Source organism: Acipenser ruthenus, chromosome 53 (genome assembly GCF_902713425.1).
Source record: "Acipenser ruthenus chromosome 53, fAciRut3.2 maternal haplotype, whole genome shotgun sequence".
Taxonomy (NCBI): domain Eukaryota; kingdom Metazoa; phylum Chordata; class Actinopteri; order Acipenseriformes; family Acipenseridae; genus Acipenser; species Acipenser ruthenus.
Genome location: NC_081241.1, coordinates 1017161 through 1082500, shown reverse-complemented (window position 1 = coordinate 1082500; position 65340 = coordinate 1017161). Strand labels below are relative to the sequence as shown.

At 42.0% G+C, this 65340-nt stretch overlaps 4 protein-coding genes across 4 annotated transcripts in view; 2 read left to right on the top strand and 2 right to left on the bottom strand.

The window, feature by feature from the left end:
• Positions 1-4813: 4813 nt before the first annotated feature.
• Positions 4814-12531, bottom strand: LOC117433066 (tripartite motif-containing protein 16-like protein). The gene is made up of 5 exons (XM_059016594.1): positions 10315-12531; positions 7507-7989; positions 7193-7352; positions 6840-6905; positions 4814-5736 (listed from the first exon to the last, which is right to left on the bottom strand). Exons 1-5 carry the CDS (start codon positions 10900-10902, stop codon positions 5201-5203), a joined length of 1833 nt encoding a protein of 610 aa, XP_058872577.1. The 5' UTR covers positions 10903-12531; the 3' UTR covers positions 4814-5200.
• Positions 12532-23108: 10577 nt separating this feature from the next.
• Positions 23109-28895, bottom strand: LOC131723105 (tripartite motif-containing protein 16-like). Its single transcript, XM_059016516.1, has 6 exons — positions 28257-28895; positions 26202-26297; positions 25808-26041; positions 25495-25654; positions 25143-25208; positions 23109-24042 (listed from the first exon to the last, which is right to left on the bottom strand). The coding sequence occupies exons 1-6, from the start codon at positions 28836-28838 to the stop codon at positions 23498-23500; spliced, it is 1683 nt and encodes a 560-aa protein (XP_058872499.1). The 5' UTR covers positions 28839-28895; the 3' UTR covers positions 23109-23497.
• Positions 28896-31409: 2514 nt separating this feature from the next.
• LOC117432851 (tripartite motif-containing protein 16-like) lies at positions 31410-44095 on the top strand. The gene is made up of 6 exons (XM_059016605.1): positions 31410-32071; positions 34540-34635; positions 34816-35049; positions 35204-35363; positions 42005-42070; positions 43174-44095. The coding sequence occupies exons 1-6, from the start codon at positions 31490-31492 to the stop codon at positions 43704-43706; spliced, it is 1671 nt and encodes a 556-aa protein (XP_058872588.1). The 5' UTR covers positions 31410-31489; the 3' UTR covers positions 43707-44095.
• Positions 44096-57273: 13178 nt separating this feature from the next.
• The window catches only part of LOC131696697 (tripartite motif-containing protein 16-like), an 8636-nt gene continuing 569 nt past the window's right edge, over positions 57274-65340 (top strand). The window contains exons 1-6 of the mRNA XM_059016585.1: positions 57274-57907; positions 60026-60121; positions 60317-60550; positions 60705-60864; positions 61149-61214; positions 64990-65340. The exon at positions 64990-65340 is cut by the window's right edge and continues 569 nt beyond it. Coding sequence (XP_058872568.1) covers positions 57326-57907; positions 60026-60121; positions 60317-60550; positions 60705-60864; positions 61149-61214; positions 64990-65340 — 1489 coding nt within the window. The 5' untranslated portion in view covers positions 57274-57325. The remainder of the gene's footprint in view (positions 57908-60025; positions 60122-60316; positions 60551-60704; positions 60865-61148; positions 61215-64989) is intronic.

The window sequence follows — 65340 nt, the reverse complement described above, 5'->3', positions numbered from 1 at the left end:
TTGAGTAACTGTGATAACAAGAAGCGGTCGGGATGATTTCAAACAGCATGAAAAGATAAGGGGCCGGTCTAAAGAAAGAGAAAGAAAAATGACATTTGAAGCGCTGTACTCTTTAACAACGGACTTGTTTCAATTGTGTTGCAGAGGAGAAACCCAGCTAACTGAGGAACGAGTGATTCAGTAGAGAGAGGCATGGACCCGACTCCAAGGAGAAGAAGAAGGAGTAAAGAGAATGACCCTCCTGATATGTCACAAGAGCCTGCCAGGTACTGAAAGTCTTTTCTTATTAGTTCACGGTGTGGCGGCATGCTGAATAATACCTTTACTAAGAAGCTGTTCAGGAATCCAAATCACTGAGCTGAGTCTCAAGCCCAGGGTTAGAGTCCAGACCTCTCTGTGCTTTACAATGCTTCCCTGTACTTTACCAGACCTCTCTGTGCTTTACAATGCTTCCCTATGCTTTACCAGACCTCTCTGTGCTTTACAATGCTTCCCTGTGCTTTACCAGACCTCCCTGTGCTTTACAATGCTTCCCTATGCTTTACCACACCTCCCTGTGCCTTACAATGCTTCCCTATGCTTTACCACACCTCTCTGTGCTTTACAATGCTTCCCTATGCTTTACCACACCTCTCTGTGCTTTACAATGCTTCCCTATGCTTTACCAGACCTCTCTGTGCTTTACAATGCTTCCCTATGCTTTACAAGACCTCCCTGTGCTTTACAATGCTTCCCTATGCTTTACCAGACCTCTCTGTGCTTTACAATGCTTCCTTATTCTTTACCAGACCTCTCTGTGGTTTACAATGCTTCCCTATGCTTTACCAGAACTCTGTGCTTTACAATGCTTCCCTATGCTTTACCAGACCCCTCTGTGTTTTACAATGCTTCCCTATGCTTTACCACACCTCTCTGTGGTTTACAATGCTTCCCTATTCTTTACCAGACCTCTCTGTGCTTTACAATGCTTCCCTATGCTTTACCACACCTCTCTGAGCTTTACAATGCTTCCCTATGCTTTACCAGACCTCTCTGTGCTTTACAATGCTTCCCTATGCTTTAACAGACCCCTCTGTGTTTTACAATGCTTCCCTATGCTTTACCACACCTCTCTGTGGTTTACAATGCTTCCCTATTCTTTACCAGACCTCTCTGTGCTTTACAATGCTTCCCAATGCTTTACCAGACCTCTCTGTGCTTTACAATGCTTCCCTATGCTTTACCAGACCTCTCTGTGCTTTACAATGCTTCCCTATGCTTTCCCAGACCTCTCTGTGCTTTACAATGCTTCCCTATGCTTTACCAGACCTCTCTGTGCTTTACAATGCTTCCCTATGCTTTAACAGACCTCCCTGTGCTTTACAATGACTCCCTATGCTTTACCAGACCTCTCTGTGCTTTACAATGCTTCCCTATGCTTTCCCAGACCTCTCTGTGCTTTACAATGCTTCCCTATGCTTTACCAGACGTCTCTGTGATTTACAATGCTTCCCTATGCTTTAACAGACCTCCCTGTGCTTTACAATGACTCCCTATGCTTTACCAGACCTCTCTGTGGTTTACAATGCTTCCCTATGCTTTACCAGACCTCTCTGTGCTTTACAATGCTTCCCTATGCTTTACCATACCTCTCTCTGCTTTACAATGCTTCCCTATGCTTTACCAGACCTCTCTGTGCTTTACAATGCTTCCCTATGCTTTACCAGACCTCTCTGTGCTTTACAATGCTTCCCTATGCTTTACCAGACCTCTCTGTGCTTTACAATGCTTCCCTATGCTTTACCAGACCTCTCTGTGGTTTACAATGCTTCCCAATGCTTTACCAGACCTCTCTGTGCTTTACAATGCTTCCCTATGCTTTACCAGACGTCTCTGTGGTTTACAATGCTTCCCTATGCTTTACCAGACCTCTCTGTGCTTTACCAGACCTCTCTGTGCTTTACAATGCTTCCCTATGCTTTACCAGACCTCCCTGTGCTTTACAATGCTTCCCTATGCTTTACCACACCTCCCTGTGCTTTACAATGCTTCCCTATGCTTTACCACACCTCTCTGTGCTTTACAATGCTTCCCTATGCTTTACCACACCTCTCTGTGCTTTACAATGCTTCCCTATGCTTTACCAGACCTCTCTGTGCTTTACAATGCTTCCCTATGCTTTGCAAGACCTCCCTGTGCTTTACAATGCTTCCCTATGCTTTACCAGACCTCTCTGTGCTTTACAATGCTTCCCTATTCTTTACCAGACCTCTCTGTGGTTTACAATGCTTCCCTATGCTTTACCAGAACTCTGTGCTTTACAATGCTTCCCTATGCTTTACCAGACCCCTCTGTGTTTTACAATGCTTCCCTATGCTTTACCACACCTCTCTGAGCTTTACAATGCTTCCCTAAGCTTTACCAGACCTCTCTGTGCTTTACAATGCTTCCCTATGCTTTAACAGACCCCTCAGTGTTTTACAATGCTTCCCTATGCTTTACCACACCTCTCTGTGGTTTACAATGCTTCCCTATTCTTTACCAGACCTCTCTGTGCTTTACAATGCTTCCCAATGCTTTACCAGACCTCTCTGTGCTTTACAATGCTTCCCTATGCTTTACCAGACCTCTCTGTGCTTTACAATGCTTCCCTAAGCTTTCCCAGACCTCTCTGTGCTTTACAATGCTTCCCTATGCTTTACCAGACCTCTCTGTGCTTTACAATGCTTCCCTATGCTTTAACAGACCTCCCTGTGCTTTACAATGACTCCCTATGCTTTACCAGACCTCTCTGTGCTTTACAATGCTTCCCTATGCTTTCCCAGACCTCTCTGTGCTTTACAATGCTTCCCTATGCTTTACCAGACGTCTCTGTGATTTACAATGCTTCCCTATGCTTTAACAGACCTCCCTGTGCTTTACAATGACTCCCTATGCTTTACCAGACCTCTCTGTGGTTTACAATGCTTCCCTATGCTTTACCAGACCTCTCTGTGCTTTACAATGCTTCCCTATGCTTTACCATACCTCTCTGTGCTTTACAATGCTTCCCTATGCTTTACCAGACCTCTCTGTGCTTTACAATGCTTCCCTATGCTTTACCAGACCTCTCTGTGCTTTACAATGCTTCCCTATGCTTTACCAGACCTCTCTGTGCTTTACAATGCTTCCCTATTCTTTACCAGACCTCTCTGTGGTTTACAATGCTTCCCAATGCTTTACCAGACCTCTCTGTGCTTTACAATGCTTCCCTATGCTTTACCAGACGTCTCTGTGGTTTACAATGCTTCCCTATGCTTTACCAGACCTCTCTGTGCTTTACAATGCTTCCCTATGCTTTCCCAGACCTCTCTGTGCTTTACAATGCTTCCCTATGCTTTACCATACCTCTCTGTGCTTTACAATGCTTCCCTATGCTTTACCAGACATCTCTGTGCTTTACAATGGTTCCATATGCTTTACCAGACCTCTGTGCTTTACAATGCTTCCCTCTGCTTTACCAGACCTCTCTGTGCTTTTCAATGCTCCCCTATGCTTTACCAGACCTCTCTGTGCTTTACAATGCTTCCCTATGCTTTACCAGACCTCTCTGTGCTTTACAATGCTTCCCTATGCTTTACCAGACCTCTCTGTGCTTTACAATGCTTCCCTATGCTTTACCATACCTCTCTGTGCTTTACAATGCTTCCCTATGCTTTACCAGACCTCCCTGTGCTTTACAATGCTTCCCTATGCTTTACCAGACCTCCCTGTGCTTTACAATGCTTCCCTATGCTTTACCAGACCTCTCTGTGGTTTACAATGCTTCCCAATGCTTTACCAGACCTCTCTGTGCTTTACAATGCTTCCCTATGCTTTACCAGACGTCTCTGTGGTTTACAATGCTTCCCTATGCTTTACCAGACATCTCTGTGCTTTACAATGGTTCCATATGCTTTACCAGACCTCTCTGTGCTTTACAATGCTTCCCTCTGCTTTACCAGACCTCTCTGTGCTTTTCAATGCTCCCCTATGCTTTACCAGACCTCTCTGTGGTTTACAATGCTTCCCAATGCTTTACCAGACCTCTCTGTGCTTTACAATGCTTCCCTATGCTTTACCAGACGTCTCTGTGGTTTACAATGCTTCCCTATGCTTTAACAGACCTCTCTGTGCTTTACAATGCTTCCCTATGCTTTCCCATACCTCTCTGTGCTTTACAATGCTTCCCTATGCTTTACCATACCTCTCTGTGCTTTACAATGCTTCCCTATGCTTTACCAGACATGTCTGTGCTTTACAATGGTTCCATATGCTTTACCAGACCTCTCTGTGCTTTACAATGCTTCCCTCTGCTTTACCAGACCTCTCTGTGCTTTTCAATGCTCCCCTATGCTTTACCAGACCTCTCTGTGCTTTACAATGCTTCCCTATGCTTTACCAGACCTCTCTGTGCTTTACAATGCTTCCCTATGCTTTACCAGACCTCTCTGTGCTTTACAATGCTTCCCTATGCTTTACCATACCTCTCTGTGCTTTACAATGCTTCCCTATGCTTTACCAGACCTCCCTGTGCTTTACAATGCTTCCCTATGCTTTACCAGACCTCCCTGTGCTTTACAATGCTTCCCTATGCTTTACCAGACCTCCCTGTGCTTTACAATGCTTCCCTATGCTTTACCAGACCTCTCAGTGCTTTACAATGCTTCCCTATGCTTTACCAGACCTCTCTGTGCTTTACAATGCTTCCCTATGCTTTACCAGACCTCTTTCTCTCTCATTCACCTCTTTCTTTCTCATTCTCATTTGAAAAACCATGTTAATGAGTATTAAGAAATAAGAAAAAGTCAGTCTATCACGTTAATTTTTTTTATTAAATCACATTACTAAAATCTGAAATATTAAACATTTTATGTAAATCAAAAAACAAAAACACACACACAATAAAGCAAACTTAAGTTAACTTTTTTTAAAACTGTTTCAGCACTGACTATTGGATGCCATTTTCTAAAATATATATAAAACATAATTCTTAAAAAAATTAATTAAATACAGTTATTTCGTATGAAATCCTTTTGTTGCTAAAAACAAATAATTCACCTCATTTCGCTCTGCAGGTGGCGCCGTTTTACCCCCTAACTTTCATCCAAAGTTGTGTCAGATTGAACATTCCCTTCACCCGAGGAGTGGAGAGGACAGACAGGGAGTTCAATACAAAGGGTTTCTTACAACACAAAACAGTCTAGTTCAGCTGGCAGATTGTTACAGGGGAATCATAACCCCAAAGCCAAAACCCAGGATAGAGCGGCTCAGTGAATGTGGTTTGGAATCTGTGCAGGAGGGTCATTGTGTCAGAGACGCCATAAAAGGACAGCGTGCCGGCATTAAAGTCCAGATACACTCCTATTCTGGGGGAGCGGGGGGCAGTTATTGCAGTTTGATTGTTATTGTGCCGGGCAGTGTAACTGGAATCAGAGCAGGACACACTCCAGGACTTGTCATTGCATCCAAGGAGACATGAAAGATCCTCTCCTTTCCTGCTGATTCCTTTATATGTGACTCCTATAGAAGCCCCTCCCCCACTCCACTCAATCTCCCAGTAACAGCGAGTCCCAGACAAACCCTCTCTGCAAAGCACTTGGGCCTTGCTATCAAATCTCTCTGAGTGATCATCAGGATATCTCTGGGTCTCTCTCCTCCATGTCACCTTTCTGTTCTCTTCAGACAGACAGAGGTTTCTATTCGCTGTGTTGGGGTCCAGTGTGAGCTGACAGGAATCTGATTGAAGAGAAGAGGACGGGTAGAGGAGAGACGGTTAGAAAAGTCAAATCACTGAGAAAATCAACAGTCATTGTCTGCTGCATCCTCACATCCTGTTTATGGAAGGTGTGTGTGTTGTTTTAATTATTTTTTTAAATACATTTTGACCACTTTTTTAAACTTTTAAATTGCATTCCCTGCCTCAAGATGGCTTCCCGCGGACCGACATGGACCTCTCAGAACTACATTTCCCATCATCGTCCTGCTCACTAGTAATTCCATCTAAATTACATATGTGAGCAGGAGGATGATGGGAAATGTAGTTCTGAGAGGTCCATGCGGGTACATGTGAAGCCATCTATAAGTATAAAAAAGTGGTCAAAATGTAAAAAAAAATAAAAATAATTAAAACAATACACACACCTCACGTAAACAGTTGTAGCAACACATGGGAACATGCAACACAATAAAATATAAAGGACCTTATGAACCCTTTAAACCCTCTTGCTGTTTGATTGTTTTGTTCATTATAATTCCTCAATCTTATCAAACTTCTTCAATTGGAACCAATCAAATGCAGCTCTGCATACAATTACAGGTCACTTAATGTTCCTACAGGGTATGTGTTGCCATTTTCCCCACTCAGACCCCTTGCTTACTAAATATCTTCAATAGAATATCATCCACTCTTCAAATATCTGTCTAATATTTTAATGAGCAATCCATCCCACAAGTGCAGTGATACTGCAATATACATTTACTACCAGCACAGGATGACTGGGAGGAATAGCTGTTCATTTTACCCCACAACTGGTTTCACATGCATTGTACATGTATTAAAAGATGGGATGATTATCTATTCAGGGACACCAAGATATTTAGGGAGAGAAAGGTCAGAGTGGAAAAACAGGCAACAAATGCCCCTCCCCCAATCATTATGCATGTATTCATCTGAACCAATACTTGTTGGAGAGGAGTGTAGATTAATGGCTTCACAATTACTAATAAATAATAATAATTGCTGCCCTCAAGCTCCACCCCTCCCTTTTCTATAGCGTTAGCTCTTCTCACAATGGAGTGACACATCTTTCAATCAAATGTTTCAGTGAAAACAGACTTACATTTTAAAAACTCAGCTCTGTTCCTTGGCTCTGGAGCCTGCAGACTGTAAACTGCAACTTCATTCACTGGGCAGAAAAAAAAGAGAGAGAAATAGAATTGAAACATGTGGATTAATACACAACACACACAAGACTCCAAACAGCAATCTGAAAAGAAACAAGGCTTATTCACAGCATTTCAGGGTGTAAAAATCTCTCCTCCCTGCTCATTCTTCCTTGCTGTCTCCCTCCTGCAATATTCATATAGCCAACAATCTGCAAGAGGTCTTTATTAATGTCTTGCAAGTCCTGTCCCTCCTCAAGCCATGGTCTATTTGAGAATTCTCTACCAAAGGAATCTATTTCAAACCAACCTGTTGTGGTTATTTTGACTAATTCCCCCTTGCAGAAGTCCTCAATATGGTCTTTAAGTTCAGATACAGCTTTCCTCACAGCCCCAAAAGAGATGTCTGTATTGACAGTAACGCTGGGTAAGTCTCCAGCTTCAGGAGGGGCACAGAGAGACTGGAAATTCTACAACAGGAAAGTGGAGAAAAGGAGTTTTCAGTGAAACAGAATGGGGTCCAAAACATTCCTGGGGAAAAGCAAGGATTCATTCAATTGGAGAGGTCTGTCTGAAACCGTCCGAGTTATGGACTTGAGATTTTCTAACAAGCAGTGATGTTACCTGTAGAAAATGGATGTGATCCTCTGTCTCTGAAAGCTGTTTCAGCTCAGCGTTTCTCCTCCTTAGCTCAGCAATCTCCTGCTCCAGTTTCTTCATGCGTCCTTCAGCCTGATTCACTGCAGCCTTCTCGTTAGCTCCAATCAGCTCAATAACCTCAGTGTGGATCTTCTCAATGGATCGGATCAGCTCAGTAAAGATCTTCTCACTTTCCTTTATTTCTATGCATGCAGATCTCTGAGTGAAAGAACACAGTAGAGGAGACATGGTTAGAATTGATATCAACAACACATCAGGCATAGACAGTAAACTTCTGTAGATGTGTTCCAGTCCATCTGTTAATAATAATAATAATAATAATAATAATACCCCCCTCTTGTCAATACCCACTTTCAGTGTCTCCACAGCCTGTTTCAGCTCATCAGTTTCTTTCAGTCTCTCCTGGATTCTCTGTTGTATTTCTGTCTGTGTCTCTCCCAGCTGCTTCTGTGTAGAAACACAGTGACACAGTGACATTTCTGATGGGGCATTGAGTGATATCCTGTCACACCCAACACAGGATATTTAAGAGCAGGCTGTGTTTTCACACCTCTCCCCCCTTTATATGAAGTTAGATTAACATAAGAACATAAGAACATAAGAAAGTTTACAAACGAGAGGACGCCATTCGGCCCATCTTGCTCGTTTGGTTGTTAGTAGATTCCAGGGTGTCAGCTTCAACAACATTACTGGGGAGTTGGTTCCAGACCCTCACAATTCTCTGTGTAACGATACACACATTATGCACACAGATACCCTAAGGGTCGAATGCACCAGCGTGGATTAACCACTAACCCAGATTAAATCAAGGATTATATTTGAATCATGTTGCAGAAAACCTTAAACCAGGATTTATATGTAATCCTTGTTTAAAATTAATCCAATGTTAAACATTAAAAAGATTAAAATATAATGACATTGCACCACTCATTTTAATCCATGTTTACATGTGATAGCTGAATTAAATTGAAAACTTCCTTGGAGGTGGTTTAAACTTGGACAAAGGCAGCAGTTTCAGACAACATGTGTGTATAGTAGTAAGATACAGCACCATCTAGTGCACAGCTGCCAGCAATACAAAAGGACACTTGATCCACAGTAGCTGTCCACTAGATGGTACTGTTTCATACTAGTAACAGTGAATGATGGCTGATCTAGCATGTGTTACATGTTTGTTTTGTGAAGCACCTAGGAAACTGAAGCAGCTTTCTCTTTAATGGATATTTAGGGCTTCTGATTTCCGTTTTTAATCGATAAACACAGATAAAACAGCACTGAAACAAAACAATGAAATCAGTGTAAAAAATGCCTAAATACACAAAATCCCCAGAAGAATGAGCCCGTGAGCAGAAGGACTTCACTGTGGAAGAGAGCAAAGGAAAGAGGGGACTAGTAGGGTGAGCGAAAGAAATTGTAGATTTTAACAAACAAAATCCCAAATAGGTTATTACATTTAGTTTTAAACTAATTTAAACATATCTGTTTTAATCATGTAAAAATGTGTTTTAACGCACCAAATTAAGCTATTTTTTCTGCCTGATTTATATTGAATATCATATTAATCTTGTATATTGAATATCATATTAATCTTGTATATTGTATATCATCTTAATCTTGTATATTGTATATCATATTAATCTTGTATATTATTAATATTATTAATTTATATCATAGGAGATGCCCTTATTCAGGGTGAATTACAATTGTTACAAGATATCACTATTTTTTACATACAATTCCCCATTTATACAGTTGGGTTTTTACTGGAGCAATCTAAGTAAAGTACCTTGCTCAAGGGTACAGCAGCAGTGTCCCCCACCTGGGACTGAACCCACGACCCTCCAGTCAAGAGTCCAGAGCCCTAACCACTAATCCATATCATATTAATCTTGTATATTGAATATCATATTAATCTTGTATATTGTATATCATATTAATCTTGTATATTTTATATCATATTAATCTTGTATATTGAATATCATATTAATCTTGTATATTGTATATCATATTAATCTTGTATATTGAATATCATATTAATCTTGGTCTTTTCTGCTTTTTTTAAATTAGGTGATTGACTTTCCTGGGAATGTCATTTTTAAAAAGTTTAACTAATTAAAGTATAATATCTTAAACAATGAAACTGATCTATGATTTTATTAAGTTGCAAGATACATATAAAAAAACACTAGGAATATAAATCATGCTAATTTTACACTACAAATTCCAATGCACCACAAAACAGCTGAACAAATCCTTCTTACCCTGTGAGGCAGGGCTGAGGTCCTGCACGTGTAAACAGTGTGTTTTTGTTTGATTGTAAATCATGTTTTTGATAATCAAGTGTGTGCTAGATATGGCTTTTCATATTCAAATCCAGGACGTTAATCCCACCCAAGTCTAGAGAGCAGGTGTCAGGGAGACTGTTCCTGGAGCGGGACCTCCTTTCTTGTTTGGTCAGCTTTTATTTTCTAGTTGTTTTCGAGCAGTGTTTTGTTTTGTGTTTTTTGTATCAAAGAAAACCTCCTGTGTCTCTCCTGTCAATCAGCGATAGCCACACCCATAACAACACCCCTGTTACACCCTGAAATACATTGTAGTACATCATAGTTTAGATAGAGCAATTAAAAAACTAGGGCTCTTTAAATAGCTCTTAATATACAATTAAAATCTGATCTAATGTGAAACTGTATAACCTAGTAAACAGACATGTTAAATATCCCTTGGAATTCTTATCTTCTAGGATAGCTACAAGGAAATGGTTCAAACCCTTACCTGTTTCACACTCCTTTCTTTCTCAGCTGAGACTGTGTCATGGCTCTTGTGTTCCTTGTCAATACACAACACACAAACACAAGTCTGATCGGTTCTGCAGAAGATATCCAAAACCTTCTGGTGTTCAGCACAAAGCTTCTGCTCCAGATTTCCAATTGCATTGATCAGCTTGTGCCTCTTGAAAGCAGCCCCCTCATAGTGAGGCTTGACGTGTGTTTCACAGTAAGAGGCCAGGCACGTCAAACAGGATTTCACAGCTTTGAACTTTCTCCCAGTGCAGAAATCACACGGCACATCTCCAGGTCCAGCATAACTTTGAGCAGGAGGAGGATTGAGTCCTGTCTTCTTTAATTTCTCCACAACTTCAGCCAGCATGGTGTTTCTGCCCAGAACAGGCCTTGGGGTAAAGGCCTCTCTGCACTGGGGGCAGCTGTAGAGACCTGTATGATCAGTCTGATCCCAGCAGTTCTTAATACACCCCATACAGTAACTGTGTCCACATGGAATAGCGACTGGGTCCTTCAATAGCTCCAGACACACTGAACAGCTAAACTGGTCATGCGCTACCAGAATATTCGCTTCTGCCATTTCTGCTGCAGTGAGACAGAGAGACTGACGATTTCACAACAGAAACTTCACTGCGCTGATTTCCTGGAGTTGTGTAAAGCTCTGAGAGGCGGGGTTTGGGACTGAGGCCAGGTTTAGACAAGCAGGGGGAGCAGAAACTGCCGAATCAGATATTCTATGAAACTGTTTCTAAATCCCCCAACAAATATTACAATGTTAAGATTAGGAATTAAACAACTGATATTAACAACTGTTTAATATTAGGGCTGAAGAGTCTGACTTTGTGTTTTAGCCCCAGATCTATAACATGTAAAATTAAGGAATGTTCTGTTACACGTATGTTTGTGATGACGGTTTGAACGGCATCTCGTTACTTTAGTAACGCCTTACTGTAATAATATTACTTTAGTCAATAACGAGGTAATATAACGCGTTTAGCTTTTAATGGCAGTAATAACATTACAGTTACTTTCCAAACAATAAACGCGCTTGCCTCGTTCTCTTGTCTCTGCTGCGCAGCTACATCGGTTGTCTTTTCTTGTTTTAAAGCCAGTATATTTCAGTGCGGTTATAACCGGAAACGTGACGCGCTCTTTATTATTTATTTATTTGATTTTTAATTCTTTATTTAGGAAGGCCATGTGAGCTACAAGTAGCTCGTTTACAAAGGCGTGCTGGAAATAACAGCAGCAGGTTACAGGTTTCAAAAATAAAAATAATATAAACGCATAATGACAAGACAATACACAAAGTACACCTCAGATTTACACAGCACACACACAAGCCTGTTTAAGCACTAGAACAACAGGGTTTGTTTTTTTAATTCCCACAGGAGATGTCAGGTCTCAGTCCTGCGGGTAACAGCTTCCAGTCTGTAGCAGCAGAACAAAACGAAAGACTTTCTTCCCGCAGCACTTTTTCCAGACGGTATATTAAAGTATTGTGTGTCTCAGACATTACGATAGGCTGTATTTACAGGTAAACTCAGAAACAAGCTGTTTAAATAAACTGGTAATGTGTTGTGTGCCCCTTTAAAGAGAATCCGATTCCAGTGATAATTCCTTGTGTTAGCAGGCGATCGCAAGTTTAATGTAGAATACGCGCTGCAGTGATGCGCTAGCGGAGTACACGGGAGCACACAGATACACATCCTGTTACACATTGTATCGATCTTCTTCAGCGATTCCTCACTAGCAGACCCGCACATCACATCATTATAGTCTAGAATAGGAAACACAAGTAACTCATTTAAACCTTGCTGTAAAGCTTACACAGTGGCGCTGACCACACAATCCTCCAAGCTTCCTTCCAATTTTACTACATACATCTTTAATGGGTTTATCAAATTGAAGAGTTGTGTCAATATAAACCCCTAGATATTTAAAAGTGTCGGCTCTCTCCAATGCTGTGTTATTACAAGCAACAAGAGAGAAATTTGAAGTAGTATTTTGCATAATTTTCTCCGAACCAAATAGTATGACATTTGTCTTTTTTTCATTTAAGAACAGACCATTTTTATTTATATTTTCGGTCAGCACCGCACGTCACGGATATCGCGACCTTTCGCTTACAGGGCTATCCCAGACATACAGAGCCGTCTGCGTTCTGATTGGCCACGAGGAAAATAGGTTCGCCAGCTCTTCCCGTATTTTCATTGGTCAAACAGAATGCGTTCTGATTGGCTCTCATTCTCGCTCTTCCATTGGCTGATGGAAGTGCTTTGTGTTTTCGGTTCTGGCGGGTTCTACATCGAGAAGGGTTTGTGTGCAGAACGGAGATCTGCGTCTCTGTACCTGCGTCACTGTACTTGCGTCACCGTGCGAGTGCGTGCGCAGCTCCTAAAGCACGACATTCAGGGGTTTCAGGGGTTTCATCACAACGGCAGCAGCTTGCGTGGTCTTGCGCGCATTATTATTACATATAAGCACTCTGATTTATTATATAACTGTGAATTGCGTATGAGACAATACAACAACAATTAGCCAACAAGAAAATGAATGTTAAAACTGTCAGATCAGAATAACACCGGTGTCGGTTTCCCATCAGCCAGCTTTGCTTCAAGACATACAGCTCAGTAATGTTCCTGGCTCCAGAACTGAAGTCTGTCTGAATTGCTTCTTTTATATTAAACAGATCTGTTTCGTATGTACAGAACGGTATCGAATGATTCTGATGTTCATTTATTAAGTTGATCAGATGAAGTGGATAGGGTGTGCTTGATTCGTGTCTGCCTTTCTCCTGCTTTAACAACTTTGCTTAGAAAATATTTTATGCAAAGTATGTTAAAGTGACGTGGTCTTGAAATCTAAATGCTGTATTAATGTTGTGTTTTAAACATACGCTGTCGGTGTGTAGCAGTCACGTTTATTAGAATACTGTTAATGAGAAGTGATGGATTGAGAGCATACAGTGTGGGGTGGGGAGTGTTGAGGAGGGGGTGCTGTTAATGAGAAGTGATGGATTGAGAGTATACAGTGTGGGGTGGGGAGTGTTGAGGAGGGGGTGCTGTTAATGAGAAGTGATGGATTGAGAGTATACAGTGTGGGGTGGGGAGTGTTGAGGAGGGGGTGCTGTTAATGAGAAGTGATGGATTGAGAGTATACAGTGTAGGGTGGGGAGTGTTGAGGAGGGGGTGCTGTTAATGAGAAGTGATGGATTGAGAGTATACAGTGTGGGGTGGGGTGGGGTGTGTTGAGGAGGGGGTGCTGTTAATGAGAAGTGATGGATTGAGAGTATACAGTGTGGGGTGGGGAGTGTTGAGGGGGTGCTGTTAATGAGAAGTGATGGATTGAGAGTATACAGTGTGGGGTGGGGAGTGTTGAGGGGGTGCTGTTAATGAGAAGTGATGGATTGAGAGTATACAGTGTGGGGTGGGGAGTGTTGAGGAGGGGGTGCTGTTAATGAGAAGTGATGGATTGAGAGTATACAGTGTGGGGTGGGGAGTGTTGAGGAGGGGGTGCTGTTAATGAGAAGTGATGGATTGAGAGTATACAGTGTGGGGTGGGGAGTGTTGAGGAGGGGGTGCTGTTAATGAGAAGTGATGGATTGAGAGTATACAGTGTGGGGTGGGGAGTGTTGAGGAGGGGGTGCTGTTAATGAGAAGTGATGGATTGAGAGTATACAGTGTGAGGTGGGGAGTGTTGAGGAGGGGGTGCTGTTAATGAGAAGTAATGGATTGAGAGTATACAGTGTGGGGTGGGGAGTGTTGAGGAGGGGGTGCTGTTAATGAGAAGTGATGGATTGAGAGTATACAGTGTGGGGTGGGGAGTGTTGAGGAGGGGGTGCTGTTAATGAGAAGTGATGGATTGAGAGTATACAGTGTGGGCTGGGGAGTGTTGAGGAGGGGGTGCTGTTAATGAGAAGTGATGGATTGAGAGTATACAGTGTGGGGTGGGGAGTGTTGAGGAGGGGGTGCTGTTAATGAGAAGTGATGGATTGAGAGTATACAGTGTGGGGTGGGGAGTGTTGAGGAGGGGGTGCTGTTAATGAGAAGTGATGGATTGAGAGTATACAGTGTGGGGTGGGGAGTGTTGAGGAGGGGGTGCTGTTAATGAGAAGTGATGGATTGAGAGTATACAGTGTGGGGTGGGGAGTGTTGAGGAGGGGGTTCTGTTAATGAGAAGTGATGGATTGAGAGTATACAGTGTGGGGTGGGGAGTGTTGAGGAGGGGGTGAGATCACTAGAAGCAGTAGTTGAGAATCAGTGAGTTTCCTTCCTGGGAGCAGTGTGTTCATGAGCAGTGAGATATACACCCCTTCCCTTTAGACCTCTCTCCCTCTCTCTTTCTCAAGCACTTAGCCTGGGTAGACTGGCTGCACGGGGCTTTCATGTGTTTTAAATGACATGTTTTAGTCTTTTAGGGGCTGTTAGCTTGACTAACCATCTGGAAGTGTCTGATAGCTTGATCCCAGAGTCGAGAAGCGACTGAAATCATTTGAACCCGAGCTCGCGCTCTGAAGACAACAGAGCCTCACAGGCTTGTGCCAGCTGGGTATGCTGAAGATGTGAAAAACCTGCTTTTATTTGATCCACAATAGTGTACTGTCTCCTTTCATCCAGTTTGTAACTTTGTTATCTTTTTGGTGTTTGTCTATCCAGAGCGGACATTTCAGTTCTTCTATACTTCACACCCTCAGCTTCTGGGAGGATTCAGGACTGTACCTGTAGTGTTCTTTGAGCAGCTTCACAATAGTATTACCCTGCTATCATTGACTCCTTCAACTGGCAGGCAAACCTTTGAAAGATACAATAGGGTGAATCGCTCTGTTTTTTTCTTCTTACATCAGACCCAGCAGTCACTGGACAAAGACCTTTATGAAATAGGCTGGTCTGCTGGTATAGTTTAGTTATAAAGACCTGGATGAAATAGGCTGGTCTGCTGGTATTGTTTAGTTACAAAGACCTGTATGAAATAGACCGGTCTGCTGGTATAGTTTAGTTACAAAGACCTGGATGAAATAGACTGGTCTGCTGGTATTGTTTAGTTACAAAGACCTGTATGAAATAGGCTGGTCTGCTGGTATTGTTTAGTTACAAAGACCTGTATGAAATAGGCTGGTCTGCTGGTATTGTTTAGTTACAAAGACCTGTATGAAACAGGCTGGTCTGCTGGTATTGTTTAGTTACAAAGACCTGTATGAAATAGGCTGGTCTGCTGGTATAGTTTAGTTACAAAGACCTGTATGAAATAGGCTGGTCTGCTGGTATTGTTTAGTTACAAAGACCTGTATGAAATAGGCTGGTCTGCTGGTATAGTTTAGTTACAAAGACCTGTATGAAATAGGCTGGTCTGCTGGTATTGTTTAGTTACAAAGACCTGTATGAAATAGGCTGGTCTGCTGGTATTGTTTAGTTACAAAGACCTGTATGAAATAGGCTGGTCTGCTGGTATAGTTTAGTTACAAAGACCTGTATGAAATAGGCTGGTCTGCTGGTATTGTTTAGTTACAAAGACCTGTATGAAATAGGCTGGTCTGCTGGTATTGTTTAGTTACAAAGACCTGTATGAAATAGGCTGGTCTGCTGGTATTGTTTAGTTAAAGCAACACTGTGTGGTCATTGTTACAGTAGAATATATTTTATGTGTGTTTAACATTTTCTCCAAAGCTTTTTTGTTCACTTCACGTTTCCAGAGAGCAGCTGCTGTTGACAGTCCACTTAGTTTATGTTCATTTCAGAAGGAGGCGCAGAACAAAACATTTATTGAAAATTAAAACTTTACAAAACATTTAAAGAAAAAGTACATGAAAAAAGATTTACATTAAATAATGTACATGAATGTAAAAAATGGTTATTAAAAGACATGCTTATTTAAATATAAATGTTTTGTTTTTAATGTAAAATCTGATTATAAGTATTATTATGGTTACAATGAACTGTGCTTGTATTTAATAAAACAATGCATTTAATAAAACAGTGCATTTAATAAAACAATGCATTTAATAAAACAATGCATTTAATAAAACAGTGCATTTAATAAAACAGTGCATTTAATAAAACTGCATTTAATAAAACAGTGCATTTAATAAAACAGTGCATTTAATAAAACAGTGCATTTAATAAAACAATGCATTTAATAAAACAGTGCATTTAATAAAACAGTGCATTTAATAAAACAGTGCATTTAATAAAACAGTGCTGAAGGTTTTGTGAATCTGGCCCAACATTTCCATTTGAAACCAAGTAAAAATAATCCCTGTAAAATACTCTGTGCAGTTTAAGAGTTTGTCCTGAAGAGGGCGACAAAGGCCAGACTTTAAAAATATTTCTGCTTTTCCACTGTGGGCAGATTGCACATGTAATGCAATTTGATTGTGATTTACGAGATCCATGGAAATGTCTTCTTTCTTGTGATGATATTTCACTCACATTATAGTTAAAATAAGCAAACAATTATAATATTGAAACTTTGAACTGCCTGACGAGTAGACCCGATGCATCTAATTAAATGCTCGTTAGGGTAATTATCCAACCATTTCAGAAATCCAATGAGATAATTTACAAACAAAATAATAATAATAATAATAATAATAATAATAATAATAATAATAATAATAATAATAATAACACGAGGAAAGGGCATCTTTTTCCTATTGCTTGGGCGATAATGCCTCGGTGTTGCAGGTATTTTAATCCCTTCAGTTCTGACTTTCAGTTCTGGATTTCTTCAAAGGGAACAACAAATGGACAAAAACATTGGAAAACCTGCTACATGCAGCACACACTTTTGTGTCATCCACAGGCCTGATTGAAATGGTATTCCTGACATGTATTGTGTGATGTGTAAAAGATGCATCTCCCTGACACAAATCCGTTTCAGTCACGATGGGACCACAGAGCGACAGATCTGACAGACTTTGATAGAGGGCTGATAAGAGGTGCTTGGTTGGCTGGTGCTTCTGTTTTCAAGCAGGCACAAATTACTACTGAGTCTTTTTCACAAGGAACAGTCTCTAAAGTGATGTGACTCTCTCTATGTATGGGCCATTCTGACTTGACTGCAGATTTCCACCCCCAATACAACACAACCTGAAGGAATTAGAGGCTGGTAATCATTGAGGAATGGTCCCGTATCCCTCCAGCACAATTTAAAAAGCACCTTGCAGAATCACTACCTGCCACGTCCAATCAGTGCCGTGCTGGCTGCCCATGGAGGCCCTACACCAGCAAAGGTCATTCAAAATGATCTAGACCGCATTCAAAATTGGGCAGACACATGGCAAATGAAATTTAATAGAGAAAAGTGTAAAGTATTGCATGCGGGCAATAAAAATGTGCATTATAAATATCATATGGGAGATAGTGAAATTGAAGAAGGGAACTATGAAAAAGACCTAGGAGTTTATGTTGACTCAGAAATGTCTTCATCTAGACAATGTGGGGAAGCTATAAAAAAGGCTAACAAGATGCTTGGATATATTGTGAGAAGTGTTGAATTTAAATCAAGGGAAGTAATGTTAAAACTCTACAATGCATTAGTAAGACCTCACCTAGAATATTGTGTTCAGTTCTGGTCACCTCGTTACAAAAAGGATATTGCTGCTCTAGAAAGAGTGCAAAGAAGAGCAACCAGAATTATCCTGGGTTTAAAAGGCATGTCATATGCAGACAGGCTAAAAGAATTGAATCTATTCAGTCTTGAACAAAGAAGACTACGCGGCGATCTGATTCAAACATTCAAAATCCTAAAAGGTATTGACAATGTCAACCCGGGGGACTTCTTTGACTTGAAAAAAGAAAAAAGGACCAGGGGTCATAAATGGAGATTAGATAAAGGGGCATTCAGAACAGAAAATAGGAGGCACTTTTTTACACAGAGAATTGTGAGGGTCTGGAACCAACTCCCCAGTAATGTTGTTGAAGCTGACACCCTGGGATCCTTCAAGAAGCTGCTTGATGAGATTCTGGGATCAATAAGCTACTAACAACCAAACGAGCAAGATGGGCTGAATGGCCTCCTCTCGTTTGTAAACTTTCTTATGTTCTTATGTTCTTATGTTCTTATATTGACACTGCTATGGCAGGTGTTTCTGTTTTTTGTACAAATAATGAAAAACCATTAAGTAAGCAGATTAATTTAAAATAAATGACCCAGACAATGAAGTGTAAATCATTTGTGTTTAATGTGATTTGTCCTGATTTGTTTACAGCCAATACAGTTTTATATTTAAATTTATTGCAGATTTCTTAGATCTATTCAGTATTTATAACACATTAATAAATGCTGTTATTACCATGTATTACTTGTTCTATAATGCATTATAAAAACATTATAACCCATCTTTTAAGCATCTATAACGGGTTAATAAACTATTTCAAAATGACCCCTTCATATAAAGTGTTACCATCAACTTCAGCATCAAGTTCAAACGCTATTCAGCTAACAGGATTCTACTGTATACAGGAATCTGCTAGAAACTATTGTAACGGACACTTCATTTACATGTAGTATCCAGCTAGAGCGAAGAAAAGGAATCCAGGACAGTTAATATGCATCAGCAATTACTACTGTTTAGTGTCTATCCCACCAAATAGCTGACAACAATCCGCACACTCGCCATGCCAATAATACAAATGATACATCTGCCCAACCCTGAAGACATCAAAACATATTCAAAAAACGACCATATGGTAATTTAAATAAGCTGCCGTGCAAACAGATACTAATATAAACGTTAGCATAAACCCCACAATAGAGAAACGCCAGCTCAACCCCTTCTGCATAGATAAATTGCAGCGCAATCACTGAAATGATCTTAAAAGGAAAACTCGACACTACAGTGAAATCACTGCTTCATAGTCTGAAGCAAAACATCAACAGAATGACACAGCTGATTGCAAAATGCAGAGATATTAGAAGGACCGCCAGACAATAACAGCTTCAGTTGTAAAAGTCTGTAAAATAGTTCTCTTCACAAAAGCAGCGAGAGCAAATAACAATCCAATATTTTAAATTAAAGTCCAGTTCAGGGTTGACAAAAGAAAATATTCAGCACAAATAACAGTCCAAATCCAGAGATCCGCGAACAGAACAAAACATGTCTCTCACAAAAAACAAAACAGAATGGCCATTCAAAAAACAAAATGATAATCCATCAGCAAGAGAACAAACCCGGATCTCACGTAGTCCTGTCCAGGTTCGTGGAGTAGAGTCTTCTTCAGAACAATGAAACGATCCGGACCTTTTAAACCAGGCTTCAAAAACCCGGAGCTACGGCACTCACAGCGACGCATCAAGATGAAAAGAGAAAGAGACAACAAAGCTCGGGCTGACCAAACGAAAATAGAAAAAACAAATAAAAATAATAAAAAATAAAGCATACAACTTTAGTGTAAGAACAAACATTAGTAAAGCTGGGTCGACACTACAATGTCTATGTAAGACCGAATATACCTAAGCAAAGGAAACTGTGACTTAAAACAACCAGACCTGTAGACAACCCAGACTAATGAAACAGAAGATCAAACTAGATGGTAACTTTACCAGTACAGTTGTGGGGCTTGCTTTATTGGGAAAGTGGTCAAAGCAGCTGATTTGTGTCAAAAGTCACGTTGTTTACTGATTGTCTCTTGCTTAGAATGCGCGAGAATTTGAAATTTCTCAAAGTTCTATGGCAGTTAATTCAACAGCGGGAAGCAGCCTCCTGAAAGAAGTTGATGCGGTTACTAAAACAGGTGTACCTCTTGATTGGTAAAAGTTATTTCTGTTTTGATTTCAGATTTGAATAGCAGAGAAGTAGAGGAAGATTCCGTATACTCTCACTTTTTGTCTTACTTGTTGGGAAAGTGGTCAAAGCAGCTGATTTGTGTCAAAAGTTAGATCGTTTACAGGAAATAGAATGCTGGAAGTCTGGGAGTTTTTAAACAATGGGGGAAAAAGTCCCATTAAAGTGAATGAAGATGGACAAAAAAAGGACAAAAAGCTTAATAGTTTAAAAGTATAAAAGATATCAAAAAGTTGTATATAAGCACCCTCTTCCAGACCGGTCTACACGTTTGAAAGTTTGAACGGCGTTTGTAGCTTAAACGGTGTAAGAGGAGTAGCGTGCCAAAGAAGAAGAAGAAGTATGTCGAAGATTTAAAGTGGGGACTCTTGCTAATAAAATCAAACTTAACCAAAAATTCTAAAACGGCAAGTCTTAAGAGCGCACAGCGTACCAAACAAAACACACCCAGAGATGTCATCACCATCTTTTCTAAATCCCCGGCTACCAAACACACGAGGAAAAAATCAGCCTTAAAACTATGGCAAGCCGATAGGGCCAGAAAAACGAGAAAAGCGCAGCAGAAATTAGAAAGCACTAAATCTCAGCAAGGCAATACCAGACATAGAACTGCTGCCAAAACGATTAGATTAGAAAAATAAACTAATGAGCATAGTATTAGTTTATAATAAAGTATCCATCATATATAATATTATTCACTGTTGAAAAATATAAAGGGAGTATGCATGTAGTATAATATTAGCAACTAGAATATAAGATAGGACAGAACCTGGCCAGGTCCTCTGCAATTCATTTAAGAATTAAGCAGGTGTTGCGCTTTTTGCAACACATTGTGTGGCAGTCGCCACACAGTCTATCAATGATCTCTGTGTCCCAGTTTGAATTGCACAGTCTATCAATGATCTCTGTGTCCCAGTTTGAATTGCACAGTCTATCAATGATCGCTGTGTCCCAGTTTGAATTGCACAGTCTATCAATGATCTCTGTGTCCCAGTTTGAATTGCACAGTCTATCAACGATCGCTGTGTCCCAGTTTGAATTGCACAGTCTATCAATGATCTCTGTGTCCCAGTTTGATTTGCCAGTCTGACAATTATCACTGTGTCCCAGTTTGAATTGCACAGTCTATCAACGATCTCTCTGTCTCTTGTTTCTCCAGATGAGGAAAGCTGAAGGAGGTTTGGGAAGCAGGGAGCAGCGGATCCAGCGCTCTGATGCCAGGAAGAAACCACACTGTCAGGGGATAAAAACAATCACACAAACAAAGCATCTAGATCCTAAAATAAAATCAATTGGACTATATGGAAAGACTTGAGTGCTTTATTTTGCATTGAAACCTTTCTGCAATGTGATTATGTTTGGTATCTGATCATGTGGTGCTCAACTCTGTTGAAATTATCTATGATAGATTAGCCCGTATTTTCAATGACTTTTACTCTAGTCTTTTTAATTCCTTCCTCTTTCTTGAAAGGGGTAGAACACAATTTTACAGAGCCTTGTGAAAACTGGAGGGTAGATTTAAAGATGATATGCAATGAAAAAATGTCCGACCAGAGGGTCGTTGAATTGAAACCCTTTCAAAATAAAAATCCCCCTGTCAATTCTGTAAATCAGTTTTTTCATTTTGCACTTTGAATTTCATTTTGAATTATCCTGGGTTTAAAAGGCATGTCGTATGCAGACAGGCTAAAAGAATTGAATCTATTCAGTCTTGAGCAAAGAAGACTACGCGGCGATCTGATTCAAACATTCAAAATCCTAAAAGGTATTGACAATGTCGAGCCAGGGGACTTTTTCAACCAGAAAAAAGAAACAAGGACCAGGGGTCACAAATGGAGATTAGATAAAGGGGCATTCAGAACAGAAAATAGGAGGCACTTTTTTACACAGAGAATTGTGAGGGTCTGGAACCAACTCCCCAGTAATGTTGTTGAACCTGACACCCTGGGATCCTTCAAGAAGCTGCTTGATGAGATTCTGAGATCAATAAGTCTCCAAACAAGCTTCCCAGTGCCAGCACTGTGTGTGTGTGTCAGTACCTGTGTGTGTGTGTGTGTGTGTGTGTGTGTGTCAGTACCTGTGTGTGTGTGTGCATGTCAGTACCTGTGTGTGTGTGTGTGTGTGTCAGTATCTGTGTGTGTGTGTGCGTGTCTGTGTGTGTGCGTGTCAGTACCTGTGTGTGTGTGTGTGTGTCAGTACCTGTGTGTGTGTGTGTGTGTGTGTGTGCGTGTCAGTACCTGTGTGTCAGTACCTGTGTGTGTGCGTGTCAGTACCTGTCTGTGTGTGTGCTTGTCAGTATCTGTGTGTGTGTGTGCGTGTCAGCACCTGTGTGTATTTTTGTGTGTGTGTGTGTGTTAGTTCCTGTGTGTATTTGTGTGTGTGTGTGTGTGTGTGTGTGTGTGTTAGTTCCCGTGTGTATTTGTGTTCTTGTCTACCTATCTAAGTGGGGTCTTAGGTGTGGTTACACATCCACCAAGTGGGGACTCGGTAGCCAGGTGGGGACCAAATCCAAAACCCCACAACGGACTTGTTTCAATTGTGTTGCAGAGGAGAAACCCAGCTAACTGAGGAACGAGTGATTCAGTAGAGAGAGGCATGGACCCGACTCCAAGGAGAAGAAGAAGGAGTAAAGAGAATGACACGCCTGATATGTCACAAGAGCCTGCCAGGTACTGAAAGTCTTTTCTTATTAGTTCACGGTGCGGCGACATGCTGAATAATACCTTTACTAAGAAGCTGTTCAGGAATCCAAATCACTGAGCTGAGTCTCAAGCCCAGGGTTAGAGTCCAGACCTCTCTGTGCTTTACAATGCTTCCCTATGCTTTACTACACCTCTCTGTGCTTTACAATGCTTCCCTGTGCTTTACCAGACCTCTCTGTGCTTTACAATGCTTCCCTATGCTTTACCAGACCTCTTTCTCTCTCATTCCCCTCTTTCTTTCTCATTCTCATTTGAAAAATCATGTTAATGAGTATTAACAAATAAGAAAAAGTCAGTCTATCACGTTAATTTTTTTTATTAAATCACATTACTAAAATCTGAAATATTAAACATTTTATGGAAATCAAAAAACAAAAACACACACACAATAAAGCAAACTTAAGTTCACTTTTTTTAAAACTGTTACAGCACTGACTATTGGATGTGATTATTTAAAATATATATAAAACATAACAATTCTTAAAAAAGAAATTAAATACAGTTACTTCCTATGAAATCCATTCGTTGCTAAAAACAAATAATTCACCTCGTTTCGCTCTGCAGGTGGCGCCGTTTTACCCCCTAACTTTCATCCAAAGTTGTGTCAGATTGAACATTCCCTTCACCCGAGGAGTGGAGAGGACAGACAGGGAGTTCAATACAAAGGGTTTCTTACAACACAAAACAGTCTAGTTCAGTTGGCAGATTGTTACAGAGGAACCAGAAAACAAATCAAACCAATCAAAACTAAACCCAGGATAGAGCGGCTCAGTGAATGCGGTTTGGAATCTGTGCAGGAGGGTCATTGTGTCAGAGACGCCATAAAAGGACAGCGTGCCGGCATTAAAGTCCAGATACACTCCTATTCTGGGGGAGTGGGGGGCAGTTATTGCAGTTTCATTGTTATTGTGCCGGGCAGTGTAACTGGAAGCAGAGCAGAACAAACTCCAGGACTTGTCATTGAATCCAAGGATACAGGAACGATCCCCTCCTTTCCTGCTGATTCCTTTATATGTGACTCCTATAGAAGCCCCTCCCCCACTGCACTCAATCTCCCAGTAACAGCGAGTCCCAGACAAACCCTCACTGCAAAGCACTTGGAGATAGTAATCAAATCTCTCTGAGTGATCAGGATATCTCTGGGTCTCTCCCCTCAGTGTCACCTTTCTGTTCCCTTCAGACAGACAGAGATTTCTATTCACTGTGTTGGGGTCCAGTGTGAGCTGACAGGAATCTGATTGAAGAGAAGAGGACGGGTAGAGGAGAGACGGTTAGAAAAGTCAAATCACTGAGAAAATCAACAGTCATTGTCTGCTGCATCCTCACATCCTGTTTATGGAAGGTGTGTGTGTTGTTTTAATTATTTTTTAAGACATTTTGACCACTTTTTAAAACTTTTAAATTGCATTTTCTGCCTCAAGATGGCTTCCCGTGGACCAGCATGGACCTCTCAGAATTACATTTCCCATCATCCTCCTGCTCACTGGTAATTCCATCTCAATCACATATGTGAGCAGGAGGATTATGGGAAATGTAGTTCTGAGAGGCCCATGCAGTTACATGTGAAGCTTTCTATAAGTATAAAAAAGTGGTCAAAATGTAAAAAAAATAAAAATAATTAAAACAATACACACACCTCACGTAAACAGTTGTAGCAACACATGGGAACATGCAACACAATAAAATACAAAGGACCTTATGAACCCTTTAAACCCTCTTGCTGTTTGATTGTTTTGTTCATTATAATTCCTCGATCTTATCAAACTTCTTCAATTGGAACCAATCAAATGCAGCTCTGCATACAATTACAGTTCACGTAATGTTCCTACAGGGTATGTGTTGCCATTTTACCCACTCAGACCCCTTGCTTACTAAATATCTTCAATAGAATATCATCCACTCTTCAAATATCTGGCTAATATTTTAATGAACAATCCATCCCACAAGTGCAGTGATACTGCAATATACATTTACTACCAGCACAGGATGACTGGGAGGGATAGCTGTTCATTTTACCCCACAACTGGTTTCACATGCATTGTACATGTATTAAAAGATGGGATGATTATCTATTCAGGGATACCAAGATATTTAGGGAGAGAAAGGTCTGAGTGGAGAAACAGGCAACAAATGCCCCTCCCCCAATCATTCTGCATGTATTCATCTGAACCAATACTTGTTGGAGAGGAGTGTAGATTAATGGCTTCACAATTACTAATAAATAATAATAATTGCTCCCCTCAAGCTCCACCCCTCCCTGTTCTGTAGTGTTAGCTCTTCTCTCAATGGAGTGACACATCTTTCAATCAAATGTTTCAGTGAAAACAGACTTACATTTTAAAAACTCAGCTGTGTTCCTTAGCTGTGGCGCCTGCAGACTGTAAACTGCAACTTCATTCACTGGGCAGAAAAAAAGAGAGAGAAATAGAATTGAAACATGTGGATTAATACACAACACACACAAGACTCCAAACAGCAATCTGAAAAGAAACAAGGCTTATTCACGGCATTTCAGGGTGTAAAAATCTCTCCTCCCTGCTCATTCTTCCCTGCTGTCTCCCTCCTGCAATATTCATATAGCCAACAATCTGCAAGAGGTCTTTATTAATGTCTTGCAAGTCCTGTCCCTCCTCAATCCATGGTCTATTTGAGAATTCTCTACCAAATGAATCTATTTCACACCAACCTGTTTTGGTTATTTTGACTAATTCCCCCTTGCAGAAGTCCTCAATATGGTCTTTAAGTTCAGATACAGCTTTCCTCACAGCCCCAAAAGAGATGTCTGTATTGACAGTAACGCTGGGTAAGTCTCCAGCTTCAGGAGGGGCACAGAGAGACTGGAAATTCTACAACAGGAAAGTGGAGAAAAGGAGTTTTCATTGAAACAGAATGGGGTCCAAAACATTACTGGGGAAAGCAAGGATTCATTCAATTGGAGAGGTCTGTCTGAAACCGTCCCAGTTATGGACTTGAGATTTTCTAACAAGCAGTGATGTTACCTGTAGAAAATGGATGTGATCCTCTGTCTCTGAAAGCTGTTTCAGCTCAGCGTTTCTCCTCCTTAGCTCAGCAATCTCCTGCTCCAGTTTCTTCATGCGTCCTTCAGCCTGATTCACTGCAGCCTTCTCGTTAGCTCCAATCAGCTCAATAACCTCAGTGTGGATCTTCTCAATGGATCGGATCAGCTCAGTAAAGATCTTCTCACTTTCCTTTATTTCTATGCATGCAGATCTCTGAGTGAAAGAACACAGTAGAGGAGACATGGTTAGAACTGATATCAAAAACACATCAGACATAGACAGTAAACTTCTGTAGATGTGTTCCAGTCCATCTGTTATTATTATTATTATTATTATTATTATTATTATTATTATTATTATTATTAATACCCACTTTCAGTGACTCCACAGCCTGTTTCAGCTCATCAGTTTCTTTCAGTCTCTCCTGGATTCTCTGTTGTATTTCTGTCTGTGTCTCTCCCAGCTGCTTCTGTGTAGAAACACAGTGACACAGTGACATTTCTGACAGGTCATTGAGTGATATCCTGTCACACTCAATACAGACTATTTCAGAGCAGGCTGTGTTTTCACACCTCTCTCCCCTTCATATGGAGTTAGATTAACGATACACACATTATGCACACAGATACCCTAAGGGTCGAATGCACCAGCGTGGATTAACCACTAACCCAGATTAAATCAAGGATTATATTTGAATCATGTTGCACAAAACTTTAAACCAGGATTTATATGTAATCCTTGTTTATAATTAATCTTATGTTAAAGATTTAAAAGATTAAATATAATGAAATTGCACCACTCATTTTAATCCATGTTTAAATGTGATAGCTGAATTAAATTGAAACCTTCCTTGGAGGTGGTTTAAACTTGGACAAAGGCAGCAGTTTCAGACAACATGTGTGTATAGTAGTAAGATACAGCACCATCTAGTGCACAGCTGCCAGCAATACAAAAGGACACTTGATCCACAGTAGCTGTCCACTAGATGGTACTGTTTCATACTAGTAACAGTGAATGATGGCTGATCTAGCATGTGTTACATGTTTGTTTTGTGAAGCACCTAGGAAACTGAAGCAGCTTTCTCTTTAATGGATATTTAGGGCTTCTGATTTCCGTTTTTAATCGATAAACACAGATAAAACAGCACTGATACAAAACAATGAAATCAGTGTAAAAAATGCCTAAATACACAAAATCCCCAGAAGAATGAGCCCGTGAGCAGAAGGACTTCACTGTGGAAGAGAGCAAAGGAAAGAGGGGACTAGTAGGGTGAGCGAAAGAAATTGTAGATTTTAACAAACAAAATCCTAAATAGGTTATTACATTTCGTTTTAAACTAACTTAAACATATCTGTTTTAATCATGTAAAAATGTGTTTTAACGCACCAAATTAAGCTATTTTTTCTGCCTGATTTATATTGTATATCATGTAAATATTGTATTTTGTATATCATATTAATCTTGTATATTATTAATATTATTAATTTATATCATAGGAGATGCCCTTATCCAGGGTGACTTACAATTGTTACAAAATATCACTTTATTTTTTACATACAATTCCCCATTTATACAGTTGGGTTTTTACTGGAGCAATCTAGGTAAAGTACCTTGCTTAAGGGTACAGCAGCAGTGTCCCCCACCTGGGATTGAACCCACGACCCTCCGGTCAGGAGTCCAAAGCCCTAAACACTACTCCAGATCATATTAATCTTGTATATTTTATATCATATTAATCTTGATCTTTTTGATTTTTTAAATTAGGTGATTGACTTTTCTGGGAATGTCATTTTTTAAAAGTTTAACTAATTAAACTATATATCTTAAACAGTGAAACTGATCTATGATTTTATTAAGTCACAAGATACATATAAAAACACTAGGAATATAAATCATACTAATTTTACACTACAAATTCCAATGCACCACAAAACAGCTGAACAAATCCTTCTTACCCTGTGAGGCAGGGCTGAGGTCCTGCACGTGTAAACAGTGTGTTTTTGTTTGATTGTAAATAATGTTTTTGATAATCAAGTGTGTGCTAGATATGGCAGGACATATTCAAATCCAGGTGTCACGGAGACTGTTCCTGGAGCGGGACTTCCTTTCTTGTTTGGTCATCTTTTATTTTCTAGTTGTTTTCGAGCAGTGTTTTGTTTTCAATGTTTTGTGTTTTTCTTCAAAGAAAACCTCCTGTGTCTCTCCTGTCAATCAGCGATAGCCACCCCTGTTACACCCTGAAATACATTGTAGTACATCATAGTTTAGAAAGAGCAATTAAAAAACTAGGGCTCTTTAAATAGCTCTTAATATACAATTAAAATCTGATCTGATGTGAAACTGTATAACCTAGTAAACAGACATGTTAAATATCCCTGGGAATTCTTAACTTCTAGGATAGCTACAAGGAAATGGTTCAAACCCTTACCTGTTTCCCAGTCCTTTCTGTCTCAGCTGAGACTGTATCATGGCTCTTGTGTTCCTTTTCTGTACACAGCCAGCAAATACAAGTCTGATCTGTTCTGCAGAACCCCTCCAAAACCTTTTGGTGTTCAGCACAAAGCTTCTGCTCCAGATCTCCAATTGCATTGATCAGCTTGTGCTTCTTTAATGGAGTAACCTCACTGTGTGGCTTGACGTGTGTTTCACAGTAAGAGGCCAGGCACGTCAAACAGGATTTCACAGCTTTGAACTTTCTCCCAGTGCAGAAATCACACGGCACATCTCCAGGTCCAGCATAACTTTGAGCAGGAGGAGGATTGAGTCCTGTCTTCTTTAATTTCTCCACAACTTCAGCCAGCATCGTATTTCTGCGCAGAACAGGCCTTGGGGTAAAAGTCTCTCTGCACTGGGGGCAGCTGTAGACACCTGTATGATCAGTCTGATCCCAGCAGTTCTTAATACACCCCATACAGTAACTGTGTCCACATGGAATAGTGACTGGGTCCTTCAATAGCTCCAGACACGCTGAACAACTAAACTGATCCTCTGACCACAAGTTTGAAGCCATTCTTGCTGCAGTGGACACAGAGACTGACGATTTCACAACAGAAACTTCACTGCGCTGATTTCCTGGATTTGAGTACAGCTCTAAGAGGCGGGGTTTTGGACTGAGGCCAGGTTTAGACAAGCAGGCTGAGCAGAGACTGCTGAATCAGTGTGAGAGGAGCGGAGAGGAGAGAGTGGGACAGGAGTTTGAGAATGGCTCCCTCTGTCACAGCGCTCCTTCAAGACTGAAGCTTTCTCCCAATGGGACAGGCCCATTCCCAGTAGAGACTCTGAATGCGGGCGGGACACTGACCACACAAACAATCCCACCTCCTTCCAAGAACCCAGTCCTATATACAGGACATGTGATGGGTTTGCATGAGAAATCCTGGAGTGAGTCAGAAGAGATCTTTCCTTTGTACTGGAGAGAAATCGAGGACTCTCAGTATATCTCCGCCCCTCTCACACTGATTCAACAGTCTCTGCTCAGCCTGCTTGTCTGAACCTGTCCTCAGTCCCAAACCCTGCCTCTTAGAGCTTTATATAACTCCTGGAATTCAGAAACACAGGGAAGTTTCGTTTCTTGTGAAACCCATCCCTGTCTCTGTATCATCTCAACAGAAACAGCAGAAGCACATATTGTGATTCCAGCCCAGGATCACACTTCATGGTGAATCGAGGGTATTGACACAACTATTCCAATGGCTGGAGTTCCATCCTTCTTATATTCCTGTACAGAACTAGACACTCTAACACAGCAGTCAAACCCATTGTTAATACTGTGATAAATCAGGAGAAATGGACAGTCTAAACATGGAAACAAGCTTGTTCTTGTTATTCCACTTGTTCTCCTTGTTGAAGAAGAAAACTCCCCTCCCCTCCAAAAACAATTGAGAACTGAAGTGGAGGCATTTCTGTCCATTTTACCCACTCAGATCCCTTGCTTTCTAAATATATTGGTGCGTCTGAAAAGATAATAACACCATCTTCAAATACAAGCTAAAGATTGTCAGATTGTCAAAGAATCTTACTTTCACAATGACAATAAATACATTAATTAAATTTAAAATGAATAAATAAGGTTGTATTTAAGGTTTTAATAAAATAAATATGATTTTCAATTCGCACTTTAATCAAAACAATGTAATGGTTTTAAATTTGATCAGCAATAACTGCATGTGAATATTTTGTATTAAAGAAATACAATTGAAAATTGGTTGATTAAAGTATGTTTATATCATCAATATATTCTTAATATTGCATTTCTGATCTTTAATATCCTAGTATGTGTGTGCTGAATGATTCAAAGTGATTTTTGCTTAGATCTTTATTTGAAATGCTTACTAACTATTTCAGCAAGAATTGCCTCTGAAAACTCTTGTCCAGGCTGATTGTGTGGAAACGAGGTGGGGATGCATATTGGCGTTGCACTGGGCACTGAAGTCCACAGGGTAAGCATTGTGCACTGCAGCCCGTGCAACAGTCATACGCTTCCCCACAATCAGCCTCCAGGAGTCTTTTCAGAAGCAGTGTTTTGCTGGAATAGTTAGTAAGCATGGAGAATAAAATCTAATCAGAAACAGCCATAGAAAATCCTCATCAGGTAAGAAATGTAAAGAACAGGATGACGTTTAAACCTTTAACCTCAGTGTGGTCCCCATGAGTGTTCATTAATATCTATCTATCAGGAGAGTTTTCAAAATGACCAATTGTATCTGTTCATGAAAACACAGCAGCATGGCTGATTGAAATGAAATCTCTTTGAAATGTTTGATGAAGGGGGTCAGGAGGTGGGGGTCCTATTACCTGTAACACAGGAAGGAAGGAAGTGAACGGGGAGAGGAAACCAGTGTGGGGGCTGCAGGATCAATGGGCTTCACCTGAGTCAAAGAGAGTGGAAATAAAGAAGTGTGGAAAACAAAACGAGCAACAGCAAAACAAGAAGGGACTTGAGAGAAGGATGTTCTGCTGATGAGAGGGAAGACATTGGCTGAAATGAATAAAACAAATAGTGCACAGATTTGAAAAGTAGCTCCCTTGATTGTAAGCTTTGTTTGAGTGTCTGTTCTGTATAAAATGGTTTTAACTCATGAAATCAGCACTGTAATAAATGAGTATGTCAGTAACGTACACAACCTGTCTGATAACACCAGAACATGTCTAGTTCTCATAATATACAGCCTCCCCTGGACTGCAGGGACCACCCTTCACGTTCTCTTAGGGGGGTGAACAGTTCAGACTCTGTGCCTCAAGCTTTCTCTGAACTGGAGGGAAGAAAGCAGTTGGTGCTCAGAGACAAGTTTGTGGTTGAGGACTAATGGACTTTGAGATGTGGATTAATGCCCACGAAGATCGAACTCCACCAAACTCACTTCCCTTGTGAACTTCTGAGGATTCAGACCCACACAGAAGTGAAGGTCTAGTGCAGTCAAATACATACTGTAGCTATAGAAGGGTTACTGTGACAATGCCATTCTCAAACTCCAGTCCCACTCACAACTCTCTCCTCTCCGCCCCTCTCACACTGATTCAGCAGTCTCTGCTCAGCCTGCTTGTCTAAACCTGTCATCAGTCCCAAACCTCGCCTCTTAGAGCTTTACTCAATTCCAGGAAATCAGCAAAGTGAAGTTTCTGTTGTGAAATCGTCAGTCTCTCTGTCTCACTGCACCAAGAATGGCTTCAAAAGTATGGTCAGAGGATCTGTTCAGCTGTCCAGTGTGTCTGGAGATATTGAAGGACCCAGTCACTACAGCATGTGGACACAGTTACTGTATGGGGTGTATTAAGAACTGCTGGGATCAGACTGATCATACAGGTGTCTACAGCTGCCCCCAGTGCAGAAAGACCTTTACTCCAAGGCCTGATCTGGGCAGAAACACCATGCTGGCTGAACTTGTGGAGGAATTAAAGAAGACAGGACTCAATCGTCCTTCTGCTCAACGTTATGGTGGACCTGGAGATGTGCCGTGTGATTTCTGCACTGGGAGAAAGTTCAAAGCTGTGAAATCCTGTTTGACGTGCCTGGCCTCTTACTGTGAAACACACATCAAGCCACACAGTGAGGTTACTCCATTAAAGAGGCACAAGCTGATCAATGCAATTGGAAATCTGGAGCAGAAGCTTTGTGCTGAACACCAAAGATTATGTGAGGTCTTCTGTAGAACCGATCAGATATTTATTTGCTGGTTGTGTGCAGACAAGAAACACAAGAGCCATGATACAGTCTCAGCTGAGGCAGAAAGGACTGGGAAACAGGTAAGGGTTTGAACCATTTCCTTGTAGCTATCCTAGAAGATAAGAATTCCCAGGGATATTTAACATGTCTGTTTACTAGGTTATACAGTTTCACATTAGATCAGATTTTAATTGTATATTACGAGCTATTTAATGAGCCCTAGTTTTTTAATTGCTCTATCTAAACTATGATGTACTACAATGTATTTCAGGGTGTAACAGGGGTGTTGTTATGGGTGTGGCTATCGCTGATTGACAGGAGAGACACAGGAGGTTTTCTATGATATAAAAAACACAAAACATTTAAAACTAAACACTGCTCGAAAACAACTAGAAAATAAAAGTTGACCAAACAAGAAAGGAGGTCCCGCTCCAGGAACAGTCTCCCTGACACCTCCTCTCTAGACTTGGATGGGATTAAAATCCCCTAATCTTGTTCCCTATTCCTTCCAGTGCTAGCGATCCTGGTTAACTCACACAGTGATCCGAGATACATTTTTCCTCTTGTGTTTTTCTCACCCTGGTTAACACACGCAGTCGTGAGGATCCTACAGCAACATTCTCCTTCCCAGACAGTCTGTATCCCTGCTTGTAGAACCAAGAAACTGGCTTTTCAGACCCTTTTTAAAGGCATGTGGCCGGGGCTAAGAGATAATCAATTAATCAGTTAACACCTGGCCACATTCCACACCTGGATTTGAATATGCCTTGCCATATCTAGCACAAACTTGATCATCAAAAACATTTACAAATTACAATCAAACAAAAACACACTATTTACACGTGCAGGACCTCAGCCCTGCCTCACAGGGTAAGAAGGATTTGTTCAGCTGTTTTGTGGTGCATTGGAATTTGTAGTGTAAAATTAGCATGATTTATATTCCTAGTGTTTTTATATGTATCTTGTGACTTAATAAAATCATAGATCAGTTTCATTGTTTAAGATATTATAGTTTAATTAGTTAAACTTTTTAAAAATGACATTCCCAGAAAAGTCAATCACCTAATTTAAAAAAAGCAGAAAAGACCAAGATTAATATGATATACAATATACAAGATTAATATGATATGGAGTAGTGTTTAGGGCTCTGGACTCTTGACCGGAGGGTCGTGGGTTCAGTCCCAGATGGGGGACACTGCTGCTGTACCCTTGAGCAAAGTACTTACCTAGATTGCTCCAGTAAAAACCCAACTGTATAAATGGGGAATTGTATGTAAAAAATAAAGTGATATCTTGTAACAATTGTAAGTCACCCTGCATAAGGGCATCTGCTAAGATATAAATTAATAATATTAATAATATACAAGATTAATATGATATACAAAATACAATATTTACATGATATACAATATAAATCAGGCAGAAAAAATAGCTTAATTTGGTGCGTTAAAACACATTTTTACATTTTTAAAACAGATATGTTTAAGTTAGTTTAAAACGAAATGTAATAACCTATTTAGGATTTTGTTTGTTAAAATCTACAATTTCTTTTGCTCACCCTACTAGTCCCCTCTTTCCTTTGCTCTCTTCCACAGCGAAGTCCTTCTGCTCACGGGCTCATTCTTCTGGGGATTTTGTGTATTTAGGCATTTTTTACACTGATTTCATTGTTTTGTATCAGTGCTGTTTTATCTGTGTTTATCGATTAAAAACGGAAATCAGAAGCCCTAAATATCCATTAAAGAGAAAGCTGCTTCAGTTTCCTAGGTGCTTAAGAAAACAAACATGTAACACATGCTAGATCAGCCATCACTCACTGTTACTAGTATGAAACAGTACCATCTAGTGGACAGCTACTGTGGATCAAGTGTCCTTTTGTATTGCTGGCAGCTGTGCACTAGATGGTGCTGTATCTTACTACTATACACACATGTTGTCTGAAACTGCTGCCTTTGTCCAAGTTTAAACCACCTCCAAGGAAGGTTTAAATTTAATTCACCTATCACATTTAAACATGGATTAAAATGAGTGGTGCAATTTCATTATATTTAATCTTTTAAATGTTTAACCTTGGATTAATTTTAAACAAGGATTACATCTAAATCCTGGTTTAAAGTTTTGTGCAACATGATTCAAATATAATCCTTGATTTAATCTGGGTTAGTGGTTAATCCACGCTGGTGCATTCGACCCTTAGGGTATCTGTGTGCATAATGTGTGTATCGTTACACAGAGAATTGTGAGGGTCTGGAACCAACTCCCCAGTAATGTTGTTGAAGCTGACACCCTGGGATCCTTCAAGAAGCTGCTTGATGAGATTCTGGGATCAATAAGCTACTAACAACCAAACGAGCAAGATGGGCTGAATGGCCTCCTCTCGTTTGTAAACTTTCTTATGTTCTTATGTTCTTATGTTAATCTAACTTCATATAAAAGGGGAGAGAGGTGTGAAAACACAGCCTGCTCTGAAATAGTCTGTATTGAGTGTGAAAGGATATCACTCAATGCCCTGTCAGAAATGTCACTGTGTCACTGTGTTTCTACACAGAAGCAGCTGGGAGAGACACAGACAGAAATACGACAGAGAATCCAGGAGAGACTGAAAGAAACTGATGAGCTGAAACAGGCTGTGGAGACACTGAAAGTGGGTATTGACAAGAGGGGGGTATTATTATTATTATTATTATTATTATTATTATTATTATTATTATTATTAACATTAACAGATGGACTGGAACACATCTACAGAAGTTTACTGTCTATGCCTGATATGTTTTTGATATCAATTCTAACCATGTCTCCTCTACTGTGTTCTTTCACTCAGAGATCTGCATGCATAGAAATAAAGGAAAGTGAGAAGATCTTTACTGAGCTGATCCGATCCATTGAGAAGATCCACACTGAGGTTATTGAGCTGATTGGAGCTAACGAGAAGGCTGCAGTGAATCAGGCTGAAGGACGCATGAAGAAACTGGAGCAGGAGATTGCTGAGCTAAGGAGGAGAAACGCTGAGCTGAAACAGCTTTCAGAGACAGAGGATCACATCCATTTTCTACAGGTAACATCACTGCTTGTTAGAAAATCTCAAGTCCATAACTGGGACGGTTTCAGACAGACCTCTCCAATTGAATGAATCCTTGCTTTCCCACAGGAATGTTTTGGACCCCATTTTGTTTCACTGAAAACTCCTTTTCTCCACTTTCCTGTTGTAGAATTTCCAGTCTCTCTGTGCCCCTCCTGAAGCTGGAGACTTACCCAGCGTTACTGTCAATACAGACATCTCTTTTGGGGCTGTGAGGAAAGCTGTATCTGAACTTAAAGACCATATTGAGGACTTCTGCAAGGGGGAATTAGTCAAAATAACCACAACAGGTTGGTGTGAAATAGATTCCTTTGGTAGAGATTTCTCAAATAGACCATGGCTTGAGGAGGGACAGGACCTGCAAGACATTAATAAAGACCTCTTGCAGATTGTTGACTATATGAATATTGGAGGAGGGAGGCAGCAGGGAAGAATGAGCAGAGAGGAGGGATTTTTACACCCTGAAATGCCGTGAATAAGCCTTGTTTCTTTTCAGATTGCTGTTTGGAGTCTTGTGTGTGTTGTGTATTAATCCACATGTTTCAATTCTATTTCTCTCTCTTTTTTCTGGCCAGTGAATAAAGTTGCAGTTTACAGTCTGCATGCTCCAGAGCAAAGGAACAGAGCTGAGTTTTTAAAATGTAAGTCTGTTTTCACTGAAACATTTGATTGAAAGATGTGTCACTCCATTGTGAGAAGAGCCAACACTACAGAACAGGGAGGGGTGGAGCTTGAGGGCAGCAATTATTATTATTTATTAGTAATTGTGAAGCCATTAATCTACACTCCTCTCCATCAAGTATTGGTTCAGATGAATACATGCAGGGAGGAGGGAGCAGGGAGGAGGGAGCATGGAGAAGATATCAGGGAGCAGGGAAAATGGAGGAAGGAGGAGGGAGCACTGTGGAGGGAGCAGGGAGGAGGGAGAAAAGAAGATTGAGGCGGGAGCATAGAGGGAGAAGGGAGGAGGGAGCAGTAAGGGTGCATGGATGAGGAAGCAGGGAGGAGGGAGCATAGAGGGAGGAGGGCACAGGGAGGAGGGAGCAGGGAAAAAGGAGGAGGGAGGATGCAGCAGGGAGCATGCAGGAGAGATGAGGGAGCAGGTGAATTGTGTGAATTGTGACAGGAGTTAAATTAGGTGCGATCTTTCATTTTCCATTTTAAACGTGATTCAGATGCGTTTGTCTAGACTGATGTGAACTGGAGGAACGCTAATCAAAGTTTATCAGCGTTTATATTTATATAATGTAAACTAGATAACTCTGCTATTCAGAAGAAGCTTCTTTTTTTACATGGGATATAAACAGAAAAACTGTGTCATGCAAGATATAGCAAAGTTATATTTAGAAAAACCACAATGTGAAACAACACAGAGCACAGAAATGACACATTTTTGCATTGTCGTTGAGACACTAATGACTCAATAATCATCAATTGAATTTGTAAAAGGGGGGAGAAAAGGACACACACACACACTGCCTATCACACACACACACACACACACACACCCTGCCTATCACACACACACACACACACACACACACACACACACACACGCTGCCCCATGCAGTATTTTTATAATCTCAGGTGAGCATTTTTTTCCCTTACTCTGCTTAGTTTATGTCAGTGAGTTTTTAAACAGAGAGTGAACTCCATAAAGAATTGTATTTAAAATAGCAACAACTTTGATAACGTGCACACAGTTTAAAATAAGGTTTGCATTGTGTGAGACAGTACAGAGAAAACCGCAATTGCTGTGGTCTGTACTAGGAGTGATACGCGACTGCAACCAAAGAGAACACTTTGAACTTGTAACTTAAAAACAGCCCGTTCCCTTTCAAGCACGAAATGGGTATCAACCCCTTTAATAAATAAACAAATAAAAATACATTTAAAAAAAGAAACTCTTCTGATAATAAGCTGACGTTTCCTGTAGTTTTTCAGGTGTCGTGGAGCTGAATTCTTCTTCTCTGCAGAGTGACATTCCTGTTTTGTTTTTGTTTTGTTTTTTTGTCGTCAGGGTTTCCGTGGCAATTGTTAGGGAGCGTGTTAAAATGACGCGCTTTCACATTTCTATTTTTCCATTTCTGTGTTCACCGGTTTGTTCTGAGGGTGGTTGTGTTTGCTCACATTTCTGTGAACCCTTTTTGTGTGAAGTGGATTCCCTTCAGTCCGAATCAGAGTGTATTTCAAAGCCCGTTGGTGTGGGTCCGGGTGATTTTTCGGGTGTCCGGTTTCTCCATGTTCGCGGTGACTCCCTCATGGAAATGCAGCTCTGTCCTCAGATGGGATGCGGAGCGGCTGTTGCCGAGGTGGTTCCGATGTTGGAAACGCGGGTTTCTCTTGGATTGATCAGGGAGGGCTGGACGGGTTTCTTTATCAAGCGCTCCCGAGAGGATTGTGGGATGTGCTGCTGTTTAATATAACGTTATAACTACATTAATAACATACGCGTACAGACACCTTACAGTACGCTGCTGAAGAATAAGAATCACACGAAGCTGAATAATGTATAAAGAGATATTAAAAATAAAACATGTCTATATATGTTCGTTGCTGTGAGGGCAGATTCACATCCCAGCGCTTTGGTATCTCTGGGTTTGAAACGGCGCTCCATAAGTGTAACACCTATTAATAATAATAATAATAATAATAATAATAATAATAATAATAATAATAATAAGTTTTATTTATCAGAAATATAAAAACATATTATTTCTATTGTGTGTGTGTAAACATTATTTTTTAAACTATAATAACGTTCCACTGCGGCTCTCAGTGATGACGTTTTACGATTGCTTCAGCTCACATTCAGCAGGTTCCTCAGGCTGTGTGACTGACATATAATGTGACCAATGAAAACGCAGAAAGGGTGGAAACGGTTGTATTATTGGCAGATCGCCCCAAAACAGCAAAAAAAACGTCTGATTACTTGTGGAGAAGGGAGGAGAGAGCAGGGAGGATGGAGGAGAGAGCAGGCAGGATGGAGGAGGGAGCAGGGAGGAAGGAGGAGGGAGCAGGGAGGAAGGAGGAGGGAGCAGGGAGGATGGAGGAGGTAGCAGGGAGGAAGGAGCAGGGAGGATAGAGGAGGGAGGAGGGAGCAGGTAGGATGGAGGAGGGAGCAGGGAGGGAGGATAGAGAAGGGAGGAGGGAGCAGGGAGGAAGGAGCAGGGAGGATAGAGGAGGGAGGAGGGAGCAGGCAGGAGGGAGCAGACAGGATGGAGGAGGGAGCAGGCAGGATGGAGGAGGGAGCAGACAGGATGGAGGAGGGAGCAGGGAGGAAGGAGAAGGGAGCATAGAGGAGGGAGGAGGGAGCAGGGAGGAGGGAGCAGGGAGAATGGAGGGGGGAGCAGGGAGGATGGAGGGGGGAGCAGAATGGAGGAGGGAGCAGGGAGGAGGGAGCAGGGAGGAGGGGACAGGGAGGAGGGATCAGGGAAGAAAGAGGAGGGAGCAGGGAGGATGCAGGTGGGAGGAGGGCGGATGCAGGTGGGAGCAGGGAGCAGGTAGCATGGAGGAGGGAGCAGGGAATAGGGAGCAGGGAGGATGCAGGTGGGAGCAGGGTGGAGGGGGGAGGGTGGAGGGAGCAGGCAGGAGGGAGCAGGGAGAATGGAGGGGGAGCAGGGAGGATGGAGGATAGAGCAGGGAGGATGGAGGAGGGAGCAGGGAGGGGGAGCAGAATGGAGGAGGGAGCAGGGAGGATGGAGGAGGGAGCAGGGAGGAAGGAGCAGGGAGGATAGAGGAGGGAGGAGGGAACAGGGAGGAGGCAGGAGGGAGCAGGCAGGAGGGAGCAGGGAGAATGGAGGGGGAGCAGAATGGAGGAGGGAGGAGGGAGCAGGGAGGAGGGAGCAGGGAGGATAGAGGAGGGAGCAGGGAGGATGCAGGTGGGAGGAGGGCGGATGCAGGTGGGAGCAGAGAGCAGGCAGCATGGAGGAGCGAGCAGGGAGGATGCAGGTGGGAGCAGGGTGGAGGGGGGAGGGTGGAGGGAGCAGGCAGGAGGGAGCAGGGGGAATGGAGGGGGGAGCAGAATGGAGGAGGGAGCAGGGAGGAGGGAGGAGGGAGCAGGGAGGATGGAGGAGGGAGCAGGGAGGAAGGAGCAGGGAGGATAGAGGAGGGAGGAGGGAACAGGGAGGAGGCAGGAGGGAGCAGGCAGGAGGGAGCAGGGAGAATGGAGGGGGAGCAGAATGGAGGATGGAGGAGGGAGCAGGGAGGAAGGAGCAGGGAGGATAGAGGAGGGAGGAGGGAACAGGGAGGAGGCAGGAGGGAGCAGGGAGAATGGAGGGGGGAGCAGAATGGAGGAGGGAGGAGGGAGCAGGGAGGAGGGAGCAGGGAGGATAGAGGAGGGAGCAGGGAGGATGCAGGTGGGAGGAGGGCAGATGCAGGTGGGAGGAGGGAGCAGGCAGCATGGAGGAGGGAGCAGGGAGGATGCAGGTGGGAGCAGGGTGAAGGGGGGAGGGTGGAGGGAGCAGGCAGGAGGGAGGAGGGAGAATGGAGGGGGGAGCAGAATGGAGGAGGGAGCAGGGAGGAGGGAGGATGGAACAGGGAGGAGGGAGCAGGGAGGATGGAGGAGGGAGCAGGGAGGATGGAGGAGGGAGCAGGGAGGATGCAGGTGGGAGGAGGGCGGATGCAGGTGGGAGCAGGGAGCAGGTAGCATGGAGGAGGGAGCAGGGAATAGGGAGCAGGGAGGATGCAGCTGGGAGCAGGGGGAGGGGGGAGGGTGGAGGGAGGATGGAGGAGGGAGCAGGGAGGATGCAGGTGGGAGGAGGGCGGATGCAGGTGGGAGCAGGGAGCAGGTAGCATGGAGGAGGGAGCAGGCAGGAGGGAGCAGGGAGAATGGAGGGGGGAGCAGGGAGGATGGAGGATAGAGCAGGGAGGATGGAGGAGGGAGCAGGGAGGGGGAGCAGAATGGAGGAGGGAGCAGGGAGGATGGAGGAGGGAGCAGGGAGGATGGAGGAGGGAGCAGGGAGGAAGGAGCAGGGAGGATAGAGGAGGGAGGAGGGAACAGGGAGGAGGCAGGAGGGAGCAGGCAGGAGGGAGCAGGGAGAATGGAGGGGGGAGCAGAAAGGAGGAGGGAGCAGGGAGGATAGAGGAGGGAGGAGGGAACAGGGAGAAGGCAGGAGGGAGCAGGCAGGAGGGAGCAGGGAGAATGGAGGGGGAGCAGAATGGAGGAGGGAGCAGGGAGGATGCAGGTGGGAGGAGGGCGGATGCAGGTGGGAGGAGGGAGCAGGCAGCATGGAGGAGGGAGCAGGGAGGATGCAGGTGGGAGCAGGGTGAAGGGGGGAGGGTGGAGGGAGCAGGGAGGAGGGAGCAGGGAGAATGGAGGGGGGAGCAGAATGGAGGAGGGAGCAGGGAGGAGGGAGGATGGAACAGGGAGGAGGGAGCAGGGAGGATGGAGGAGGGAGCAGGGAGGATGCAGGTGGGAGGAGGGCGGATGCAGGTGGGAGCAGGGAGCAGGTAGCATGGAGGAGGGAGCAGGGAATAGGGAGCAGGGAGGATGCAGCTGGGAGCAGGGGGAGGGGGGAGGGTGGAGGGAGCAGGCAGGAGGGAGCAGGGAGAATGGAGGGGGGAGCAGGGAGGATGGAGGATAGAGCAGGGAGGATGGAGGAGGGAGCAGGGAGGGGGAGCAGAATGGAGGAGGGAGCAGGGAGGATGGAGGAGGGAACAGGGAGGATGGAGGAGGGAGCAGGGAGGAAGGAGCAGGGAGGATAGAGGAGGGAGGAGGGAACAGGGAGGAGGCAGGAGGGAGCAGGCAGGAGGGAGCAGGGAGAATGGAGGGGGGAGTAGAAAGGAGGAGGGAGCAGGGAGGATAGAGGAGGGAGGAGGGAACAGGGAGGAGGCAGGAGGGAGCAGGCAGGAGGGAGCAGGGAGAATGGAGGGGGAGCAGAATGGAGGAGGGAGGAGGGAGCAGGGAGGAGGGAGCAGGGAGGATAGAGGAGGGAGCAGGGAGGATGCAGGTGGGAGGAGGGTGGATGCAGGTGGGAGCAGGGTGGAGGGGGGAGGGTGGAGGGAGCAGGCAGGAGGGAGCAGGGAGAATGGAGGGGGGAGCAGAATGGAGGAGGGAGCAGGGAGGAGGGGGGAGGGTGGAGGGAGCAGGCAGGAGGGAGCAGGGAGAATGGAGGGGGGAGCAGGGAGGATGGAGGATAGAGCAGGGAGGATGGAGGAGGGAGCAGGGAGGGGGAGCAGAATGGAGGAGGGAGCAGGGAGGATGGAGGAGGGAGCAGGGAGGATGGAGGAGGGAGGATAGAGGAGGGAGGAGGGAACAGGGAGGAGGCAAGAGGGAGCAGGGAGAATGGAGGGGGAGCAGAATGGAGGATGGAGGAGGGAGCAGGGAGGAAGGAGCAGGGAGGATAGAGGAGGGAGGAGGGAACAGGGAGGATGCAGGTGGGAGGAGGGCGGATGCAGGTGGGAGGAGGGAGCAGGCAGCATGGAGGAGGGAGCAGGGAGGATGCAGGTGGGAGCAGGGTGAAGGGGGGAGGGTGGAGGGAGCAGGCAGGAGGGAGCAAGGAGAATGGACGGGGGAGCAGAATGGAGGAGGGAGCAGGGAGGAGGGAGGATGGAACAGGGAGGAGGGAGCAGGGAGGATGGAGGAGGGAGCAGGGAGGATGGAGGAGGGAGCAGGGAGGATGCAGGTGGGAGGAGGGAGGATGCAGGTAGCATGGAGGAGGGAGCAGGGAGGATGCAGGGTGGAGGAGGGAGGGTGGTGGGAGCAGGGTGAGTGGAGTAGGGAGAAGGGAGCAGGGAGGATGCTTGTGGGAGGAGGCAGGAGGGTGGAGGGAGCATTCAAGAGGGAGAAGGAAGCATAGAGGAAGGAGCAGGGAGGATGGAGGAGGGAACAGGGACTGATGAAGCAGGGAAGAGGGAGTGATTTGAGGATGGCGCAGACAGTGACTGTTGTGTGTTTCAATTCTATTTCTCTCTCTTTTTTTCTACCCAGTGAATGAAGTTGCAGTTTACAGTCTGCAGGCTCCAGAGCCAAGGAACAGAGCTGAGTTTTTAAAATGTAAGTCTGTTTTCACTGAAACATTTGATTGAAAGATGTGTCACTCCATTGTGAGAAGAGCTAACACTGCAGAACAGGGAGGGGTGGAGCTTGAGGGCAGCAATTATTATTATTTATTAGTAATTGTGAAGCCATTAATCTACACTCCTCTCCAACAAGTATTGGTTCAGATGAATACATGCAGAATGACTGGGGGAGGGGCATTTGTTGCCTGTTTTTCCACTCAGACCTTTCTCTCCCTAAATATCTTGGTATCCCTGAATAGATAATCATCCCATCTTTTAATACATGTACAATGCATGTGAAACCAGTTGTGGGGGAAAATGAACAGCTATCCCTCCCAGTCATCCTGTGCTGGTAGTAAATGTATATTGCAGTATCACTGCACTTGTGGGATGGATTGCTCATTAAAATATTAGACAGATATTTGAAGAGTGGATGATATTCTATTGAAGATATTTAGTAAGCAAGGGGTCTGAGTGGGTAAAATGGCAACACATACCCTGTAGGAACATTAAGTGAACTGTAATTGTATGCAGAGCTGCATTTGATTGGTTCCAATTGAAGAAGTTTGATAAGATTGAGGAATTATAATGAACAAAACAATCAAACAGCAAGAGGGTTTAAAGGGTTCATAAGGTCCTTTGTATTTTATTGTGTTGCATGTTCCCATGTGTTGCTACAACTGTTTACGTGAGGTGTGTGGATTGTTTTAATTATTTTTATTTTTTTTAACATTTTGACCACTTTTTTATACTTATAGATAGCTTCACATGTAATTGCATGGGCCTCTCAGAACTACATTTCCCATCATCCTCCTGCTCACATATGTGATTGAGATGGAATTACCAGTGAGCAGGAGGATGATGGGAAATGTAGTTCTGAGAGGTCCATGCCGGTCCGCGGGAAGCCATCTTGAGGCAGAAAATGCAATTTAAAAGTTTAAAAAAGTGGTCAAAATGTATTAAAAAAAATAATTAAAACAATACACACACCTTCCATAAACAGGATGTGAGGATGCAGCAGACAATGACTGTTGATTTTCTCAGTGATTTGACTTTTCTAACCGTCTCTCCTCTACCCGTCCTCTTCTCTTCAATCAGATTCCTGTCAGCTCACACTGGACCCCAACACAGCGCATAGAAACCTCTGTCTGTCTGAAGGGAACAGAAAGGTGACATGGAGGAGAGAGACACAGCAATATCCTGATCACTCAGAGAGATTTGATCGCTATACCCAAGTGCTTTGCAGAGAGGGTTTGTCTGGGACTCGCTGTTACTGGGAGATTGAGTGCAGTGGGGGATGGGCTTCTATAGGAGTCACATATAAAGGAATCAGCAGGAAAGGAGGGGATCGTTCCTGTGGCCTTGGATACAATGACAAGTCCTGGAGTGTGTACTGCTCTGATTCCAGTTACACTGCCCGGCACAATAACAATGAAACTACAATAACTGCCCCCTGCTCCCCCAGAATAGGAGTGTATCTGGACTTTAATGCCGGCACGCTGTCCTTTTATGGCGTCTCTGACACAATGACCCTCCTGCACAGATTCCAAACCACATTCACTGAGCCGCTCTATCCTGGGTTTGGGCTTCATTGGTATGATTCCCCTGTAACAATCTGCCAGCTGAACTAGACTGTTTTGTGTTGTAAGAAACCCTTTGTATTGAACTCCCTGTCTGTCCTCTCCACTCCTCGGGTGAAGGGAATGTTCAATCTGACACAACTTTGGATGAAAGTTAGGGGGTAAAACGGCGCCACCTGCAGAACGAAACAAGGTGAATTATTTGTATTTAGCAACAAAAGGATTTCATACGAAATAATTGTATTTAATTAATTTTTTTAAGAATTGTTATGTTTTATATATATTTTAGAAAATGGCATCCAATAGTCAGTGCTGTAACAGTTTTAAAAAAAGTGAACTTAAGTTTGCTTTATTGTGTGTGTGTTTTTGTTTTTTGATTTCCATAAAATGTTTAATATTTCAGATTTTAGTAATGTGATTTAATAAAAAAAATTAACGTGATAGACTGACTTTTTCTCATTTCTTAATACTCATTAACATGGTTTTTCAAATGAGAATGAGCAAGAAAGAGGTGAATGAGAGAGAAAGAGGTCTGGTAAAGCATAGGGAAGCATTGTAAAGCACAGAGAGGTCTGGTAAAGCATAGAGAAGCATTGTAAAGCACAGGGAGGTCTGGTAAAGCATAGGGAAGCATTGTAAAGCACAGAGAGGTCTGGTAAAGCATAGAGAAGCATTGTAAAGCACAGAGAGGCCTGGTAAAGCATAGGGAAGCATTGTAAAGCACAGAGAGGTCTGGTAAAGCATAGGGAAGCATTGTAAAGCACAGAGAGGTCTGGTAAAGCATAGGGAAGCATTGTAAAGCACAGAGAGGTCTGGTAAAGTATAGGGAAGCATTGTAAAGCACAGGGAGGTCTGGTAAAGCATAGGGAAGCATTGTAAAGCACAGAGAGGTCTGGTAAAGCATAGGGAAGCATTGTAAAGCACAGAGAGGTCTGGTAAAGCATAGGGAAGCATTGTAAAGCACAGAGAGGTGTGGTAAAGCATAGGGAAGCATTGTAAAGCACAGAGAGGTCTGGTAAAGCATAGGGAAGCATTGTAAAGCACAGAAAGGTCTGGTAAAGCATAGGGAAGCATTGCAAAGCACAGAGAGGTCTGGTAAAGCACAGGGAAGCATTGTAAAGCACAGAAAGGTCTGGTAAAGCATAGGGAAGCATTGCAAAGCACAGAGAGGTCTGGTAAAGCATAGGGAAGCATTGCAAAGCACAGAGAGGTCTGGTAAAGCACAGGGAAGCATTGTAAAGCACAGAGAGGTCTGGTAAAGCATAGGGAAGCATTGTAAAGCACAGAGAGGTGTGGTAAAGCATAGGGAAGCATTGTAAAGCACAGAGAGGTCTGGTAAAGCATAGGGAAGCATTGTAAAGCACAGAAAGGTCTGGTAAAGCATAGGGAAGCATTGCAAAGCACAGAGAGGTCTGGTAAAGCACAGGGAAGCATTGTAAAGCACAGAGAGGTGTGGTAAAGCACAGGGAAGCATTGTAAATCACAGAGAGGTCTGGTAAAGCATAGGGAAGCATTGTAAAGCACAGAAAGGTCTGGTAAAGCATAGGGAAGCATTGCAAAGCACAGAGAGGTCTGGTAAAGCACAGGGAAGCATTGTAAAGCACAGAGAGGTGTGGTAAAGCACAGGGAAGCATTGTAAATCACAGAGAGGTCTGGTAAAGCATAGGGAAGCATTGTAAAGCACAGAGAGGTCTGGACTCTAACCCTGGGCTTGAGACTCAGCTCAGTGATTTGGATTCCTGAACAGCTTCTTAGTAAAGGTATTATTCAGCATGCCGCCGCACCGTGAACTAATAAGAAAAGACTTTCAGTACCTGGCAGGCTCTTGTGACATATCAGGAGGGTCATTCTCTTTACTCCTTCTTCTTCTCCTTGGAGTCGGGTCCATGCCTCTCTCTACTGAATCACTCATTCCTCAGTTAGCTGGGTTTCTCCTCTGCAACAGAATTGAAACAAGTCCGTTGTTAAAGAGTACAGCGCTTCAAATGTCATTTTTCTTTCTCTTTCTTTAGAGCGGCACCTTATCTTTTCATGCTGTTTGAAATCATCCCGACCGCTTCTTGTTATCACAGTTACTCAAATGCTGGGTTCGTTTTTGGAAACGTCTGTGTTGCTAATTGAGTGCCATGGGAGCATTGTATTTTAAACAATTTTGTATCAATTAAGATTATTTTTCATTTTGAATTATTCATTTTGAACTTTAAATATACAGGTTAATACTAACTGTTACAACAGCACCTAATAGGAAAAACAAAAACGATGATCTTTTTGTATGTTTTGTCCAGTTGTTCTGCTTGGATTTTGGTGTCTGACCAAATTTATATTCGAGCTTGAGTTTCTCGCACTGTTCATGTCGTTAGGGTTACCCGATTTGCCCTGAAAAACTAAATAAGACGTTCTTTTTCTCCTAGTCACTGACGCAGTACCAAAATAACAGTATTGTGCAGTAGAGAAACAAGGACCAGGGGTCACAAATGGAGATTAGATAAAGGGGCATTCAGAACAGAAAATAGGAGGCACTTTTTTACACAGAGAATTGTGAGGGTCTGGAACCAACTCCCCAGTAATGATGTTGAAGCTGACACCCTGGGATCCTTCAAGAAGCTGCTTGATGAGATTCTGGGATCAATAAGCTACTAACAACCAAACGAGCAAGATGGGCCGAATGGGGCCTCCTCTCGTTTGGAAACTTTCTTATGTTCTTATGTATTTATAACACAATAATAGTTTTATCAGATTATAGTGGAATAGTTGTATGCTTGTATCTTAGAAAATATCAGTTTACAAAAGCTCCCTTATTTTGAAGACTCCATGTTCACAAGTATGCGGAAGCCCCTTTGGCAGTCAGCATACTCTGACATCATAAGTCACATGACCGGAACCTGCGTGACGTCGAGTTATTTTGCTTAAACATCAATAATAACCGAACAACGAAGAAGAAGAAGAAGCGAAAAGGATGGAAAATACAAAGAAAAAATGATGTAGCCTATCATTGTGATAAGATGAAATATTGAAGTACCTTGACAAGATGTTTTGCCGGTACGCAGTTCCGGGCCGTACCGGCTGAGTTTCAACTCTGATTATTAGTATTATATTTATGTGTGTTATTGTTATTATTATTATTATTATTATTATTATTATTATTATTATTATTATTATTATTATTATGGATATAGTTTTATTATCCACTATCCTCAACAATACGAAGTATAAAATCGACTCGCACAAGCGCTCCTCTTCACTGTAGCTGAAGCGAGCTGCGGGTCACATGACACAGGAAGTAAATGTCTTCAAAGCAGTTCCTTGGGTTGGGCAGCAGCTGGTTCATGACGAGAGAGAAACACAGACCTGTCCAGAGTCATGCGAGTCACGAACGACTTTAAATAATCCTGTGTGTGTCTTTATCTCACCTCGCTCGACCCGCTGACAAGTCTTGACAGCCCGCTATTAATAATGAACCAGGGAAATGCTGAGGTTCCCATGCAGCTGTGGAGACATCTTTGTTTCCTCCTCCTTGAAGTCATCTCCGTGTCTGTATCTCCGAAATCACTCGTTCCGCAGTTAGCTGTGTTTCGACTGTGCAACACAACTGAAATCATGAACGAGGGGAGCACAGAGCACCCCGATATACTCACAGCAGAACAGCCTCCATTCACAAAACCTATAGCAACGCGATCATTAACGAGGGGAGCACAGAGCACCCCGATATACTCACAGCAGAACAGCCTCCATTCACAAAACCTATAGCAACGCGATCATTAACGAGGGGAGCACAGAGCACCCCGATACACTCACAGCAGAACAGCCTCCATTCACAAAACCTATAGCAACGCGATCATTAACGAGGGGAGCACAGAGCACCCCAATATACTGACAGCAGAACAGCCTCCATTCACAAAACCTATAGCAACGCGATCATTAACGAGGGGAGCACAGAGCACCCCGATATACTCACAGCAGAACAGCCTCCATTCACAAAACCTATAGCAACGCGATCATTAACGAGGGGAGCACAGAGCACCCCGATATACTCACAGCAGAACAGCCTCCATTCACAAAACCTATAGCAACGCGATCATTAACGAGGGGAGCACAGAGCACCCCGATATACTCACAGCAGAACAGCCTCCATTCACAAAACCTATAGCAACGCGATCATTAACGAGGGGAGCACAGATTTGCAATTTCCAGTAAAATGTAATGTTTCTATATTCCAATCTGTGCCAAACGTCACTTTTAAACCCGTGTATTATGAATGTAAAGCCTAGTCCGGGTCTGTCCCGCGACACATCCGTTTCATTTACACTGTAATGCGGACTCACAGGAACACAATATTTCTACCTGTGCTGAGTGGGAGCTGCACAGGGACTGTGTTTTACGTAACTTCGTTAAACTGCAATAAACTCTCTGTCAGACTTTCTGTGTCCTCACCTAGGACTGCATAAAGCAGGACAGGACAGTCAATCCCGTGATGCAGTTCGGTGCTCCATTACAGGCGCCATTTGTGGAGCCCACTCAGTACTGAATACATTGCGGAGATGCTGTGGAGCCCACTCAGTACTGAATACATTGCGGAGATGCTGTGGAGCCCACTCAGTACTGAATACATTGCGGAGATGCTGTGGAGCCCACTCAGTACTGAATACATTGCAGAGATGCTGTGGAGCCCACTCAGTACTGAATACATTGCAGAGATGCTGTGGAGCCCACTCAGTACTGAATACATTGCGGCGATGCTGTGGAGCCCACTCAGTACTGAATACATTGCGGAGATGCTGTGGAGCCCACTCAGTACTGAATACATTGCAGAGATGCTGTGGAGCCCACTCAGTACTGAATACATTGCGGCGATGCTGTGGAGCCCACTCAGTACTGAATACATTGCGGAGATGCTGTGGAGCCCACTCAGTACTGAATACATTGCGGAGATGCTGTGGAGCCCACTCAGTACTGAATACATTGCAGAGATGCTGTGGAGCCCACTCAGTACTGAATACATTGCAGAGATGCTGTGGAGCCCACTCAGTACTGAATACATTGCGGAGATGCTGTGGAGCCCACTCAGTACTGAATACATTGCAGAGATGCTGTGGAGCCCACTCAGTACTGAATACATTGCGGCGATGCTGTGGAGCCCACTCAGTACTGAATACATTGCGGCGATGCTGTGCTGCAGCGCCAGGATATACCGGTATTTACTAACTCCGCCCACTTGTGACATCATTGTCCTATCCTTCCTTATATAGTCCTAGGTCCGCCTCTAGTGCTTCGTAAAGCCGACAGCTATTGGCTGATCTCGACACACATCATACAAGAGTTCTGTCAGACTTTCCAACAAGCAAGACTTTCATTTGACGCGCGTTTTATGGAGCCTCGTTATCATAACGTCTCTTATTATCATTAACGCCCGAATTATAATTATACGATTTTAAACCATCAAAAACGAAACCTGCCGAACCTCTGGAACCAGACCGATAAAAAGAAACTAAAAACTGGATGTCAAAAACGGAAGCAAAAGACGACAAAAAAATAAACTGCAATAAACACACTGTCAACCTTTCTGTGTACATTTCAAAATGATTATTTCTGTAAAGTGTGCTACAGGTAATAATTTGATTTTACTGCATTATTATTATTATTTATTTCTTAGCAGACGTCCTTATCCAGGGCGACTTACAGGTGTTACAAAATATCACATTACAGATAAGAGCCGTTATAAAAATACAGTCAAGTCAGCGGCAAACAGGAGCAAATTCAACTCAGAACAATACAGAAAATAATCACGTTTGAGAGCAAATTCGACTAAGAGCCGTTAAACGTCTCAGAAAAACATTTGCTTAGAAAAGTACATTCCATTCCAATAAAAAAAATATATGTGAATTCTGTTTCCTTTCAGAGTAAATTCAAATACAAGATACAGGAAACAGTTCTAATTGAGAGCAGTAGTTTAGGCCTACTGTAGATATTTATACAAAATGTTTTTGTTTGTTTGTTTAAATCAGACAACTCCAGACGTGTCCGGCTTAGAGAGGGACAACTAATTCTGAAAACCGTTTTGAAAGAAATATATCGTTGCTGTGGGGGTGGCTAGAGTCTCAAACTGGGGGTCCATTCCCTGGGGCTTGAGGTCTCGGAGGGTCTCTTCAAGCTCCTCTCTGCAAAGACAAGTTTATAATCCTAATGTTAGGATGTTTTTAATATTACACTCTTCAATATCACCGCGACAGCATCGCCCCATGAAATCATAAACACATCGTTACAGTAAAATGATTTCGCGTTGAAATTTCTTTGACGCTGTCGTGCTTTTCAGACGCTTTGTGTGGTCAAATTGATCACATGACCCGGGAGCCGTTATCATTTGTAAAACCTGGCTTTGAGAAGCTTGTCTGGAGACTCCTAACTGCCAGACAGCCTTCCCCGTTCCATTCAAATGATGTGACAGTGTGACCTTTCAACTCTGGACTCTGCATGTGTACAGGCAGAGTTGAAAGGTCAGACTGTTAGATTGATAAGGAGGGGAGACATGTAGAAACACAACGAGAATTTAAAATCGGCTTATCCTCTACGGTAAACCTGCGAAGTATTTTTTAACAAACCTCCTCAGTTTCTCCTCCTTGTACATCGCCTCCAGCTCCTTGTTATCCTTCCTCAGTCTCTCCAGTTCCTCCTTGTCCTCCGAGCCCCCCTCTGTCTGCTCCTGGGCTTTCCCTCTGTTGATGAGAAACACGCATGCAAATCATCATCAAAGACATGTTACTATTCATTAAAAACCCTAAACACAGCTCCCAAGAGAAAGGCCAGCAGTTACTGGGAGAGTCATTGAGGTGCTGGTGCTGCTGGTGAACCTGGACTGGAGTCGTCAGGTATGTTATTAAACTGGAGCACGCATGCCTCTGCAGAGAGAGGAGACCTGATATTACCTGGCAGGCTCTTTGCTGTTCCTTCTCCTTGGAGTTGGGTTCATGTCTCTCTCTCTTCCAATTCACTCGTTCCTCGGTTAGCTGTGTTTCTGCAGCAGAACTGAAACAAGTCAGTAACTAATGAGTACAGAGCCTCAAAAGATCCTTTCTTTAGACCGCCCCCTTATCATTTCATGAGGTTTCATCATCCCAAGCCCTTCTTATTATTGCTGTTACTCCAATACTGGGTTGAATCCTTTTTTTGGATGAGTCTGCTATTTGTTTGTTTGCAAATTCAAACGCAGTGAATATATAATATATTGTGTAAAACAAATCGCGCCTGTGTTATTGTAGTGTAGCAGTGTGGAGTAGTGTTTAGGGCTCTGAACTCTTGACCGGAGGATCGTGGGTTCAATCCCACGTGGGGGACACTGCTGCTGTGCCCTCGAGCAAGGTACTTTACCTAGATTGCTCCAGTAAAAACCCAACTGTATAAATGGGGAATTGTATGTAAAAAAAACAATGTGATATCTTGTAACAATTGTAAGTTGCCCTGGATAAGGCCGTCTGCTAATAAATAATAATAATATTGTAATAATAATGATTAATAAAAGTGACAGAGCGGTGTGTTTTTTTTATTGGTAAAGTGAATCTGGTTTGGTGTGAATGGGATTTCCTTTGCGTCACTTTGCCCCTGTTGTTAACGTAGATTTTGTATCTATATCTGGATATTCCCTACTGGAAATTTACACAGATTTATTGTATTAGAATGCAATACATTGTGACAGAATTGTATTAAAACATATTTTAAATGTGTATGTGTTTGAGATGAGTCATGCGAATCACATTTGAAATGCAGATTCAACAGATAATCACATTTGAAATGTATATAAAAGTCATTAAAACATGATGGGAATGCATTACATTTGAAAACAGGTTTTTGACGTGTTTCTAATGCATTTTGTTGAATCACATTCATTTCGAAGTGTAGTTGATTTTCAAACTGGAGTCCCCTTATTCTCGTGTGTGCACTAAATAAACTGCAGGGCATGCATCAAAACAATGAAATATCCAACACAATACCAAAAAGAGACTTCACAAGTTTAGAATATGAAACGTCTGTTTGTTCTTCTTCTTTGGAACATGTAGGCAGTTTCATTGATAGTGTTGTATTTAAGGGGAAGTATAGCCTATAGGTGTTTTGCATTGTTTACAATTGAATAATCTTAAATGTTTTTGTTTTTCTAAATCGCATGAATCATAAAAATGTTTGCAAAGCTTTAAAATGTGGAACTTTGCTGACATTAATTCTTTGCTGACGGAATAAAAAAAGGAAAAAGCTTCTCCATTCATTTGCCTTCCAGTACTTCCATACTTTTACAGACCATGGGTATCTAGTCACTTCCTCTGGAGGCGTCAAGCGCTGTGGCTCATCATCTATGGCTGTAATCTTACCACCCATATACCAATCTGCGTGGTGACAAGAGTCAAACCACAATGATGCCATTTGTTTAACTACACCTAACAACACTGCATGCATATAATCGGGTACATAGCCATCAACTGCATCAAAACAAGGAATAAGCATCAAAGGAGCCGGACCCTTCACTCCCTTTTTGGGCTGACCACCATCCAGGGCATCCAAGGAACATTGTACCACTGAATCATGAGTTTGCACTACATTGGAAAAGACATTGGGATATACATGACAAAACCCCCTCCCCTTGGGCACATGCTCCCCTTTCTGTTCACACCAGCTACATCCACTGTACCAGATTCTGTAAAAGAGGCCTTGCAACCCTGTCACATGTACAAATTACAGGAAAAACCCTGCTAGTCACAGAATTCGGAGTGTAAGGGTTTTCCCAAACAATCCCCTCATTACCCAACTTTACAGTTTCTCCAACAAATGGTTTAAGGAACGTGTCAATGTGTGGTTTGGAGGTGCCACACCACAAAGCTGTTAAAAAGGAATGTTTCCTGTGCGGCTCTGGATCCATTTCATTTCCATGGAACTGTAGGGGCTAAATTGAATACGAGGATGATTTAAACACTGCTACTCCATCACAATGCCATGTGAGGGAGAAGTCATTTTTGCCAAACTGTCAACCAATTTTTCAAAACACAATCCATCATATCCATCACAAAAAACATGACTTTTGGTACATTTTTCCCAGTCTATGATGTGTGTAGCTGCGTCAGTAAACTGCAAGAAATCTTTTAAGTTGTTTTTCAATTAGCAAATAAATAAAATAGCTCTTCATGTTATCAAGTAACACGGCCTCATTCCAGTCTGGGCAGCTGGTGCGTGATGGATCAGCTCCACCATAAGAAAAACAGACATGGCAATAAAAGTGAATTTCACAACAATCTTTGTAGTTAGAGAAGTGTTTGAACAGCTGGAAAACACCAGGAGGAAACACACCTGGACATATGACATCTAATAACTGTGATAGATCTGTTGTTGCTTCTGTACTTAAACCATGTTTCAAAATAACAGCATAACCCAATAGAATCGATTGTGCCTTGGTGACAGTGGAGCCTTGGAAAAGTGTATCATCACCATTTTCAATAGAATAATATGATGATTCTTGCTGAATGTCATCAGTTTCATGAATATTAGTTGAGTTACTTGGCACAACATTCCTTGATCCCAATTCTTCATATTCAGTTTCCATCAATATGTCAGAGTTACAAACAGCATTGTTACAAGATGTCACATTATTTTTACATACAATTACCCATTTATACAGTTGGGTTTTTACTGGAGCAATCTAGATAAAGTACCTTGCTCAAGGGTACAGCAGCAGTGTCCCCCCACATGGGATTGAACCCACAACCCTCCGGTCAAGAGTCCAGAGCCCTCACCACTACTCCACACTGCTGCCCTTTTGTAGCGTGATCAATCAAAAGTCAGTCACATGTTTATAAATGATCTCTTTGAATTTCTGAAATGGTTGGATAATGTGGTGGTGTTGTTGTTGTTGTTGTTGTTGTTGTTGTTGTTGTTGTTATTGTTGTTGTTTATAAATTATCTCATCGGATTGTTGAAATGGTTGGATAATTGCCCTAACAAGCACTTAATTAGATGCATTTGGTCTACTCATTAGGCAGTTCAGAATTTCAATATTTATTTATTTATTGCTTACTTGAACAACAATGTGAGTGAAATATCATCACAAAAAAGAAGACATTTCCATGGATATCGTAAATCACAATCAAATTGCATTACATGTGCAATCTGCCCACAGTGGAAAAGCAGAAACGTGTTTTAAGCCTGGCCTTTGTCGCCCTCTTCAGGACAAACTCTGCAGCTGCACAGAGCTGATTGAAATCCATTCTTTTCACTTGGGAAATGTAGAGCTATTCACACAACCTTGAGGACTGTTCTAAGCGCTGTTTTAAAGACTGTTATATATATATATATATATATATATATATATATATATATATATATATATATATATATATATATATATATATATATATATATAACAATGACCACACAGTGTTGCTTTAACTAAACAATACCAGCAGACCAGCCTATTTCATACAGGTCTTTGTAACTAAACTATACCAGCAGACCAGCCTATTTCATACAGGTCTTTGTAACTAAACTATACCAGCAGACCAGCCTGTTTCATACAGGTCTTTGTCCAGTGACTGCTGGGTCTGATGTAAGAAGAAAAAAACAGAGCGATTCAGCCTATTGTATCTTTCAAAGGTTTGCCTGCCAGTTGAAGGAGCCAATGATAGCAGGGTAATACTATTGTGAAGCTGCTCAAAGAACACTACAGGTACAGTCCTGAATCCTCCCAGAAGCTGAGTGTGTGAAGTATAGAAGAACTGAAATGTCCGCTCTGGATAGACAAACACCAAAAAGATAACAAAGTTACAAACTGAGTGAAAGGAGACAGTACAATATTGTGGGATCAAATAAAAGCAGGTTTTTCACATCTTCAGCGTGCCCAGCTGGCACAAGCCTGTGAGGCTCTGTTGTCTTCAGAGCGTGAGCTCGGGTTCAAATGATTTCAGTTGCTTCTCAACTCTGGGATGAAGCAATCAGACACTTCCAGATGGTTAGTAAGGCTAACAGCCCCTAAAAGACTAAAACATCCCATTTAAAACACATGAAAGCCCCGTGCAGCCAGTCTACCCAGGCTAAGTGCTTGAGAAAGAGAGAGGGAGAGAGGTCTAAAGGGAAGGGGTGTATATCTCACTGCTCATGAACACACTGTTCCCAGGGAGGAAACCCACTGAAATCATTAAAAATTAAAAATGACAAACAACATTTCCATTGCTTGATTTTCAAGCACAATATTTTTAAGCAACACAGGGTAAATATTTCAGAGCGTTCAATGACTTCCTGTGCTGGGAACCTCTTCACTACATGTGCTTCCTGCCTGGGGTCATTCAACTGCATCATCAATATCTTTGTAACTCCATGAAATCATAAAGACAGGTAAGTTTTGTTTGTTGTGAAATCATCAGTGTCTCTGCCTCACTGCATCAAGCCTTATGACAGTAGTACAAAATCTCCACAGAACTAAATATGTTGTTATTTTTCCCTAAAATGATTACAACTCCTGTCCCACTCTCTCCTCTCCACCCCTCTCACACTGATTCAGCAGTCTCTGCTCAGCCTGCTTCTCTAAACCTGGCCTCAGTCCCAAACTCTGCCTCTGATATCATTACTTAACTCCTGGAATTCAGAAACACAGGTAAGTTTCATTTCTTGTGAAACCCATCCCTGTCTCTGTATCATCTCAACAGAAACAGCAGAAGCACATATTGTGATTCCAGCCCAGGATCACACTTCATGGTGAATCAAGGGTATTGACACAACTATTCCAATGGCTGGAGTTCCACCCTTCTTATATTCCTGTGCAGAACTAGACACTCTAACACAGCAGTCAAACACATTGTTAATACTGTGATAAATCTGGAGAAAGGACAGTCTAAACATGGAAACAAGCTTGTTCTTGTTATTCCACTTGTTCTCCTTGTTGAAGAAGAAAACTCCCCTCCCCTCCAAAAACAATTGAGAACTGAAGTGGAGGCATTTCTGTCCATTTTACCCACTCAGATCCCTCGCTTTCTAAATATATTGGTGCATCTGAAAAGATAATAGCACCGTCTTCAAATACAAGCTAAAGATTGTTAGATTGTCAGAGTATTTTACTTTTACAATGAAAATTAATCAATTAATTAATGATTAAAAAATATGATTACCAATTTGCACTTTAATCAAAACAATGTAATGGTCTGATCAGCAATAACTGCATATATATTTTTTTTATTGAATAAATATAATTGAAAATAGGTTGATGTTAAAGTATTGTTTATATCAGTATATATTCTTAATATTATATTTCTGATCTTTAATATGTTTGTGCTGAATGATTCAGAATACTTTTTGCTTAGATCTTTATTTGAAATGCTTACTAACTATTCCAGCAAGAATTGCCTCTGAAAACTCTTGTCCAGGCTGATTGTGTGATAACGAGGTGGGGAAGCATATTGGTGGTGCGCTGGGCACTGAAGCCCACAGGGTAAGCATTGTGCACTGCAGCCCGTGCAACAGACATACACTTCCCCACAATCAGCCTCCAGGAGTCTTTTCAGAAGCAATGTTTGGCTGGAATAGTTAGTAAGCATGGTGAATAAAATCTAATCAGAAACAGCCATAGAAAATCCTCATCAGGTAAGAAATGTAAAGAACATGATGACGTTTAAACCTTTAACCTCAGTGTGGTCCCCATGAGTGTTCATTAATATCTATCTATCAGGAGAGTTTTCAAAATGACCAATTGTATCTGTTCATGAAAACACAGCAGCATGGCTGATTGAAATGAAATCTCTTTGAAATGTTTGATGAAGGGGGTCAGGAGGTGGGGTCCTATTACCTGTAACACAGGAAGGAAGGAAGTGAACGGGGAGAGGAAACCAGTGTGGGGGCTGCAGGATCAATGGGCTTCACCTGAGTCAAAGAGAGTGGAAATAAAGAAGTGTGGAAAACAAAACGAGCAACAGCAAAACAAGAAGGGACTTGAAAGAATGATGTTCTGCTGATGAGAGGGAAGACATTGTCTGAAATGAATAAAACAAATAGTGCACAGATTTGAAAAGTAGGTCCCATGATTGTAAGCTTTGTTTGAGTGTCTGTTCTGTATAAAATGGTTTTAACTCATGAAATCAGCACTGTAATAAATGAGTATGTCAGTAACGTACACACCCTGTCTGATAACACCAGAACATGTCTAGTTCTCATGATATACAGCCTCCCCTGGACTGGATGGACCACCCTTCATGTTCTCTTAGGGGGGGAGAGCAGTTCAGACTCTGTGCCTCAAGCTTGCCCTGAACTGGAGGGAAGAAAGCAGTTGGTGCTCAGAGACAAGTTTGTGGTTGAGGACTAATGGACTTTGAGATGTGGATTAATGCCCACGAAGATCGAACTCCACCAAACTCACTTCCCTTGTGAACTTCTGAGGATTCAGACCCACACAGAAGTGAAGGTCTAGTGCAGTCAAATACATACTGTAGCTATAGAAGGGTTACTGTGACAATGCCATTCTCAAACTCCAGTCCCACTCACAACTCTCTCCTCTCCGCCCCTCTCAAACTGATTCAGCAGTCTCTGCTCAGCCTGCTTGTCTAAACCTGGCCTCAGTCCAAAACCCCGCCTCTCAGAGCTTTACTCAATTCCAGGAAATCAGCACAGTTTCATTTCTTGTGAAATAGTCAGTCTCTCTGTCTCACTGCAACAAGATGGCTTCAAAAGTATGGTCAGAGGATCGGTTCAGCTGTCCAGTGTGTCTGGAGCTATTGAAGGACCCAGTCGCTATTCCATGTGGACACAGTTACTGTATGGGGTGTATTAAGAACTGCTGGGATCAGACTGATCATACAGGTGTCTACAGCTGCCCCCAGTGCAGAGAGGCCTTTACCCCAAGGCCTGTTCTGCGCAGAAACACCATGCTGGCCGAACTTGTGGAGGAATTAAAGAAGACAGGACTCAATCCTCCTCCTGCTCAAAGTTATGCTGGACCTGGAGATGTGCTGTGTGATTTCTGCACTGGGAGAAAGTTCAAAGCTGTGAAATCCTGTTTGATGTGCCTGGCCTCTTACTGTGAAACACACGTCAAGCCACACTATGAGGGGGCTGCTTTCAAGAGGCACAAGCTGATCAATGCAATTGGAGATCTGGAGCAGAAGCTTTGTGCTGAACACCAGAAGGTTTTGGATATCTTCTGCAGAACCGATCAGACTTGTGTTTGTGTGTTGTGTACAGACGAGGATCACAAGAGCCACGATACAGTCTCAGCTGAGAAAGAAAGGAGTATGAAACAGGTAAGGGTTTGAACCATTTCCTTGTAACTATCCTAGAAGATAAGAATTCCCAGGGATATTTAACATGTCTGTTTACTAGGTTATACAGTTTCACATCAGATCAGATTTTAATTGTATATTAAGAGCTATTTAAAGAGCCCTAGTTTTTTAATTGCTCTTTCTAAACTATGATGTACTACAATGTATTTCAGGGTGTAACAGGGGTGTTGTTACGGGTGTGGCTATCGCTGATTGACAGGAGAGACACAGGAGGTTTTCTTTGATATAAAAACACAAAACATTCAAAATAAAACACTGCTCGAAAACAACTAGAAAATAAAAGTTGACCAAACAAGAAAGGAGGTCCCGCTCCAGGAACAGTCTCCCTGACACCTCCTCTCTAGACTTGGGTGGGATTAAAATCCTGGATTTGAATATGCCCTGTCATATCTAGCACACACTTGATTGGCAAAAACCCTCAGCCCTGCCTCACAGGGTAGAAGGATTTGTTCAGCTGTTTTGTGGTGCATTGGAATTTGTCGTGTAAAATTAGCATGATTTATATTCCTAGTGTTTTTATATGTATATTGCAACTTAATAAAATCATATATCAGTTTCATTGTTTAAGATATTATAGTTTAATTAGTTAAACTTTTTAAAAATGACATTCCCAGAAAAGTCAATCACCTAATTTAAAAAAAGCAGAAAAGACCAAGATTAATATGATATGGAGTAGTTTTTAGGGCTCTGGACTCTTGACCGGAGGGTCGTGGGTTCAGTCCCAGGTGGGGGGCACTGCTGCTGTACCCTTGAGCAAGGTACTTTACCTAGATTGCTCTAGTAAAAACCCAACTGTATAAATGGCTAATTGTATATAAAAATAAAGTGATATTTTGTAACAATTGTAATTCATCCTGCATAAGGGCATCTGCTAAGATATAAATTAATAATATTAATAATATACAAGATTAATATGATATACAATATACAAGATTAATATGATATACAATATAAATCGGGCAGAAAAAATAGCTTAATTTGGTGCGTTAAAACACATTTTTACATGATTAAAACAGATATGTTTAAGTTAGTTTAAAACGAAATGTAATAATCTATTTAGGATTTTGTTTGTTAAAATCTACAATTTCTTTTGCTCACCCTACTAGTCCCATCTTTCCTTTGCTCTCTTCCACAGTGAAGTCCTTCTGCTCACGGGCTCATTCTTCTGGGGATTTTGTGTATTTAGGCATTTTTTACACTGATTTCATTGTTTTGTTTCAGTGCTGTTTTATCTGTGTTTATCGATTAAAAACGGAAATCAGAAGCCCTAAATATCCATTAAAGAGAAAGCTGCTTCAGTTTCCTAGGTGCTTCACAAAACAAACATGTAACACATGCTAGATCAGCCATCATTCACTGTTACTTGTATGAAACAGTACCATCTAGTGGACAGCTACTGTGGATCAAGTGTCCTTTTGTATTGCTGGCAGGTGTGGACTAGATGGTGCTGTATCTTACTACTATACACACATGTTGTTTGAAAATGCTGCCTTTATCCAAGTTTAAACCACCTCCAAGGAAGGTTTAATTTAATTCAGCTATCACATTTAAACATAGATTAAAATGCAATGTCATTATATTTAATTTTTTTAATGTTTAACCTTGGATTAATTTTAAACAAGGATTACATATAAATCCTGGTTTAAAGTTTTGTGCAACATGATTCAAATATAATCCTTGATTTAATCTGGGTTAGTGGTTAATCCACGCTGGTGCATTCGACCCTTAGGGTATCTGTGTGCATAATGTGTGTATCGTTACACAGAGAATTGTGAGGGTCTGGAACCAACTCCCCAGTAATGTTGTTGAAGCCGACACCCTGGGATCATTCAAGAAGCTGCTTGATGAGATTCTGGGATCAATAAGCTACTAACAACCAAACGAGCAAGATGGGCTGAATGGCCTCCTCTCGTTTGGAAACTTTCTTATGTTCTTATGTTCTTATGTTAATCTAACTTCATATAAAGGGGGGAGAGGTGTGAAAACACAACCTGCTCTGAAATAGTCTGTATTGAGTGTGACAGGATATCACTCAATGCCCTGTCAGAAATGTCACTGTGTCACTGTGTTTCTACACAGAAGCAGCTGGGAGAGACACAGACAGAAATACAACAGAGAATCCAGGAGAGACTGAAAGAAATTGAAGAGCTGAAAAAGGCTGTGGAGTCACTGAAAGTGGGTATTGACAAGAGGGGGGTATTATTATTATTATTATTATTATTATTATTATTATTATTATTATTATTATTATTATTATTATTATTATTAACAGATGGACTGGAACACATCTACAAAAGTTTACTGTCTATGCCTGATGTGTTTTTGATATCAATTCTAACCATGTCTCCTCTACTGTGTTCTTTCACTCAGAGATCTGCATGCATAGAAATAAAGGAAAGTGAGAAGATTTTTACTGAGCTGATCCGATCCATTGAGAAGATCCACACTGAGGTTATTGAGCTGATTGGAGCTAACGAGAAGGCTGCAGTGAATCAGGCTGAAGGACGCATGAAGAAACTGGAGCAGGAGATTACTGAGCTAAGCAAGAGAAACTCTGAGCTCAAACAGCTTTCAGAGACAGAGGATCACATCCATTTTCTACAGGTAACATCGCTGCTTGTTAGAAAATCTCAAGTCCATAACTGGGACGGTTTCAGACAGACCTCTCCAATTGAATGAATCCTTGCTTTTCCCCAGGAATGTTTTGGACCCCATTCTGTTTCACTGAAAACTCCTTTTCTCCACTTTCCTGTTGTAGAATTTCCAGTCTCTCTGTGCCCCCCCAGAAGCTGGAGACTTACACAGCGTTACTGTCAATACAGGCATCTCTTTTGGGGCTGTGAGGAAAGCTGTATCTGAACTTAAAGATCATATTGAGGACTTCTGCAAGGGGGAATTAGTCAAAATAACCACAACAGGTTGGTATGAAATAGATCCATTTGGTAGAGATTTCTCAAATAGACCATGGCTTGAAGAGGGACAGGACCTGCAAGATTAATAAAGACCTCTTGCAGATTGTTGACTATATGAATATTGCAGGAGGGAGGCAGCAGGGAAGAATGAGCAGAGAGGAGAGATTTTTACACCCTGAAATGCCGTGAATAAGCCTTGTTTCTTTTCAGATTGCTGTTTGGAGTCTTGTGTGTGTTGTGTATTAATCCACATGTTTCAATTCTATTTCTCTCTCTTTTTTTCTGCCCAGTGAATGAAGTTGCAGTTTACAGTCTGCAGGCTCCAGAGCCAAGGAACAGAGCTGAGTTTTTAAAATGTAAGTCTGTTTTCACTGAAACATTTGATTGAAAGATGTGTCACTCCATTGTGAGAAGAGCTAACACTACAGAACAGGGAGGGGTGGAGCTTGAGGGCAGCAATTATTATTATTTATTAGTAATTGTGAAGCCATTAATCTACACTCCTCTCCAACAAGTATTGGTTCAGATGAATACATGCAGGGAGGAGGGGGCAGGGAGGAGAGAGCATGGAGAAGATATCAGGGAGCAGGGAAAATGGAGGAAGGAGGAGGGAGCACTGTGGAGGGAGCAGGGAGGAGGGAGCAAAGAAGATTTAGGCGGGAGCATAGAGAGAGAAGGGAGGAGGGAGCAGTAAGGGCGCATGGATGAGGAAGCAGGGAGGAGGGAGCGTAGAGGGAGGAGGGCACAGGGAGGAGGGTGCAGGGAGGAGATAGCAGGGAAAAAGGAGGAGGGAGGATGCAGCAGGGAGCATGCAGGAGAGATGAGGGAGCAGGTGAATTTTATGAATTGTGACAGGAGTTAAATTAGGCGCGATCCTTATTTTTCCATTTTAAACGTGATTCAGATGCGTTTGTCTCTAGATTGATGTGAACTGGAGGAACGCTAATCAAAGTTTATCAGCGTTTATATTTATGTCATGTAAACTAGATAACTCTGCTATTCAGAAGAAACTTCTTTTTTACATGGGATATAAACAGAAAAACTGTGTCATGCAAGATATAGCAAAGTTATATTTTGAAAAACCACGATGTGAAACAACACAGAGCACAGAAATGACACATTTTTGCATTGTCGTTGAGACACTAATGACTCAATAATCATCAATTGAATTTGTAAAGGGGGGGAGAAAAGGTCACACACACACACACACACACACCCTGCCTATCACACACACACACACACTCACACTCACACGCTGCCCCATGCAGTATTTTTATAATCTCAGGTGAGCATTTTTTTTCCTTACTCTGCTTAGTTTATGTCAGTGAGTTTTTAAACAGAGTGAACTCCATAAAGAATTGTATTTAAAATAGCAACCACTTTGATAAGGTGAACACAGTTTAAAATAAGGTTTGCATTGTGTGAGACAGTACAGAGAAAACCGCGATTGCTGTGGTCTGTACTAGGAGTGATACGAGACTGCAACCGAAGAGAACACTTTGAACTTGTAACTTAAAAACAGCACGTTCCCTTTCAAGCACGAAATGGGTATCAACCCCTTTAAAAAATAAATAAATAAAAATACATTTTAAAAAAGAAACTCTTCTGATAATAAGCTGACGTTTCCTGTAGTTTTTCGGGTGTTGTGGAGCTGAATTCTTCTTCTCTGCAGAGTGACATTCCTGTTTTGTTTTTGTTTTGTTTTCTCAGTCGTCAGGGTTTCCGTGGCAATTGTTAGGGAGCGTGTTAAAATGACGCGCTTTCACATTTCTATTTTTCCATTTCTGTGTTCACGGGTTTGTTCTGAGGGTGGTTGTGTTTGCTCACATTTCTGTGAACCCTTTTTGTGTGAAGTGGATTCCCTTCAGTCCGAATCAGAGTGTATTTCAAAGCCCGTTGGTGCGGGTCCGTGTGATTTTTCGGGTGTCCGGTTTCTCCATGTTCGCGGTGACTCCCTCATGGAAATGCAGCTCTGTCCTCAGATGGGATGCGGAGCGGCTGTTGCCGAGGTGGTTCCGATGTTGGAAACGCGGGTTTCTCTTGGATTGATCAGGGAGGGCTGGACGGGTTTCTTTATCAAGCGCTCCCGAGAGGATTGTGGGATGTGCTGCTGTTTAATATAACGTTATAACTACATTAATAACATACGCGTACAGACACCTTACAGTACGCTGCTAAAGAATAAGAATCACACGAAGCTGAATAATGTATAAAGAGATATTAAAAATAAAACAGGTCTATATATGTTCGTTGCTGTGAGGGCAGATTCACATCCCAGCGCTTTGGTATCTCTGGGTTTGAAACGACGCTCCATAAGTATAACACCAATTATTATTATTATTATTATTATTATTATTATTATTATTATTATTATTATTATTATTATTATTATTTTTATTATTATTAGGAGGGAATGTTGAGGACTTGCCGCTGCAATACAGTGATTTCAACTTTATATTACAGAAAAAAAAGATTCAGGAATTATTATTATTATTATTATTATTATTATTATTATTATTATTATTATTATTATTATTATTATTTAGTTTTATTTATCAGAAATATAAAAACATATTATTTCTATTATTTGTGTGTGTGTGTCAGTGTGTGTGTGTATATAAACATTATTTTTTTAACTATAATAACGTTCCACTGCGGCTCTCAGTGATGAAGTTTTACGATTGCTTCAGCTCACATTCAGCAGGTTCGTCAGGCTGTGTGACTGACATATAATCTGACCAATGAAAACGCAGAAAGGGTGGAAACGGTTGTATTATTGGCTGATCGCCCCAAAACACCAAAAAAAAAGTCTGATTACTTGTGGAGAAGGGAGGAGAGAGCAGGTAGGATGGAGGAGGGAGCAGGGACTGATGAAGCAGGGAGGAGGGAGTGATTTGAGGATGGCGCAGACAGTGACTGTTGTATGTTTCAATTCTATTTCTCTCTCTTTTTTTCTGCCCAGTGAATGAAGTTGCAGTTTACAGTCTGCAGGCTCCAGAGCCAAGGAACAGAGCTGAGTTTTTAAAATGTAAGTCTGTTTTCACTGAAACATTTGATTGAAAGATGTGTCACTCCATTGTGAGAAGAGCTAACACTACAGAACAGGGAGGGGTGGAGCTTGAGGGCAGCAATTATTATTATTTATTAGTAATTGTGAAGCCATTAATCTACACTCCTCTCCAACAAGTATTGGTTCAGATGAATACATGCAGAATGACTGGGGGAGGGGCATTTGTTGCCTGTTTTTCCACTCAGACCTTTCTCTCCCTAAATATCTTGGTATCCCTGAACAGATAATCATCCCATCTTTTAATACATGTACAATGCATGTGAAACCAGTTGTGGGGTAAAATGAACAGCTATCCCTCCCAGTCATCCTGTGCTGGTAGTAAATGTATATTGCAGTATCACTGCACTTGTGGGATGGATTGCTCATTAAAATATTAGACAGATATTTGAAGAGTGGATGATATTCTATTGAAGATATTTAGTAAGCAAGGGGTCTGAGTGGGGAAAATGGCAACACATACCCTGTAGGAACATTAAGTGAACTGTAATTGTATGCAGAGCTGCATTTGATTGGTTCCAATTGAAGAAGATTGATAAGATCGAGGAATTATAATGAACAAAACAATCAAACAGCAAGAGGGTTTAAAGGGTTCATAAGGTCCTTTGTATTTTATTGTGTTGCATGTTCCCATGTGTTGCTACAGCTGTTTACGTGAGGTGTGTGTATTGTTTTAATTATTTTTATTTTTTTTTTCATTTTGACCACTTTTTTATACTTATAGATAGCTTCACATGTAACTGCATGGGCCTCTCAGAACTACAATTCCCATCATCCTCCTGCTCACATATGTAATTGAGATGGAATTACCAGTGAGCAGGAGGATGATGGGAAATGTAGTTCTGAGAGGTCCATGCCGGTCCGCGGGAAGCCATCTTGAGGCAGAAAATGCAATTTAAAAGTTTAAAAAAGTGGTCAAAATGTATTAAAAAAAATAATTAAAACAACACACACACCTTCCATAAACAGGATGTGAGGATGCAGCAGACAATGACTGTTGATTTTCTCAGTGATTTGACTTTTCTAACCGTCTCTCCTCTACCCGTCCTCTTCTCTTCAATCAGATTCCTGTCAGCTCACACTGGACCCCAACACAGCGAATAGAAACCTCTGTCTGTCTGAAGGGAACAGAAAGGTGACACTGAGGGGAGAGACCCAGAGATATCCTCATCACCCAGAGAGATTTGATGTGTATCCCCAAGTGCTGTGCAGAGAGGGTTTGTCTGGGACTCTCTGTTACTGGGAGATTGAGTGGAGTGGGGGAGGGGCTTATATAGGAGTCACATGTAAAGGAATCAGCAGGAAAGGACTGGATCTTTCCTGTCTCCTTGGATCCAATGACAAGTCCTGGAGTTTGTTCTGCTCTGATTCCAGTTACTCTGCCCGGCACAATAACAATCACACTGCAATAACTG

Coding starts and splice junctions, on each gene's coding strand:
- LOC117433066 (XM_059016594.1), bottom strand. CDS start 10,902: ATGGCAGAAGCGAATATTCTGGTAGCGCATGACCAGTTTAGCTGTTCA. Junction 7,353..7,506: donor ATCACATCCATTTTCTACAG/GTAACATCACTG, acceptor TTCCTGTTGTAG/AATTTCCAGTCTCTCTGTGC. Junction 5,737..6,839: donor CAGAGCTGAGTTTTTAAAAT/GTAAGTCTGTTT, acceptor CTCTTCAATCAG/ATTCCTGTCAGCTCACACTG.
- LOC131723105 (XM_059016516.1), bottom strand. CDS start 28,838: ATGGCTTCAAACTTGTGGTCAGAGGATCAGTTTAGTTGTTCAGCGTGT. Junction 26,298..28,256: donor CAGAAAGGACTGGGAAACAG/GTAAGGGTTTGA, acceptor GTTTCTACACAG/AAGCAGCTGGGAGAGACACA. Junction 26,042..26,201: donor AGGCTGTGGAGTCACTGAAA/GTGGGTATTAAT, acceptor TCTTTCACTCAG/AGATCTGCATGCATAGAAAT.
- LOC117432851 (XM_059016605.1), top strand. CDS start 31,490: ATGGCTTCAAAAGTATGGTCAGAGGATCTGTTCAGCTGTCCAGTGTGT. Junction 34,636..34,815: donor AGGCTGTGGAGACACTGAAA/GTGGGTATTGAC, acceptor TCTTTCACTCAG/AGATCTGCATGCATAGAAAT. Junction 35,364..42,004: donor AGTCAAAATAACCACAACAG/GTTGGTGTGAAA, acceptor TTTTCTACCCAG/TGAATGAAGTTGCAGTTTAC.